This window comes from Lactuca saligna, chromosome 1 (assembly GCF_052625555.1).
Source record: "Lactuca saligna cultivar CGN05327 chromosome 1, ASM5262555v1, whole genome shotgun sequence".
Taxonomy (NCBI): Eukaryota; Viridiplantae; Streptophyta; class Magnoliopsida; order Asterales; family Asteraceae; genus Lactuca; species Lactuca saligna.
This window is the reverse complement of record NC_136417.1, coordinates 152,716,564-152,788,652: the sequence shown is the minus strand read 5'-3', so window position 1 is coordinate 152,788,652 and position 72,089 is coordinate 152,716,564. Positions and strand designations below refer to the sequence as shown.

At 36.3% G+C, this 72,089-nt stretch overlaps 2 protein-coding genes across 9 annotated transcripts; one reads left to right on the top strand and one right to left on the bottom strand.

The window, feature by feature from the left end:
* Positions 1 to 16,827: 16,827 nt before the first annotated feature.
* LOC145045488 (uncharacterized) lies at positions 16,828 to 21,853 on the top strand. Of its 8 annotated transcripts, none has more exons than XM_078993834.1 (5): positions 16,828 to 17,131; positions 17,764 to 17,833; positions 18,056 to 18,093; positions 19,054 to 21,319; positions 21,403 to 21,853. In XM_078993834.1, exons 4-5 carry the CDS (start codon positions 20,512 to 20,514, stop codon positions 21,405 to 21,407), a joined length of 813 nt encoding a protein of 270 aa, XP_078849960.1. In that variant the 5' UTR covers positions 16,828 to 17,131; positions 17,764 to 17,833; positions 18,056 to 18,093; positions 19,054 to 20,511; the 3' UTR covers positions 21,408 to 21,853. The 8 variants fall into 8 exon arrangements, with proteins under 8 accessions (XP_078849960.1, XP_078849957.1, XP_078849970.1 ...); XM_078993831.1 differs by having other exon boundaries at positions 17,944 to 18,093; XM_078993844.1 differs by lacking the exon at positions 17,764 to 17,833.
* A 34,383-nt stretch (positions 21,854 to 56,236) lies between these two features.
* LOC145045479 (phosphatidylinositol 4-phosphate 5-kinase 6-like) lies at positions 56,237 to 62,371 on the bottom strand. Its single transcript, XM_078993804.1, has 7 exons — positions 60,770 to 62,371; positions 60,290 to 60,457; positions 59,657 to 59,822; positions 58,494 to 58,804; positions 57,909 to 58,012; positions 57,579 to 57,654; positions 56,237 to 56,708 (listed from the first exon to the last, which is right to left on the bottom strand). The coding sequence occupies exons 1-7, from the start codon at positions 61,807 to 61,809 to the stop codon at positions 56,426 to 56,428; spliced, it is 2,148 nt and encodes a 715-aa protein (XP_078849930.1). The 5' UTR covers positions 61,810 to 62,371; the 3' UTR covers positions 56,237 to 56,425.
* Between the last annotated feature and the right edge of the window lie 9,718 nt (positions 62,372 to 72,089).

Below are 72,089 nucleotides of genomic sequence, written 5' to 3'. Positions count from 1 at the left end.
CATGTGATCAATGAAAGGACTTATATTCACATTGGTACTGGTACATAGCCTCTGGCCATGTAGAGCATGTCTCCGTAAGACAATGACTTCTAGTCAATGGCATTGACAAATGGTTAGACAGGACTACAAGCCTGAAATCTAACAAGACGTTAATCAGAAATTGCATGTCATCTATGCCATTTGGGCCAAAGCTTTATTGATGTATATCAAAAATTGAAAAGAATATCTTTGAATTAATGTCTTTGATTGATATGAACGCTTGTCACATGATCTCACATACATCTTATTGTTCCTCTTTGCTTTGCCACATTGAAGTATATATATTGCATAACATTATATTGTATCTATTTTTGAACTCACTAAGCATCACCGCTTACCCGATCAATGTTTAACAATTGCAGGTGATAAATAACTAGTGTGTTTACATACTATTGAAAGATGTAGAATAGTTTGTAATAGTACTTTTGTACTACTTTTTATGTTTGTATAAATTACAATATCCTAGGTAGTTATGTAATATATATAACACTTTGTAATAGAAGGTTTGTATCCAATAGTTTGTAAATCCTTTATATCAATGTAAAATATTGCTTTTATGAATATGCAAATAGCATGTTTTGGAGTAATGATAATGTGAAATATGAAAGTTTGGGTCTTTCAAAAATACGAAAGTTGGGGTCTTTCAACCATTGTATCAGAGAAGTAGTTTAAGCGAACTAAATTCCACGGATTGGTATTTAGGCTTAAACTATAGGAAGTTCAATATATGAACTTAATCATTGTAAGTATAGGGATACTTTAGTACTTTAGGGCGGATTGGAAAAAATGAAAAAATACAAGGTTTTTTTAAGGGAAAAACTAAAGTTGAGGTTTAATCTGGAAAAAACATAAAATATGAGGTATTTTTTAGGTTAATGCAAGATAATATTATAAACTTAACAGGTTGTTAAATTTACATCATTGTGTTTTGAGAAATCTACCCAATTATGGTAATGTTAAATTAGATACAAAGCAATTGGGTAGATGGATGTTTTCAAAGTATAATAATGTCATAAAAATAAAGCAGTTGAAAGAGAAAATGAGAAATAGAAATGTATTGTATTATACCATCCTATTTTCGTGTTTTTGTATTACAAAATTAAATTTTGAAAATTGGATATATTTCGGAGTACAATCCTTTTATAAGAAAAAAAATGGAAGTATGATGCTAAAACAATATACCATTAAATAAAAGTATGTTTCCATTTCTTGTACCTCTTTTGAAACTATGTGTGTGTGTCTATATATATATATATATATATATATATATATATATATATATATATATATATATATATATATATATATATATATGAGATTTATAAGAAACTACATTGGATTGAATTGACTCACTTTAACTTCGGATTTTTTCATTGTCTTGATCATGTACTTTTCATCGTGAGTCAAATAAAAAAAACTTCCACTTTTTATAGGAGATGAGAGCTCCCGAAGAGCATCGTTTCCACATATTGATAACATGTAATCAGCTGGATCCACATTAAATAGCTTCCTAAGAGTCCTGAAAACCATCAATAACACGTAAGAAAGAAAATCATGGTAGTGAACATAAATATATATTTCCAAACATACCGGACAAACGTTCTACACTATTTTCGAACATCTAGATTAGAAGGACATTCACGTCTTTTGCACTGACTAGAGATTGGGAGCCAGTCCCTATCCTTTTTTTGGGATCAGACAAAAGTTGCAGTTTTTGTCCCATTACATTTTTGGGTGGGATAAAAAACTGTAATTTTTGTCTCTTTTCCTTTTTGGGTGAGATAAAAAAACTACAATTTTTGTCTTATTATGTTTTTGGATGGATAAAAGCTGCTATTTTTGTCTCATTTCCTTTTTGGATGAGAAAAAAACTACAATTTTTGTCTTATTATGTTTTTGAATGAATAATGAAATTTTTGTCTCATTTCCTTTTTGGGTGAGAGAAAAAAAACTACAATTTTTGTCTTATTATGTTTTTGGATAGATAAAAAACTACAATTTTTGTCTTGTTTCCTTTTTGGGTGGGACAAAAAGCTAGAATTTTTGTCTTATTATGTTTTTGGATGGATAAAAAGTTGCAATTTTTGTCTTGTTACCTTTTTGGATGACACAAAAAGCTACAATTTTATGTCATTTCCTTTTTGGGCGAGACAAAAAAATGCAATTTTTTGTTCCTATTATGTTTTTGGTGGACAAAAAACTGCAAATTTTGTCTCATTTCCTTTTTGGATGGGACAAAAATGTACAATGAGGCGAAACTCACCTGAATCAAGGAACTCTTAACATTGCGATACGACCCCTTTTTAGCATTGTTTGCTCCCACGAATCCACTAACACCAGAACCAAATAGATTCTCAATAAATAGTCCAAAATCCTCAAGTTTGACCTAAAGTCAAACCTGGTAAAAAAAAAGTTGATGGTTAGCAGACCCTCACGACGTGACCATCTATGGCTCACGTTGTGAGCCACTCCAGGATAAAATACTCGAGTTTGACCACCCTCACAACGTGACATGCATCTCCTTATCCTGTGAGGTCCATTTGAATGCAAAATTGATTCTAAAACCTATTAATCCATTAAGCCACCTATCCATCTATCCCAAGAGGCTTCCTAACACTCTAAGGATCATAAAAATCAATGTTTTAAGGTCTTGTATGTCCAATACAAGACTTCAGCTCAAATTAGGTTATTCATGGAGAAAAAGAAGATAAATTCTCATGCATGAACTCCAACATCATTCAAACTTCAGATCCATGACATATAAGCATCTAGGGACCCTAAGGACCCATAAAGTTGCCAACTTTATGGAGTCCCAACACTCTAACTCTTATGATCTTGGATAAATATGCATAAAACCTTAGATCTAGCAATAATGAAACATAAAGCTTGGATCTTGATTACTCACATTGGTCCAGAAGTTTGGCTAAAGGTTGTAAATGAAGCTTCCAAGCTGCAACTATGCTTCTATGGTGATCTCTTCTTCTTCAAACCTCCAAAACTCCACTAAAAGCTCAAGAAACACAAGGAATGGCTAGGGTTAGGGTATTACTGAGTTTAGGGACGAAGGAGGCTGGTTTCGAACCCTAAAATGAAGTTTATGGCGTTTAAATATGAGGGAAACCCTTAAAGACCATGGGCTTGGGTTGCATCTTATCTCACTTTGTGAGCTCTTAATGCTCACGTCTTGAGCTCAGCTTAAATCAAAATCTTCATTGCTCGCTGCTCGTGACGTGAACATCTATGGCTCACGTCGTGAATCTTGGTTTTACCCAAAAACTAGTCCTTTTACTACTTGAAGCCCTAAGTCGATTCGATCTGGAAACGGGGTGTTACATATTAACATACGATCAAATTGTTGACATCTTTACAAAGTCGTTGTCGACTCTAAGATTTCTCTTTCTATTATCCACACTGCATATCATTCCCCATCCTGAGCTTGTGGGAGCATATTAGACACTCTTATAATCACATATCATTAGATGGTATCTAATTGTGATACTTATCTCTCTATATAAAGACCACGTGTAGCCTATTCTTCACGCAATATACAATACAAAATTATACGACTATTTAAATATATAGATGATTGATCACTAATTCATTTTATGTTTCATGGATTCTTTGATTTGAAGACAAATTGGACGAGGGGGGGGGGACTTAGATATACCTTATTTATGCATAGTTCAATATAGGTTTTCTTGGGCGAACCATTCTTAATGTGGAGGAGTGTTTGGTTATTGTTTTTAAAAAATTTTGGGTTTTTTGGACGTTTCGAAACTCTTAGTTTTTCTTATCATAAAACCGAAAGAAAATATACCTTATTCGATAAAAATGTCACACAATCTTACTTATGGTTGTCTAATAGAAGTGAAAAATTGAAAATGAACTAGATTGGTTGCTTACAAAATATAAGTGTAACTATTTCTCATTGTAATCTTTTATTTAACTAGCTTTTACCTAATTTACTAATAAAATCTCTTCCACTTAAAAAACTATTTATTGTTATTGTAGTACTTCTCTAATACCTTTGATTTATATTTAATCATTTATTTTATTAGATTTTACAAAACTTGATGTTTTACACTTTTTTTAATAGAATTTTTTGAGTTGACTATGGTATGATAGAATACTTTCCTTTCTGATATTTATATAAGCTAGTCACCTGTTTTATTTATGTCTATCAGGTGTCTATAAGGTGTGTTTGGTAAAACTAATTAGTAGCTTCTAGCCGGATGTTATAACTTTTATTTGTACAAAAATGTTCGGTAAAAGTAGTTGTTAGTTTTTAAAGGTGTAAAATTATATAAACGTAAAAGCTAAAAACTTTGAAAAGCTAAAAGCTTTGAAAAGCTAAAATCTTCCAAAAGTAACATCTAGATTATGACTTTTTTGTTTAAAATAAAAGTGAAAACATTTACTACCGAATGATGTTTTTCCTTTTTTTAGGTGTTTCACATGAAAGCTAAAAGTTTTGTGCCGAACATACCCATAATGTTATTATATACAAAAAATTCCCTTTACACCAATCGCGACATGTTTATCTAAAATAATAAACATAGATAAGTTTTGGTTTCGCTTTTTCGGTTTGTTTTTTACTTCGTGAACACAAATCCAACTAGAATTTGTAGATTTTAGTAATTCAAGAAGAACATAAACCTACTTAAACACAATGAAACTAACAACGCATTTCATATAAAATAATATATATCTTTATCTTTAGTAACTTCTAACCACCATCGAGTCTACATCATAAGTTACATGTACACCCTTACTTGTCGAGTCCACCCTTACCGATCATAAGTTACATGTACACCTGTAAACACGGTCAACATCATATACTCTTGACGAACTATACATTAGACACCTATGGGTTTTCCTATAATCTCAAATGATGTAACAACTTTTTTAATTGTCATCTGAAAAAACTCTAAATATAAAATCCTTAAATCTTTTAGAATAAAATCTTGGATCGATAGCAGAAATGGAAGTGGGATCACATTGGAATGATTTATATGTGTGTTTTCTTTTATCATAATATTGTAGTATATCTATTATACCAATGAAAAGGATGACATCACCAAATTGTCCTGTTGGTTCTCCAACTAGCTGAGTGTCATTGCTTCTTGTAAGTCCCTAATCTGCTTGTGTATCAATCAGATTCATTTGATGGTGCGTAATCTCAATCAAATGGATGATGTTAGATCAAATAAAAGAGAAGGAGAAGAAGAGGATGATGAATCTTGTATGTATTGATATGAATGAAGATCCGGATACAATATTCATACACACTAACACACACTCTCTTTTCTCTCTCGCTCGAACACCTTCAAATGCACACACTTAAGCTCCTCCAGTGTTCATCACTCTCTACTCCTCACCCTAACACCTATATTTATACTTGGAGAATATGGGCTTGGTGAACATGGGCCGTAAATGGGTTTACGACCGTAAACACTGACCGTAAACCCCACCTGACCGTAAACTCCAAAAATATTACAGAAAAATATATTTGCCTAGAAAAGTAAAGTATAAACCATTTTTTTGACCCAACAATCTCCCCCTTGGTTTATATCTTTCTTTTCTTTTCTTAAATGACCCAACAAGCTCCCCCTAAAAAGTAGTTGGATCTTCTTCTTAATCTTCATTGGGAACTTGGCTTCAGCATTAATCTTCAAATTCTTCACAAATTCAAGATGAACTTGATGAATCTTCAATGAATGACTTCATCTTGAGCAATTGGCCTTTTCTTCAGTATTTGGCATTAAACGCACATTGGGTGAGGAGGCTTGATGTACTGATTCTTGAAAGATAGCGCTTTCAGCTTGAGAATCTTCAGAGAGAACTGAACTTCTAGATCACTTCAGCAGGTACAAAGATAGCAACAGACTGATTGAGGAGGCTTCAATGCAAGCTGTCACATATTCTTCAATTTCAGCTTCACCTTGCTTTTGGGGTTGAAGGATTGAATGTTGAAAGAATAATCTTCATTTCTTGCTCCTTTGAATGCGAATTCTTCGATGCTCACGGACGAGGCTTTGGCTCAGAAATCTTCAACACAAATTCCATGAGTCTTATCTATACCTGAAATCACTTTTCAAGACAAAACAAAACAAAAAGAAAACGTAGCACACAAAAATATTTTTGGATTTTTGATTTTCTAAACAAGAAATAAAACAAAAATAACACTATTTTTGGATTCTTAATATTTTTTTATTTTTCTTTGATTTTTGAATTTTTTTGATTTTTGTTTAATTTTTAATTCTCCCCTAATATTTAAATTAGAAGAAACTATGACAAATTTAACAAAAATAAAAATGATATCTAACTTTAAGAGTGATCTGGGATCAACGTTTTTTAGACAAACTTTATCCACTTGCCTGTACCTTGTATCTTCACGTCTTTGTATGGTCGATCGTCGGTATTGTTGTCCACTAAAACACGAAAAATTATGACTGATTTAGGACATACTATTTGATACAAGACAAGGTGAACTTAAGTTCCTAGATATAATAGTTGATCCTAAGTTCCTCGATACTATATCTTAAGGACCATTCAGCTGACGACGACCAATGATATTGTTGTCCACCTAAATTGAGCAACGAGATCTATAGACAATTTGTATGAGTTCAATTTATAAGTGTACTGGAATGTTTCCCGCTTCCTGATATACCCCAGCCATCAAGAACTTCCAGAGTACTCCTTACACCGGGTGAGCAGACAACCATTCAGAAAGAGGATTGATTCAGAATTCTATTACTTATTACTTCAGAGGGATTGAGTAGAAGAAAGTTGCATATGCTGTGTACCAGGTCGAATTTGAGGTCACACAAAGGAGACAACATATGGCTAACAGATAAGAGGAATTTCATATATATATATATATATATATATATATATATATATACAACTTGCAGAGGAATAGAGTTGCATATGTTGTGTACCAGGTCGAATTGAGGTCACGCAAAGGAGATAACATATGACTAACAGAAAGAAAGAAAGAAAACAATTTTCTACAGACCTAATTTATCGGAATTTACCAGTCGCCCCATCCAACCAGAATTAATGACAGAATCCGCACATCGAGGAAAAGTTAAGCCACGGTTCCAAGTACGGGTTCAATTAATGTGACGGGTAGATTACCATATATATCTCCTTGGTCAACCTATCCGAGCATCGTATTGTCAGGCTGAACGGATCTAACTAGGTCAAGATTTGTCAAGACTATAAATTTCCTAAGTTCAACTTTGCCTAGTAATGTCCATTTAGAATCTTTCGTGCCTACCGACGCATCAATCCCATAGCATAGACCCTTCAACTTTGGGTACGTTACGCAGACTCAGGTTGCCTGTTATCACTAGATAATATCACTTCCCAAAACATCTCCTACAAGCACATTCCATTACAAACTTATTTTTGATTTTCTGATTTTCTAATGTTTTTGGATTTTTTAAAATTTTCTAATTTTTTTGTTTTGTTTTTATTTCTCCCCCTAAATTTGTGCATAGGAGAGAAACGAAAGTAAATGCACAAATTTAAACTATCCTAAAACAAAAATTAGTCTTTAAAACGAATCAACTTAAGAAAAACTTAGGAGTATAGAGAAGAAAACTCAAACCGTAAGTTACCGATTGAATTTGCATCCAGAAGGTCTGAGAAAAGCACGCGTAATCTCAGAACAGATCTGAAAATTCTTCATGTCATTAAGCACTAACCCCGTTTTTGATCTCTTCCTTTCTTCCTTTCCCGCAAAGGATACATACTCTGAAGCAAAGGTCAAAATGTTGTACATTTGAGAGATGTCCCTTATCATGTGCCTGGAACAGCCACTACCAACAAACCGAAGTCTGATGATATGCCTCCATAGTTGCTCCGACACAGAGCAGGATCAGTTGGTCTTTGGAGCCCAGTTATTTTTGAAACTGGGTCGACCTTTGTCATCAACGCACGATACTCTCTCTCATGACATATCCTGCTTATCACAAATAGAAGATGTAGAAACGTTAGAAGCATTAGGAGATTTTGGAGTTTTCACCTTTGGTACCCATCTATATTCGGGTTTAACCCATCTCTTGTTCGATCTGATGGGTGCCTCGGCACTTGCTTTGGAACTTGAAGTCGATCTTCGAGATAACTTTGAATTAGCCGGTCTTTGTTTCACTGGAGCATCTCTTGGATTTGGCTTCTTGGCAGGCATTTCCTTCTTGCCATTGGGATTCAGATTCTTTGCCTTGTGGGTTTAATTCTTAGCCTTCTGCGCATTCCAGTCACCATTATCTAGACGTGACCTGGAAGGGTTTCTTTTGAAGCATCTCCCACTTGGCGCATTTTTCCATCCTTGTGCATTATAGGGAACGTATGCGCGATTTGGATAGTTTTTGGCAATGTGTCCATGTGTTCCACAGTGAAAACATGTCTTTTTCTTCACTGGGAAGTTGTTTCTTCCTGCCCCTAGTGGCGTATCCTTGCCTTGTCTCTTGTTGTTCCCACATGCACACTTGCCACAAGAACTCTGTTGCGTTGGAATTGGTGGTCTGTATTTCTCAACGGCAGGTTGATCAGAAGAAATTGAGTTCAAAGTAACAGATTCAGAGTTCAAGGAGATGTTGGTTTATTCAATGGTTTTCTCCTTGTTCTCATCTTCTACTACTTTACCTGCACATGAAGTAGCAACATTAGTATCTTCAATATTAATAACTCCTCCTAACATAAATCCAGCTCGTTTGCCATATCGAAGATGTGGCTCCCTGTTAGTTTCGTCCTGTATCATAGGGATGGATGTGTAGTTATGATTATAAGGAGGAGGTACACTATCATAACCTAGACCCTTGTTTTGATTTTCTTTGAATTTTAATTGGGTTTCATATAAGGACTCAACTGTCTGACTTGACACAGTATAATTTTTAAAACTAATGTCTGTTTTTCCACACTTAATTTTTAAAGCGTCAAGTTCTTTAGTTACAGCAACAAGTTGTCTCTTAATATAGTTATAATTTTCACACTTGTTGCTATACTCTTCCTGAAGTTTCCTAAAGTCTTTGGTTTTTGCTTCTAATTCAGCCTTCAGGGGTTTCTGTCCTTTCCTGAGTTGATATCCTTTATATCTTAGGTCTTCAACTTCCCTTTTTAATATATCAATTTGTTCCCGAAGAAATTTAATCGTATCTTCACTAGATAGCGTACATGAAACTTCACATGATTGAGAACATGAAACTTCATTGACCAGGAGGTTTGTGGAACTCATTGTTTTTCGACAATTCAAAGCGTTAAGTTCTTTAATTATATTAGCCAGACTAAGACGATTGAGATCTTTTGTCTTCTTGATGTCAGCCACGTCCATATCCCATGATTTCGGAAGTGCATTCAGCAGCTTTTTGTTTATCTCAGATTTGGTTAAGAAGATCCCAACTATATTCATCTCAGTATTGAGTGTGGTAAATCGTTGCAGCTGAGCTTCCAGGGTTTCTCCAGGGATATAATCGAACATGTTGAAATTTTGTCTTAACATCTCTTGACGACTCTCTTTCATGTTTTTTATTTCCCTCGTAAACTTCAAAATCAATTAAAAAGCACAACTAAAAGTCAAACTTAAATTTAAAAATGCCCTTTGACTATAAACCTCAAAAATCAACCTTAAAAGTCAAATTTAAAAAAAAAATCAAACTCAAAAGTCAAATCAAAAAGCTAAATTTTAAAATTAAAAATTCAAACGAGAAAGTCAAAGTTTTTAAAGTCAAAGGTCAAATTTTAAAAGTCAAAGTCAAAATTTTAAGTAAAAAGTCAAAAATAAAAGTCAAAATTTAAAGACTAAAATTTTTGGGTTGAAAAAAGAATTTTAAAAATAAAATTTTTGAATTTTTGGGCTGATTTTGTCAAATTGCTAAAATGGGAACCGAGAAAGACAGGTTTTGAACTAAATTTCGAAGGGAAGTAACATGTGGTAAGTCAACTCAGTTGGTAAGTCGCTTGGTTCAAGAACCAGAGGTCCCTGGTTCGATCCCCAACTACCCCCAAATTAACTTCACCTTTTTATTTAAGCGTGCTGCTGAGAGATTTCTTAGCCGATCACGGAGCTGAGCCGCAAACTAAGCGTGCTGCTGAGAGATTTCTTAGCCGATCACTGAGCCGAGCCGCAAATTGCCGGCCGCAAGCCTCCTCCGACCGGTTTCCGGCTGCAAACTCCGGCAACCAGTTTCCGGCCGTAAACTCCGGACAGTAAACCCTTCAAAGACCGTAAACTCTCCAGAAATCGTTGTTCTTGACGAAAAACAACGTTTTTTCACCCTTTTTGCTCCAAAACTTGATCAAAAACTCGTTTTTACGAAAAACGCGAAGAAGAAACCCCCCTTATTTTTGCGAGATATATCCAAAAACGCTATTCTTTTTTCAAAATCAGATCAAATAAGCTCCAGATCTGAAAAAAAAAAATTGATTGATACAACCAAGCTCTGATACCAATTGTAAGTCCCCAATCTGCTTGTGTATCAATCAGATTCGTTTGGTGGTGCGGATTCCCAATCAAACGGATGATGTCAGATCAAATAAAAGAGAAGGAGAAGAAGAGGATGATGAAACTTGTATGTATTGATATGAATGAAGATCTGGATACAAAAGATTCACACACACATAAAAGCTCCTGTTTCTCTCTCTAGAACACCTTCAAATGCACACACTTAAGCTCCTTAGTGTTCATCAATCTTTTCTTCACACCCTCACCCCTATATATATATATATATATATATATATATATATATATATATATATATATATATATATATATATATATATATATATATATATATATATATATATATATATATATATATATATACATGAGAATATGGGCCAAGTAAACATCAGTCGTAAACTGTAAACCTGTTTACGGCCGTAAACACCTCCCTGGCCGTAAACTTGACCGTAAACACATAAGATATTACATAAAAATACAATTTCATAGAAAAGCAAAGTATAAACCATAATATTGACCCAACACTTCTCACAGTGAATTTGATGCGTGTTGGCATTTTAATCCCAAGTCGTAAACAATTATACCTGAAAATTTACAATCTTACAAATTTTTTAGACTCCAAATAGCAACATACTTACTATCGCATTTAATAATCTTTTGCTTTATAATGTTCTAATCAAGTCATTAAAATGTTGAATTGGCTGACATGACATCCACATTGGGATACCTTTATATAGGTCAAACCACAATTTCATCAATTTTATGGATTTAAATTAACTTTCATTTAAAAACATTTACCATTTGAGTTTCACTATTTTATCCATTTACTAATGAGGACAAGATTTAATTCGGTAAGCTTTATATCATTGTTTTTTTTTTTTTTTAACTTAATGAACTTAATGGGTTGAGCACATGAATGTTTTGTTTTTTACATAATCTAGACAGAATGACTTAATGACTTAAGCCAAAAAGGTACCGTTTGATAATTTCTGTCCAGGATAGTACTATCTGAAAAAGTGCTATATGAGAAAGTTTTTTGACTAGGAAAGAAACCATGTTGTTTGATTGTACATCTGATTGACTGTGCTGAATGATGAAAAATGACAATATCATCCTGATGTTCTATATTGTGATGGATGGTGTTGCTGAATAATTATAAAAACATACAAATTGTCATACAAAATCAAAATTACACAATAATAATTTAAAAATCCAAATAAAATGTCGATTAAGTTTTTTTTTTTTAGTTTATTGTTTTTCAAGTTGATGTTATGTTGTTATTCTTTCTAGAAATTTTTGTTTTTTTATAACTCAACATGTGATTCTTGATCCGGTTTATGCCCGATAGTGGTGGGATAAAATAATATCAATTAATACATAAATATTATATATTGAAAAAAATATTTTTTAATATATATTAATCCAATAAAAAAGTAATAATTCAATAAAAAGAAATTAATAAATTATTTAAAAGAAATTAATAATCCAAGAAAAAAAGAGGCGGGGTTTTGGGCACTATTGTCTTTTCAGCCTATTCAGCCAGAAATATATGGTTTTGGAGCTTTATGGGAAAGACATATCTTACTGTGAAAGACCTATTTTTTGTGCATATCAAACAGTCTTTCCGGTACATTCATCCAGAAAGATCTGTTTGAACCTGGAAATATGTCTATCAAACGGGGCCTTAGCTTAACGGATCCCCACCCTTTCCCATTTATCCTTTTTCTAGTGATATTCTCATATTTAAATTGACTAAAATTGTTAAGATTAATGAGTATCGTGAAAATTGCATGATAAGAATGGAAGGGTAAAAATTTGAATACTCATTTTTAAACATGACTTCACTTTATGAGATAAAGAAAGAAAAACAGGGACTTATAGGCTCAAACCGAGACTATTTAAATAATATTTATTAAATTTCAACATGTAACTTACTTTGTAGGATTTATAAGAGAATCCATGTTTACTGAAAGGCTAGGAGTTGTTCCATTGCTATCATGCGTGGCATTCACTAAAAAAAATAAAACACAAAATAATTGCATTGTCTGCTCAATAAGTTGTATAAGATGTGTGTGATATACCTTCAATTGCTTGCCTATGTGGTTCTTGAAAGCTAATACCAACCAATAATAGATTGTAATTCTCTCTTGTTCAAGAAAGTCACAATCCTTGTTCACTTGGCTACATCAATTATAAACCACTTTAGCTTAAAGGAAATTTTAAAACAAATTAACAAATATAAAAGAATTATGGCTAAATTTGCTACAGAGGGCTTAACAAGCTTTATAGGGCTTTTTATGATAATGAGGATAAGAAGGCCATTTTCTTCTTTTACACCAATTAGATATCAAGAGGGAGTCCCTGTCGCACCATTTTGGATGGGACAAAAAAATTCAGTCTTTGTTCCATTGATATCATTTATTATGCCATTACATGCCATACATACATATATATATATATATATATATATATATATATATATATATACCCATAATAGTTACGTACTTATATATTCAAGGGAAAAAATGAAGTGAACACTCATTAAAAAGGGCACATTTATAAAAAGAGGAAATTTATAAAAAGTTAAATAACATTTGAGAAAAAAGGAAGAAACTAAAAGGGTAAATTTGTTAAGTGCTATTTCTTATGCTGGGATCATTTAGCGGTGGACATGACTACAAAATTTTATTTGGTTGTATTTGTGTTTTTCTATATTAAGTGAAAAAAGAAACAAACATATATAATATAGTTCACCTGCAAAACTCTTGAAACCAATCTTTCTGCAATCGGAAAATAAATTTAAGATCAAGATCTGTAAGTGTGGTGTTTGCATCAGTTTCGGTTTCTGGTTTTTCTATTATTCCCATATGTGAAGACCCTTTCAAGTCATAGCGTCTATGAATATGTACTTCAGTACATAGAAAATTTCCCATGATAACAAACCGCACCTTCTTTTGTATGGGCCCACTTAACTTCACGCAATGTAGTCCACAATATTTTGTAACAAGTGTGTTCTCAAATGACTTCACGTGCTCGAAATAGGCTGGAAGCATTCTGTTTAGAACCTAGAGTAGTATAATAAGTATCCATGTGAGTAAACTATTAAAAGATAATACTCCATGAACGTAACAACTTAAATGGAAGAAATAACAAACATACTATCATTCATTTGTTTATTATAGCATCCAACGTGTAGTTGTTCCTATTAGAGCATTGTGTTTTGAAACATAAACGTATTGCTATTCATTTGTTTATTTTCGCATCACATATTTATGTAGGAAAATATAAGGTTTATGGTGGAGATTTGGATACCCACTTGGATCGTGAGAGCACTTTCCGAACTGATATTTCTACCCTATGTCTGGGTCGCAAGAAATTCAACCTAGGATAATCCAAGTGGACATTTACGATTCTAGGAACAGAAACCATAAGCCAATTTGCTAGAAAGATTCTGTGAAAGTTTGAAGAAAACGAGAGCTAAATTTCTTCACACTCTTCTAAGAAGGAAGTCAGGATAATCCGGATTTAATGAGGATTTAGGGTTACCAAAACTAACGAGTTTCGTTAGTTTTACCATAATCACCCTCAAGAAATTGAATTTTCCACTATGTTCCCATATGTAAAATTTAGCGGGACCTTAGACCCCACTAGGGGAGCTGCCCCTAGACCTAGCCAAAGGGGCGCTGCCCCTGGACCCCAACTAGTCGTTGAACCGACTTCTAATTTGATCTTATACATGTGTGCACTCCACACCAACTCGTACATATATTAGAGTACAAATTAAGAAGCCCCTTAGCTCACATGTTAGTTCCATTTACATAAAATGATATGGTGACACTAAAATCACCAACTTAGACTTTCCTATTAGAACGATGTATATTGAAAATTTTACGGAGTCTAGTTATAGCAAGTTCATCTAGATACGTAGGGAAGGATAGTTTTCTATTAAGATGAAATGAAAGTAAGATGCTATAGCCTATAATACACAACTAAATAAAGGTATGTTGCTTTTTGTGCGAATTTGAAATTAAAAGAACTTAAAGAACCTGCATTGGATTGAGATTTAACTCACTCTAACTTCTGATTTTTTTTATTATCTTGATCATGTACTTGTCATCGTGAGTCAAGTAAAAGAAACTTCCACCTTTCCTTGTAGAAGAGAGCTCCCGAAAAGCATCATTTCCACATATTGATAATATGTAATCATCCACATCTACATTAAATAGTTTCCTAAGAGCCCTAGAACCATCGATAACATGTAAGAAAGAAAATCATGGGACCAAACATAAATTAAATATTTATGAGAGTACCCTAAGAGTATAGTTTAATATAACAAAGTTAAGGTTGTTAATGTTACACGAGAGTAGACAAGATTGGATAAACCTTCTAGGAATATTTTCGATGATGAGAATGTTCTTGTTCTTTGTTTCTCGGAGGCACACTTTTTGTCCCACCTATATTTGTCCCAAATTTATTGGAGAAGGGCATTCATGTTTTTTGCATAACAACGGATCGATAGCAAATCCTTGTTCTACCTTTTTGTGGGACACAAAACTTCACCTTTTGTCCTACTTATATTTGTTAAAAGTTTTGGAGAAGGGTATTCACATCTTTTGTAGAGAGTGGGACAAAAAATTCACAATTTTTTTTTTTTTTTTTGCAATGATACGGTGATACCACACTGAGTCCTATGCACACCAAACACAATACAACATGTTCTATCCCATATGTAAAAAAACAGGACCAAAGAACTCACCTGAAAACTAAGGGGCAATAATCTCTCCATATATATTCAGAGGTGAGGTGGCGTATGTTTCGATCCCTTAGGAGGAAACTTTGTCCCTAACCTTTTCTTGGCATCAAAAGTTGTAGGCTTCAGTTTTATAGATTCAGTTGGACCTAGCCTTCCTACAGAATGTCTGTAAGTGCACCATTAGGACACAATGAATTGGACCTAGCCTTCCTACAGAATGTCTGTAAGTGCACCATTAGGACACAATGAATGCATACGTATGTACAACCCAAAAAACCTTCTGGAATTTTTTTTAAAGAAAATAACACTTTTGGTCTTCCCAGTTTGTAAGTAATTAAAGCATAATTAAGTGTTTAATTCAATCTTCGGTTCAGGGGCGGACGCAGGATTTCATAGTAGGGGTTGCACGGGAAGATTAGGGGTTGCACGGTAGTAGAAAAAATAAAAAATTTTAAAAATTTCAAAATTTTTTTCCACTGCGACCGGAAAATTTAGAGGTTGCCGGTGCCACCCCGGAACCCCCTAAATCCGCCACTGCTTTGGTTGATATTTAAAGATGTTCCTAAATATTTTGAAGCCTTAATTATAACTTGTAATCTATGTGTAATAACTTTTACTAAATTTAGAGTATTGTCTACATGAGTTACGAAAAATAAAATATTGAGTTAATACCTTATACCAAGCTGTATTTTGAGCATAAGATCATAATTCATAATTAATAAGCTGTACGTTGCGTAACAAACAGATGGGGTGCAAAATCCTGCTACGATCCGAAACAAACTCAACTAGAATACACAATGAAAATATTCAAAAACCCCAAAAGAAACAAAAAGGAGAAGGAAACAAGGTTAATTCTTTTGATCAAAAATAAAACAGGAGAGTTAGGACTTGGGATTATCATCTAGATTTTGCAGAAAATGGGTCGGAGCCTGTATTTTTATGTTTAAAAAAATGTGTCCAGCTATTCCTTTGATTCGAACAAAGCAATATATGTAACTGGAAGGGCTTTTTTTGTGTGAACAACACAATGTTTCTTGGTTTCTGGAATTAGCTCCTCAATGCACTATCATATCTAACACGTGGAAGGATGAGAAACTTGTTCCATTAATATTTGGTTTGGTGACGGTTTTTAATTTTTTTCATCGATTGTGTATATTAACCATTATTTTTAAACAAAAGGTAAATGGCTAAATGTTGGAAATCAGACCCTCATTCATTCTTTGAACACCTATCAAAACAGCAAATTTGTATATATTACTTTCACGACAACTGATTACCCTACTAAATATATTTACTAGTGGTACCTATTTATAACAAACAAAATAATAAAACACATTCCCATTAACACACCCCACGTTTTTCCTTCTAAGTAGCAACAAACTCCATCTTTCACTTTCAACTCCAACAAAACCAGTCAACTTCAGACCAAATCATTAACATGCAGAATATTGATAACCCATGCACATGACCCATACCCGACTTGGCCCGTATTCTATCTGAACCATCAAGATTAACCCAACACTAAATAGCTAAAAAAAGAAAAAGAAAAAAGGCCCTATCTGTTGTCCCCTTTACTATTTCCTCACAATGCCCTAATTGACCCTCTGTCTACTCAAATCCCTCCTCCGCCCAAGAAATCACCTCCACCACCGTCCACCTGCTGTGCGCCTCTTTGAAGTATACTTAAGCCTCTCAAAGGATCGAAAAACCTCATAGATCACATCCTTATTGGATTTTCTCTCGGTCTATTTCCCTTCCTTTATGACTCATCGTTTCCCTGCCAATGAAAGTTCATCCTCTTTTGCTTCAGATCGTAAACTCGAGCAAATCTAAATTAGTCTTCATCAGCTTCCAATTATGGTTTCTAGTAGTATGTAAGTTGCATTTCCATGGAGCTCTCTTACTTCTCTTTTATTTCTAGCTCATATCACCACTTGTTTTTCTAAGCTCTACCTTCATTAACTCTTTAAATTTGGTTTTCCTAGTGCTTTCATGTTCATTATCATCTTGACTCCAATTTCTGCTTTCTAGATTATATAAATTAGCATACAATTTTTTTTTCTAGATTTGAACCGATATGGATTTGGTACCGAGTGTAGGCATTTAACAAAGGGCTCAAATTCGAACGACAACAATCACGAGTTTCAGAATGTCTTGAACCTATTGCTATTGCTATTGCTATTACTATTGCTGGCATGTATTTTTGTTCCAATACTCTTCTCTTTTATATTCCTATCTTTTTTGTAGGATCCATGTTTGACTTTTAGGTCAAGAATATAGCTATTGAGTTAGAAACACACATAGGAACAAGTGCTATAAGATGGACATTGTGATACATGTTCATAATTTATCAGTATCCCTACACAAAATTTTAAATTTTCAATGGCTTATTGCTGAAATTTTTGGAAATAAAGTTATATTTTTTCAACATGTTTAGGAAAAACTTACATTGAATACTTATTACCTGAAAGAAGTCCTTTTTTATGTTTATTATTATTGAATTCAGGAATACCTACATACGGAGCAGTTTTGTTTTATATGATAGTTTTTGAAGTTATACCAACACTCACCTTCAAGTAAGAAAATATCCTTTTCTAAAATAAATTTACTCTTCAAGATTTGCAGTTATACCAACACTCATATGGTTGTTATGGGAATTGGACTAGCATTAAGAACTTTTAAACAGTGTAGGGATTGTTGGTGACTCCCTAAATACAACCTCATAACTTATGGGACTGACATTATGAACTTTTAAACATCGCCACGAACTTATTCAAGATTTGTTCCACAAATGGCAGGATCCTAATAGAGGCAAAATCTCTGGTGGCATTATCAAGTAAGTAATCTGTGGTTTCAATGTTAATGTTTGGTTTTGGATTCTATATTTATTTGATGTTTTAGGTATTTAAATGTTAATGTTTGATTTGGTATTGTATAATTATTTTTTGTTTTAGATTTGTAATTCAAATAAAAATAAAAAAAAGTTGCTATTACTCATTTGCGAGGGATCAGTGATGGAAAAGAAAAAAAAAACATATATTAAATTTACGAAGGATCAGCAATGGAATATAAAAAAAACATAGAGTAGAGTTTTGCGAGGGATTAGCGACGGATTAATGGTACTGAGTTTTGTCGTCGATGTCCTAAATAATTGTATTAAGTGACGAATTTGCAATGGATGATCTGCCGTTAAGGTCGTTGCAAGGAAAAAGTAATTTGTCGCTAAATCTGTTGCTAGCTTATTCACCACATTTTAATTGGCTACAGAGTATGTTTGTCGCTGATCTGTCGCAAACGTCATTTAGCAACGGAATAACGATGGATTCGTCCGTCTCTGAACCTGTTTCTAGTTGTGGATGTTGACATATATGGTCAAAAGAGTTGGAAATAGTACTGATAAATCCTCTTCAAAATTTAATTTGATTATGAAAATAGTTGGTTTGATCATACCACTAAAGTCAAAGTGGGAGTTTCTTTTGGTGCTCACACTGCTCAGATAATCTATTTCAGATTGAATATCTTTTAGTTATATTAATTCTATAAAAATAAAACAACCGGGTACAAGACAAAGTTATTTGAAGGTAATATTTATTTATATCATTCTTCATTGTGGATTATAGAAAATATTCATGATCTTTTTGTGGCTTGAAAGATTTGTGATCTTTGAACAATTTGATCATAGAAATTGATCAAAGTCTAACATTTTTTGTTAACTTGCTGATTAATCATCATTTTTAATATTTTTAATCAACAATACACTAACATTTCGTTACTTTTAATGATATATCCATGCTAGGGATGAGCAAATGGACCGGGGAACCGGCCGGAACCGGTACCGGAACCGGAACCGGAACCCGATGGAACCGGTCGGGCCGGGACCAGGATGTTATTTTTGTGGATTTTTGGAACCGAGAACCGGTAGGAACTGGAACCGATATAACCGGAACCGGTAGAACCGGCAAAAACCGGAACCGTATCATGCTATTTTTCAAGGACCGGTTCCAACATTTGAAGACACGACAAGAACCGGTAGGAACCGGGAACCGGTAGAACCGGAACCGATAGAACCGTCGGGCCGGTTCGGTTCTTGATTTTGGCCGAAGCCGGTTCCCGGTTTCGGTCCGGTTCGGGCCGGTTCCGGCCGGTTCGGTCCTTTTGCTCATCCCTAATCCATGCAGGAACATCAGAGAAGAAAACAAAAAAGCTAAAAACATGATGATCGATTGGAAGAGCGCATGAAAGAGTGTATCCATGTACATGTTCTTGCTTAGAGCGGAATGGGCATGATTTCTTCTTTAGAAGCATCAAATTCATTTTCTAATTCTTTTAATTGACATTTTAGATGAGATTTAGCAAATAATGGATAAACATGGATTAACGCATCACATGATAAAGCTGTAAAAACTGCAATCATTCATAATTACCTCTTTATCACCATCTTTTGATCCAAATATGCCTTTCTTACACTTATGAGGTGTTGGTGATTTTAGTGTCACCATATCATTTTAAGTAACTGAAACTAACATGTGAGCTAAGGTGCTTCATAGTTTGTACTCTAATATATGTATGGGGTTGTGCGGAGTGCACGCATGTATAAGATCGAATTAGAAGCCGATTCGACGACTAGTCGGGGGTCCGGGGACAGCGCCCTCGGGTCCGGGGTTTCCAAAGGGGCAGCGCCCCTAGCGGGGTCCAAACCAACTAATGAAACTCGTTAGTTTTTACATATGGGACCATAGTGGAAAATTCAATTTCTTGAGGGTGTTTATGGTAAAACTAATGAAACTCGTTAGTTTTTGGTAACCCTAAATCTTCATTAAATCCGGATTGACATTACTTGCTTCCAAAGCAACTAATGATGGCCTAACCTAATAAAACCCTAATATCATTTATTATATAAACGACTCTTCTTTTCAAAAGAGGGTTACAATCTTAAGCTTTCGTTTGATCATACTTTCACAAAATCCTCTAGCATATTGGCTTACGATTTTTGTGCTTAGAATCATAAGTGTCCACTTGGATTATCATAGGTTGAATTTCTTGTAACCCAAGCATATGGTAGAAATATCAGTTCAGAAAGTGATATCACAATCCAAGTCGGTATCCAGATCTCCACTACAATCCCTAAAATTCCTAACAATCAAACTGATATCTTCTGTTCCTGGAGATGGATGACTTAATCCATGAGATGACTACCAAATTTGCCAAACTAGAGAAGTTCGAAGATGTCGACTTCAGGTGTTAGAAGAAGAAGATGCACTTCATGCTGACTACTCTAAAAACAACATACGTGTTAACTACTTCAAGACCAGCAGAGCCTGCAAAAGGTGTTGTTGAGACGGCTGAAGAGACAAGAAAGAGACATAAGTGGGACAATGATGACATCTGCAAAGATCACATTCTGAACGGTATGTCTAATGCATTATTTGATATCCATAGTGAATTCTTGTGTGCCAAGGAGTTGTGGGACACCCTTAAACTGAAATACATTATTGAGGATGATTCTAGCAAGAAATTTCTGGTCAGTGACTTTAATAATTATAAGATGGAAGATTCAAGGTTTGTCACTAAACAGTACAATGAACTCCTTGGCATATACGGTCAATTTAAACTACACCGTATGAATATGGATGAAACCATTGATGTATCCACTATCATTGACAAACTGCCTCCATCCTGGAAATACTTCAAACATAACTTGAAACATGAAAAGGAGGAACTGTCATTGGTTCAACTTGCTAGTCACAATCGTATTGAGGAATCTCTTCGTGCGAAGGAAAGTGAGAAATCTGAAAAAACCAAAGGAAAAGTTGAACCTAGACAGCCCTCGGTTCATATGGTTGAAAACAAACTAAGGAACCAGAACCACAAAGGACATGGCAAACGCAAGAAGGAACATGTCCCAACCAACTCCAACAAAAAGAGAAAGGATCTAGTTTGTTGGAGGGGCAATCAAGTTGGGCATTGCAAGCATGATTGTCATGTGAATTTGGGCAACAATGATGCTGGAAATAGTGGAGCCAATGGGAAAGTGAACGGGTCTTCGGCCCAAGTTAAAGCAGGTCATTTTTTGACTAACTTTGATAATTCTAATTAGAATTATGCTTATTATGTTTCATTTATCCATGAATCATTCTATGTGCAGGATGATGATGTTGCTTGGTGGATCGACTCCGGAGCAACAAACCATGTATGCAAGGATAAACATATGTTTGAAACATTAACTCCGCTTGAAGATGGGTCGGTGCTGAAAATGGGAGACGATTCTTTTATTCCTATTTGTGGTTTTGGTGTCGTGTGTCTTGAATTTACTTCTGGAAAGACAATTAAGTTATTTGATGTTTTGTTTGTTCCCAAGATTCGCAAGAATCTTGTTAGTTCTAGTTGTTTGAATTATGTTGGTTATAAACAAGTTATTGAGTCGGATAAGTTTGTTTTGTCTAAGATTGGAATGTCTATTGGCTTTGGATATTTAAGTAATAGAATGTTTCGTTTAATATTGTTGACAAATTATTACCTGTTCAAAATTCTGCATTTGTATCTTCTGCTTCTAATGATGATAAATCTATGCTTTGGCATGTCAGATTAGGTCATGTCAACTTTAGAAGGATGCATGAGATGTCAAAAGATGGATTAATTCCAGCCTTTGATATTGTAACACCGAAATTTTTCAAACAACTTTTACATTTTAATAACATATTTTCATTCATAAACATTATAAAAACTCATCGTTTCACATATCAATCCATAACACAACCCAAGATCATAATGTATAAAACTCTTCATGTGTGTGTACTGATCATGCCGGTGTAACATCCGGATTTTCAGGGTTATTATTGTGTAGTTTAATCTTTTGATTAAAGGAGAGACTCGACGAGTTGAGGATCCAACTCGCCGAGTCGAGTCGGGTTTCTCACGCGGATTTAATGAGTGGACTTGATGAATCAGAGGAGGGACTGGCTGAGTAGGTGCTGGGCAGAGAAACCCTAATTTCTCGGGTTTGGGACCTATTTAAAGGTCCTTATGGCCTTCATTTGCGACCACTACACCCTGAGAAACCATAGAGAGCAGAGGGGAAGCTTGTAGTGCAAGAGGAGGGCTAATTCATCATCTTTTGACGTGTCTTAGCAAAGGGAAGGAAGGATTTCGAGTTGGGTTGTCTTGTGGGACTCAAATCTTCCATCATTTTGTTCAGAGCTGCTGTGAGAGGTAAGGATTCATGTCCATCTTTGTTTGTTTAGTAGATTTCATGTCCATCTTTGGTGAAATGATTCCTAGATCTAGACCTTAAGAGGTCCAGAGAGTCCCTTCCATTATGCTTTATGCCTTTTCCTTGGAGTTATGAGCTAGGGTTGTCATGATATGAAGGATTTCACCAAAATAAGCATAGAGAGCCTTGCATGTGTACCAAGATTCGACCTTTACATGGTTATTGGTCCTAGGGAAGTCAGATCTATGGATTAGAGGAACGGATCTGACCTCAGTGGGTCAGATGAGTGTTGTCTTGGGAGCAACTCACCGAGTTCATGAGAGGACTCGACGAGTTGAGTCAGGGTTGCCCTGTGATTCATACCAGGTGTAACTCGTCGAGCAAGGCGTTGGCTCGACGTGTCAAGCGAGGTTAGGAGGAGGATTCCGTGAACACGTTTGGACTCGCCGAGTCGCCCATGTGCACTCGACGAGTCAGGTCAAAGTCTAACCGTTGACTTTCATTGACTTTAAGGTTTTGGTCAAGACTGACTTAAGAGAGTTCAGGGAATGGTAGAATGGTCTTCTACCTAATCTTTAGAGCTGAGACAATGAGAGATTATTGATCGGGATGTTATTTGAATAATAGGAGGAGGCCAGGTCGGGACGTTGAGTACGAGAGTTCATCCGACTTCATTTGAGGTGAGTCTTCTCACTATACTTTACCTTGAGTGGTAACAGAGTTAGGTGGCAGAGTTATTGTATGTTATTTATGTGATGTGTTGCACTGAATTATTTCTATGTGATTTATGTCGTGCGTATATCAGAGTTAGAATCGGAAGGTTCACAGAGCTAGGACCAGAGGATCCATAGAGTTAGATGTGCCAGTGTATTTGTATGCTATTTATGTGTTGAGCTTTATTATGATATGTGATATGCATGATTCATAGTTATCAGAGTTAGGACCAGTGGGTCCATAGAGTGAGGACCTTTGGGTCCATAGAGTTAGGGCCAGAGGGTCCACAGAGAATTAGGACTGGAGGGCCCCACTAAGACACACTGACCAGAGGGTCAACAGAGTTATAGCCTTGAGTGGCTAATATGTGTTAGTGTGGTATTTTGGGGAACTCACTAAGCTTCGTGCTTACAGTGTTTTGAGTTATATGTTTCAGGTTTTCTCAGGATCACGGGACGGCACCGGCTCGATTGTACACACCAGAGGAAGCGTTTGTTTTAAGGATCCTGGTTTATTAATCGATTGAAAAAAAGAGTCATGTATTGTAAATTTAATAAAAATGATATTTTTATGAAAAGTGTTAAAGAGATAAGCAAATTTAAATGAAAATTTTGTTTTGAATATTTCGGTGTTTCAAGTTGGTATCAGAGCCTTTGTTTGAGGGATTCGGATGTACCTTCGGGTAGAGCAGTCATGATGAGAAGATGTCACCTTCTGCTTCTTGATGGGTGCTATTTATGTTTCCTGTGGGAAGTAGGAGAGGCGCGAGATTTCAGTTTTGGGTTTAGGAGTAAACCCTACGGGTTGACATTGATGTTGATTTTTCCACCAGAGTATCAGGCAGCAGGTCTGCCGCAAGGAAATGATCTACCATGAGCAGGTAGTCAGTGGGGACTGAGATGGTCAAGGACCACATTACACCCTAATTGAGTATAGTAGGGCGCGTGGTAGCGGTATCAGCGGGTAATCCAGACAAGTATATCAGAGAGGTGGCTCTTCTGTCTATGATGGGTATTGAGTATGGTAGTGGAGTCCATGTCCTTGTGATGATTCACGTGTTGGGATGGGTGTTGAGAAGCCACGGATGATGAGTATGATGAATTATCGTATAAGCCTAAAGTCAGTGATAGTACTGGACAGTTGAGATGTTCGGTATTGGGATGGTATGAGACTTCGAATGGCTAGAGGCAGTCGTGATGAGAAGTTCCTGGGGATTTCATCGGAGATTTCGGGTATTTGAGGTCTCTTGATCCCTACGTGGGGAGATCATTGGGCGTTGTGTGGCATCTTCCAAGCGTAAGTGCGATGTTTCTGGTGGAAACCGTCTGTAGGGTAGATTGTTGATGCACCAATTGGTGATGGTTCGAACCCTAAGTGGGGGAGAACCGGGTATTTTATTAAGGGAACCATAGATTTGTGCAAGAGTGGTTAGGGGTTGGATACAGAGACCTGTGGATCGAATTCATGAGACCAGGGACATTGGTGATCGAGGAGAGGTGCATAGCAAGATAATGCATGTGTTATGTGTCTGAGGAAGGATGAGTGTCTCCATGGTAGGTGGTCAATGGTCAGGAACCTGGTGGTGGTCAGGGCCGTTTCAAGTAGAAGGCTTGTAAGGATCATATGGGTAGTTAAGAACTTCTGAGTCGAAGTATGGATTGTTTATGCCCCTTTTGGGGTAGATAGAAGATGATCGAGCAGCCACCCCCGGGCCGGTATGTGAATTCTTGCTTGGATTTTGAGCAGTAGAGGAAAAGGTTTCGGAGGATTATCAGCGTGTTCTGAAGCGTTAGCGCTTTCTCTATATTCCTATTGAGTGTTTGGATACACTGAAAGGTATTGTTGTATCTATATGGTGTTGGGAGTAGGAGATCAGCGGTTGAGGTAGGACATTGTGATGTTCTGTAATGGTGTTCCGTCGTACCCGAGTATAATGTTCCGATTTCAAAGTTATTTGGAATCTTGAGTTTGAGACGACTAGTGGTGTATCATGTATCTACGGTTCCAGTGGGAGCCCTTCGAGTATTGACATCAAGAGGGACTATTTAAAAAAGTGGGTCTCCGTAGAGGTAGGTATTTTGTTATGACGGTTGCCACCAGAGTCTGTGATGCATATTTGGGTCGAGAGTGTGTAGCTGTCTATGATAGTTTGCGGAGCATGAGTTAGTGGACGTAGTGTGATGTTGTGATGCTACGGGGAGTCGTAGTGCTCACAAGTCAGAGAGGGAGTTGTGATACTACGCGAAGCCTTAGTATTCACTAGTCAGAGGGTGTTGTGATACTAAGGGGAGTCGTAGTACTCACCAGTCAGAGGGTGTTGTGATACTACGAGGAGTCGTAGTACTCACTAGTCATAGGGTGTTGTGATACTACAGGGAGCCGTAGTACTCACTGGTCAGAGGGTGTTGTGATACTACGGGGAGTCGTAGTACTCACTAGTCATCGAGAGGTTATCGTGATGTTGCGGGGAGCCATAGTACTCACTAGACGGCAAGAGAGTGTGATGATGGAGTGTCCTCTAATCAGTGTATGATGCAGAAGAGTTTTAGGCTTGAGTAGCCCTAGTATTGAGATTTTGGAGCCTGAACCAGGGGCGAGACTGTGATCTCCGTCTCTGTCGGGAATCATTATATTTTGTATTGAGTTGTGATTTTCGCAACATGAGGAAATTGGAAAAGTGGTATTGCACGGGGCGTAGGTCGAGCCATGAGATGAGTATCTCATTGGGAAGCGAGGTTCCAACTTTGGGTCGGACCAAACTCTCGAGTTAAATGTGGCATTAATGGTGCGTAGGTAAACGAGATGAAATTCTGAAATTCTGAGGTGAATTTTTGGATGAGGGGTATCGTTCTCATTGGATGTCTTAACCTATATAGGTCAGTACTCGAGTGCGGGAGATACCACGAGATGCGCGAAGATATGTGCAGTAGACATCAGAGGTCAGGGTAAGTCGATTTTCGGTTAGATTGTAGTTTTCGTTTGAGAATTTTGTGACTTGTGTGTCACAGGGCCGAGATAGTTGATGCGAAGAGGAAGTCAGTAAGACATTCTGGATCATGTTATGGGTAACCATGGAGGTTCAACTATGGGGTTGAGGTCAGACCTCGTGTGGTGTTAAAAGAGATATGGAATTTGGAGTTGAGGCTTATGAATGGGATGTTTGAGGACACTTCTGAGCGACCATGGTTATGATTTTGTGTCTAAGGGCAGAGTGTTGGGGATTCTTTGTTCGGATGGTTTCTAATAGCAGTCTAGTAGATGTGCCCTGGTGGAGGGTGAACCCTTTTATTCGTGGGGCGTGATTCATATGATTTAGCATGATCGGCTTGGAGGAGAGATAGTCGGTTGTTGGACGTGGTCTTATGAGAATCAGAGAACCAGTTAGGAAACGGGGTTGATATTCGAGGAGCAAATATCATGGTGATCGCTCAAGTAGGCGGACTGGCGGATCAGGCCACTAGAGTTTCCGGTTATTGGGAAGGGGTATTTTCAGTGGCGAAAGAGTTGGTTTAAACTTTGGTTTTGGAGGTTCTATGTGGTTTCAGATGTCCATAGAGAAAGATATCAGTGTGGTATGAAGATCATTTCGATAGTTCCTTTCGGGTTAATGATTTAATCTATGTGTGGTTAAGGAATGATTTCGACGGCGAAATCTAATTCAAGTGGGGGAGAATTGTAACATCCGGATTTCCAGGGTTATTACTGTGTAGTTTAATCTTTTGATTTAAGGAGAGACTCGACGAGTTGAGGATCCAACTCGCCGAGTCCATTCGGGTTTCTCACGCGGATTTAATGAGTGGACTCGACGAGTCAGAGGAGGGACTCGCTGAGTAGGTGTTGGGCAGAGAAACCCTAATTTCTCGGGTTTGGGACCTATTTAAAGGTCCTTATGGCCTTCAGTTGCTGCCACTACACCCTGAGAAACCATAAAGAGCATAAGGGAAGCTTGTAGTGCAAGAAGAGGGCTAATTCATCATCTTTTGAGGTGTCTTAGCAAAGGGAAGGAAGGATTTCGAGTTGGGCTGTCTTGTGGGTCTCAAATCTTCCATCATTTCGTTCAGAGCTGCTGTGAGAGGTAAGGATTCATGTCCATCTTCGTTTGTTTAGTAGATTTCATGAATCTAGGGTTTCTTCATGCTTTATTTAGCTTGAATCTGGAGTATGAGAGGTCCCATGGTGAAATGATTCCTAGATCTGGACCTTAAGAGGTCCAGAGAGTCCCTTCCATTATGTTTTATGCCTTTTCCTTGGAGTTATGAGCTAGGGTTGTCATGATATGAAGGATTTCACCAAAATAAGCATAGAGAACCTTGCATGTGTACCAAGATTTGACCTTTACGTGGTTATTGGTCCTAGGGAAGTCGGATCTATGGATTATAGGAACGGATCTGACCTCAGAAGGTCAGATGAGTGTTGTCTTGGGAGCAACTCACCGAGTTCATGAGAGGACTCGACGAGTTGAGTCGGGGTTGCCCCGTGATTCATACCCAGTGTAACTTGTCGAGCAAGGGGTTGGCTCGACATGTCAAGCGAGGCTAGGAGGAGGATTCCGTGAACACGTGTGGACTCGCCGAGTCGCCCATGTGCACTCGATGAGTCGGGTCAAAGTCTGACTGTTGACTTTCGTTGACTTTAAGGTTTTGGTCAAGACTGACTTAAGAGAGTTTAGGGAATGGTAGAATGGTCTTCTACCCAATCTTTAGATTTGAGACAATGAGAGATTATTGATCAGGGATGTTATTTGAATAATAGGAGGAGGCCAGATCGGGACGTTGAGCACGAGAGTTCATCCGACTTCATTTAAGGTGAGTCTTCTCACTATACTTTACCTTGAGTGGTAACAGAGTTATACGAGTTATTGTATGCTATTTATGTGATGTGTTGCACTACATTATTTCTATGTGATTTATGCTGTGTGTATATCAGAGTATATCAGAGTTAGAACCGGAAGGTTCACAGAGCTAGGAGCAGAGGATCCACAGAGTTAGATGTGCCAGTGTATTTGTATGCTATTTATGTGTTGAGATTTATTGTGATATGTGATATGCATGATTCAGAGTTATCAGAGTTAGGACCAGTGGGTCCATAGAGTTAGGACCTTTGGGTCCATAGAGTTAGGGCCAGAGAGTCCATAGAGAATTAGGACTGGAGGGCCCCACTGAGACACACTGACAAGAGGGTCAACAGAGTTATAGCCTTGAGTGGCTAATATGTGTTAGAGTGGTATTTTGGGGAACTCACTAAGCTTCGTGCTTACAGTGTTTTGTGTTATATGTTTCAAGTTTTCTCAGGATCACGGGACGACACCGGCTCGATTGTACACTCCAGAGGAAGCGTTTGTTTTAAGGATCCTAGTTTATTAATCGATTGAACAAAAGAGTCATGTATTGTAAATTCTATAAAAATGAGATTTTTATGAAAAGTGCTAAAGAGATAAGCGAATTTAAACAAAAAATTTGTTTTGAAAATTTCGGTGTTTCAGTCGGTGCCTTCTCGCGATCCTCACTAGTACCTGAAAGACATAACACCAAACACTGTAAGTAGAAATGCTTAGTGATTTCTCCAAAATACGACATGCAACACATATTAGCCACTCGAGGCTATAAATCTGCATGACACTCTGGTCATAGTTTCTCAGTGGGACCGTCTAGTCCCATAACTCTGTGGACCCTCTAGTCCTAACTCTGTGGACCATTCGGTCCTAACTCTGTAAACTCTGAATCACATATAGCGCATAATCACATAGATAACACATAGAATACAATATACTATGTCACATAACTCTAATTACCACTCTAGGTAAATTATAGTGAGAAGACTCACCTCCGGTAACTCGGTAAACCTCGAACTCTGAAATACTGCACTAGCCTCCGCCTAATCACATAAATAATTACTCTAATTATTACAACTTCTAAAGGCTAGGCTAACCCCTCTCTATATGTTCTCTAAGAAGGGTAAACCATTCTACCCCTCTAATGGCTTATAAGTCCAAACACTGACTAAACCCTAAAAGTCAACAAAAGTCAACGGTCAAACTTTAACCCGACTTGGTGAGTACATGCGTGTCCTCTTTGCCCCTGGTCCTCACTCGACTTGCTGATTCAACCCTACACTCAAGGGATTATCACAGTTCGCGAATCGTGGGGCAACCCGACTCGACTCGTCGAGTCCCTTATGGGCTCGGCGAGTTCCTTCCATGATAACACTCATCTAACCTCTTGAGGTCAGATCTGCTTCTCTAATCCATAGATCTGACTTCCCCATGACCAATAAACACGTAAAGGTCGACTCTTGCTACACATGCAATGTCCCCAAGTCTTATTTTTGGTGAAATCTCTTCTAACATGGCAACCTAAGTCCATTTCCTCCATAGAACCACGAAAAGCAGCATGGTTCAGGCTCTCTAGACCTCAAAAGGTCCAAATCTAGAGTTTAGCACTCAATGGGACACTATACTCATCAAAAAAAGCTATAAAAGGGTATGGAAAACCCTAAATCCAATGCTCTTAAGCAAAACAGAAGGATAGGATCGAATAGCTACCTCAAACCTTAAGATCCAAGCTGGAAACCCACTGAAATGCAATCCTCTTGACCTTCCCTTGTTGGAAACACCTTCTCCTTTGCAAAATCACACCAAATATGGTCAAAAGGCTCAAACTCTCTCACAACTCGTTCACAATCGCTAGGGTATCTCTCTCTGGACTGGTAGCCGCAAATGGAGGCCGTAAAGGCCTTTAAATAGGGCACAGACCCCGAGAATTAGGGTTTCAATCCACAGCGCAGACTTGTCGAGTCCACCCTTTCCGACTCGTCGAGTCCGTTCATTAATCGAGTCAGCAGTCGCGATCCTACTCGACGAGTCTACGACTCAACTCGTCGAGTCCCCCTCTTTTTCTCAAAAATAAAATGATAAAATATAATACCTAGGAATCCGGATGTTACAGATATGAGATCTGATAAATGTAAAACGTGCATGCTTACAAAAGTGACAAAACAACCCTTTCCTAGTGTCACAAGAAATTCAGCGGTTTTGGAACTTGTACACAGTGACCTGTGTGATTTCCACTCCACTCCTTCTTTGGGAAATAAAAAATATGTGGTCACTTTTATTGATGAATGCACTCAATTTTGCTATGTGTAATTGTTGCATTCTAAGGATGAAGCCTTAGATAAATTCAAAATATATAAAACCGAGGTGGAATTGCAATTGGGCATTCCGGTTAAATGTCTCAGGACTAATAGGGGAGGTGAATATATGGATCTCATATACTTCCAATCAGTGGGGTATCATTCATGACACCACAACACATTACACGCCCCAACAGAATGGTATTGTTGAACGCAAAAATCGAGTTTTAAAGGAAATGGTAAACTCGATGTTGTCTTACTCGGGATTGAGTGAAGGATTCTGGGTAGAGGCCATGTTAACGGCCTACTATTTATTAAATAGGGTTCCAAATAAAAGGAACAAAACAGTCCCATATAAACTTTCGATCAAGAAAAAGTTGGATTTAATTTGAGTTATTTTCGAGTTGGGGGATGTCGGGCAGTTGTAAAACTCACAGAGCCCAAAAAGAAGAATTTGGTAGAAAGTGGAATTGATTGTATATTCATTGGATATGCTGAACATTCCAAGGCATATAGGTTTTATGTAGAACCTAATGATTCGGTTTCGGTTAACACTGTTATCGAATCATGAGATGCAATTTTTGATGAGATGCGGTTTTCATCGATTCAAAGGCCTAAGGATCTGACTTTTGATGCTTTTAAAGAGCAAAATTTAGAAAGTCAAGATGGTGGTAATGTGAAAGAACCACAAGAGCTTCGTAAAAGCAAAAGAGGCAATATTGCAAAAAAATTCAGATCCGACTTCCAACTGTATTTGGTGGAAGGTTCAAGGGATGAAATTAATCTTGAATACACTTATTGCTATAGTATTTAAGATGATCCTAAGACATATCAAGAGGCCTTAGAGTCTCATTATAGTGCCTTTTGGAAGGAAGCAATTGATGATGAAATGTCATCAATTCTTGAGAACAACACATGGGTGTTGTCTAATTTGCCTCCGGGTTCTAAACCTCTTGGGTGAAAATGGATTTTCAAAATGAAAATGAATGTTAATGGGATTATTGACAAGTTCAAATCCTGGTTAGTCATTCAAGGTTTTATACAAAAACCCGGTATTGGCTACTTTGATACGTATGCTCCGGTTGCACGTATTGCTACTATTAGATTGTTGATTGTTTTGGCAGGTATCCACAATCTGGTTATTCATCAAATGGATGTGAAAACAGCCTTTTTAAATGGTGATCTTGACAAGGAAATTTACATGAAACAACCTGAAGGTTTTATTATGCCCGGTAAAGAGCATATGGTTTGTAAACTTGTCAAATCTTTGTATGGGCTAAAACAAGCACCTAAACAATGGCATCAGAAATTTGATAAAGTTATTTTGTCCTCTAGTTTCAAGACAAACCAATGTGACAAATGTGTTTATAGTAGATTTAATGATGCTACTAAAGCTGGGGTGATCATTTTCTTATATGTAGATGACATGTTGATTTTTGGTACCGATCAAAATCAATTAGATGAAACAAAGAAATTGTTGTCATCTAAGTTTTCCATGAAATATTTGGGAGAGGCTGATGTAATTCTTGGAATAAGAGTTAAAAGGATGAACAAAGGTTTCGTAATGACTCAAAGATTATATTGAGAAAATTCTCAAGCGGTTTAATTTTACTGACTGTTCTCCTGTGAGTACTCCTATGGACCCAAGTTTGAAATTAATGCCAAACAATGGTGTTCCTATTTCACAATTGGAATATTCTAAGGATATTGGTAGCTTGATGTATGCCATGACAAGTACCAGACCTGATATTGCTTTTGATGTGGGTAAGTTGAGCAGGTACACTAGTAATCACGGTGCTCAACATTGGCAAGCAGTTACTAGAGTGTTCAAGTATCTTAAGGGAACCATGGATTATGGCTTGAGTTATTTGAGAAGTCCTTCGTTTTTAGAAGGTCATTTGGATTCAAGTTGGATAACCAATATGGAGGACCATTCCTCAACTTCTGGTTGGGTGTTCTTTTTCACAACTAGAAATTTTGTGCCTTGTAACTACAACACTTAAGTAAAATTTTGAATCAAAAACTTAAGAGCATGTATGATGCTTACTTTATGACAACAAAAATTCAATCAAATACACCATGCAAGCATTTCAAGTAGTCAATAGGCAATTGGAAACCCTAGAAGTTCTTGTTTAAGTCCACTTTTGGACTAGGACTTCCTTATTGGGCCCAATGGACCAATAAGCTTCCAATTTGACCATCTTGGGTTTAGAACTCTTAAATGGGCTCTAATTGGACCCATTTTCATTTAATTCAATATTTCTGGGCCATATTGGGCCTAGAATGAAATAGAGTAATATTATGAACCATTTTGGACCATGATTAACCTAATCTAACATAATAAAGCATAAAATCACATTTATATTTTTTTGGGCCAACAATCATTCAACCTAACTATAATATGGGCTTAGGGGCAAAAATCCCAAAAATCTCCTCTTTCCCTTCTCCATTCTCGGCCCAAGCCCATAAAGAGGAAGGGTTGACTTTGTTGGGTGCCACCTCACTTTTGCACCAAGGATATCCATGCAACACTCATACTTCCATGCAACTATCTTGTCAAACCTCTCTCTTTCTTCTCTCGGCAGAATCCAAGAACACACACACCCACATTTCATTCTTCATTCTCTCAAGAACACACCACAAGTCCCTTCACTTTCCCTTCAAAAATTTCGAGCTTCAAGGGATTTGCAAGGAGGATTATTCACAAAAATCATCATCTAGGTAAGTTGATGCTTGAATCCACACTCTAGACTCCTTTTTATATACAAAATCTCTTCTTAACTCATAAGAAATCATGATCTTGCATCTTAGAATCACCTCAAATTCGAGATCTTCATCAAGGTGTTGCTAGGGCCGAAAATCACCTCACTTTCTCCCTTTTTCTTCTTCAAGTCAAAACCACAACTCAAGGTGAGCTTCATACCCCCTATTTTTCAGTTTTTTACAAGTTTTGTGGGGGGAGAATACAATCAAATGTGTAGATCTATGAGTATATGTATGCTTTGTGTGATTTCTATGTTTATATATATGTTCTTATGAGATTGTGGTGTTGGATCTAGTCAAAAAGACCTTAAAACCGAGATCTACATTAAGTTGTATGAAATAAGTATAAATTATATTATTACACACAAATCATTTCTACAAAAATAACCAAGTTGGTTAATATGAACATCTTTGGGCTTAAAATCCATTTTTGGACTCAAAATGCTAAAAATATAAAACTAAAGGGCCCAAAATGTCAAAATACAAATTCTGAGGGATGAGATGAGTCAAAACAGTTTCAAAAATGTATTTCCTGGAAATTTACCCTTTTGAAGGATTAAAATGTGAATTTTTAAACATAATGGGCCAAAAATGAACTTTTCGGCCCAATAAAGCCCAAATGGCGAGATTTTCAAATTAGAGGGGCTGAAACTACACTTTTCTGTAAAACAGGGGACTACTAGTGTACCAAGTCCATTTCAAGGATTAAAAATGCTTTTCAAATTTAGAAGGGACCAAAGATGTAAAAATTTTCCATTTTGGGTCAAAATTGTAAAAATTGCGAGAATAGAGGTTTCAACCGAGAAAAAATCCATTTTGAGGGACTAAAACTGTTTTGTAATCGGAGCTGAAAAATATCTTTTCAACAAGTTTTGATACTAAAGTGTCAAGAAAAATGGTTTAAGGACTAAAATGGAAATTCTTTTATATAAAGGGTTAAAAGCGTAAATTTATCCAAGAAGGAGCTTCAAAAAGAATAATTCTATAGTTTTAAACAATAAATCCTTCATGATAAAAATACTAGCACCACGACTACCGGCGAAGTATAATACACCTTCAATACCAAAAATCGTTACAAACGAATTGATTCGGTCTCGAATCAACAACGAATCAAAAATCAATACACGACGATACTTCAATACACACGCGGAAATTCACCATAAGTCAATACACACGTGAGAATTCACTAGACGTCGATACACCATCTTTGGGCCTGAAAGTTTCAAATCGTGCTTGTTGGGCCTAGCTAGCCCAATGACATGATCTTTAGGCCCGAAGGAAACGTACTTACATGTTATTGGGTCTTATACGACCTAATACAATGTAAAAGGACTTTCAATAGCTTTTGTGTTGTTGGGCCCCAAGGGTCCTTTGGCACAGCTAGTAAAGTCGAGAAGTCAAATGCAAGTCGGACCAAGGGCCTTTTCGCATTCACGGTAGCCATGAACGACTCATGGAATTAAAGAGGGCTTCGCACCCTCCTTTCTTCTTAGGTGGTGGGGCTATGGGAAGTCAGGGTGGTTGGATTGGGTGAGTAGTACAGACGACGCCTAAGGGTTCGTTTGTATAGTCGTAAGCTAGCCATTTTCAATGATGCGTGATTACAACTCACCACCCTTAATTAATCCAATGTCACCTGGAATTATCAAATACACACGTCGCAACGGTATAACCAAATATAAAACGTGTAATTTAAAGTGTTAGGAAAACATCGGGTTTTCCTAGGGATTTCAACACTTACACCTACGTGATGCATACCTAGTATAACAATTTTTCACACTTATAGAAATAAACAAGCATACTTACGGATCTTCACACTTTTCCATACTTACAATAATCTTTTCAGAAAATATCGGATTTTCTGGTGGTTTTTTTTTTAAATAATACAAAACATTATGTTTCAAACATTACTTATGAACTCACCAACATTTCATATGTTGACGTTTTTCAAAATATTTGTATTCTCAGGTAACAGGTAAATCGAAGGAAAAATGTACCCAGTGATGTCTTGTTGTTAGTTTAACTAGTATCGAACAATCTACTTTTTGGGAATGTAATGTTATGAAACAATGTACCAAATGTAAACGCTACCAGTTGTATTAATTCGATGCTTGGTGATGAATGATGTTATGTTTCATGTATATTCATTGTGATGGTATTCAATTGAGTCACAACAGCCCTCGGACGTTTCCGCCGTCTGGTCCAGAGGGTGTGACATTCTTGCTTGGGGGAGGTGCCATTTCTTGGGCTTCCAAGAAGCAATCATGCATTACAAACTCGAAAATGGAATATGAATTTGTTGCGGTAGCAGCTGCTGGTAAAGAAGCGGAGTGGCTAAGGAATTTAGTTTATGAGATTCCTTTGTGGTCTTAACCGATAGCACCTATCTCTATCCTTTGTGATAGTGCAACCGCTTTGGCTAAGGCATATAGCCAGGTTTATAATGGCAAGTCTAGACACCTAGGTGTTAGACATAGTATGATTAGAGAACTAATCATGAATGGTGTGATTTTGGTTGAGTTTGTGAAATCGCAACAAAATTTGGCAGAACGCTTGACTAAAGGTATGACAAGAGACTTAGTGCACAAGTCTGTAATCGGGATGGGATTAAAGTCCATTTAATTATATAATGATGAGACACCTAATTCCCTCCTAATATAATGTTAGGAGTTGAATTTAATGTGGAAAGCTCATACTTATAGATTGGATCACATGAAGTATTCATCTCAGGTATGTGTTCGGTTCTACATGTTAGCCAGGTTGAAGTTTAACTTCTTAATAATTCCTTTGATAAATGCACATGCAGATACATTGAAAGGAGTTACCTACGTGATTGTAAAGAGTAGCTGCATTTCAAGAGGTTGTGGCCTTGTATAACATCCGTGTTTCTGAGCTAGGCATTAATGTTGATGTAATAGTCTAGGTTAACCTTTGTAACTCATTTTCAAATAATAAAAATGTATTATTTGAGTATTATGTTATTTATGCCTAATTCTTGTGACTTAATTGAATTAACGATAATTTAAGCATTAAAAATAAAATGTTAGATAAGCCCGATATCGATACATGAAGTTGTAGTGGTTGTGGCAAGGTTTCCGAATATATAAAGAATGTCGAAATCCAAGTTATAACGAAGAAGTTATGACCTGTCGAAGTTTCGCGACAGAACCAACATGACGCTGAATAATGTAAATAGTGAATTTACGATAGAGCGATATTTAGCCTTAGTGATCTAAACAAAAGTTGTAGAATACGTTAAACCGAGAGCGTCCATAAAAAGAACGTCTAAATCTGACTTCGTATGAGGAAGTTATGATTTTTCGAAGTTTCAACTTAACGGTATTCAGCCCATAGTTCAAATACGAGATCGAATGATATTTGGCCGAAACAATCTACACGAGAACGGAATATCTCATTGATAGTAGTCCAACGGTGAAAGACAGACGAAAACAGACGTCAGATGAAGAACTTATGATTTTATAACAGAGTTTTCCTGTCCCGTCCTACTAAAAATAATATAATAAAAATAAAGTCAAAATTAGCCGATGGAGTCTAAATGAAAGTTGTAGAGCTTAGTCTCACCTACATGTGGATATAAAGATCGTCGAAAACAGAGCTCGTATGAGGAAGATATGAATTTCAGAAGTTTTTAAATAATATAAATTTTATTATTTATTCGGATAATATCCAAATCCAACGCATCCTGATCTGATCTGAAGGGTACGCCCAACATACTAGGTGTATGCCCCGCTTACATGTCGACACCGAAGTACGCCCTACGTACAAGGAAGTTACGCGCATCGTACTACTGCCTCCTGCGGTCCAAAGAAGAGCCACGTTCCACCACCCGAAGTTCGCCACCTGGAGGCCTGATTCGAACTATGCCTCGCGTAGAGCTTTGTACACCCAGCGTACGTGCGAGGTTCAGCCCCTATAAAAGGCATGCGAGGGCTGACGATCTTTTTTGCCAAATTTCTTTTCTCTCTCCCATATTTCCTCGTTTTGCGTGCAAGAAATACCCCCGAAGCCCGGTATCAATCCCAACACCCGAAGCAAGTCTTGAAGATCCCGAGAAGTAAAGTTTCTGAGCAAAAACTCTGCCCGCATAAAGCCCGATTTTGGAGAAAACGTCCCGGTTTTATCGGAAAAGATTATTTTAAAAGACGAGGTGTTGTCCGATCGTCGTCTTATCAAGTGAGTGTGTAGTTACTATCTTCTAACACAAAAATACGAAGTATTCTCTATAAAATACGTGCTACGTGTTTATATGTTATGTGTTATTTGAAATGAGTATTGATTGAATGTTTTATACATGTTCTATGTTGTGTGTGTGTGTGTATATATATATATATATATATATATATATATATATATATATATATCTACAAAGATGCTGGGTAGAACATTGGTAGATAGTGGATGTGTGATGAAATAAAATGGTGAGAGGCTTCGATGTTGATGTTGTTCATCTAGTCATCTAGCGAAGTATGGATGATGACCACGGACTCTTTCGATACTGTCTAGTGGAACGCTGGCAGGTTCATAACCTGTAGGTGTTGTGAACGATGTGTTCACCGGTGTGCTCTATCCCCCTCTTGGTTACCTTAGGACATTCATTGATGAGGAAACCCCTCTACAGTAGTGTCTGTCCCGATGAAAATCCTAGATTAGGTCCATTGTAATAGTTGTTGTCATAGGGACGTAAAGTGAGGATAATAGGAATGGGTAATCGAGTTACTGTTGGTTGGCGAAATTAAATATAATTATTTATTGTGGCTTGAAAACCCTATATGCTCACCAGGCTCCCAAGCGTGACCCACTCAGTTTTATTTGTATTACATGTAGTGGCGCGAGAGCATAAGCTGGACAACTTGTGAAGATATTTTGTTTGTAGGCCAGTAGTTGTGTATAACTGTTGTAAGGCTTATAATATGCCGTTTATGCTTTTGTGTCTGTAGTGGAACATGACATCCCGAGTTTTGATATATAATGAAAATACATTTCTTTAAATAATGCTTTGATAAATTTTATTTATCATATTTTGTTTTGGGAACAAATTCCGCAACTCTTTTAAATCAAAAGATTACTCTGAAAATTATGTTAAAAGCATAAATTAAATCGGTCTTTTCTGGCCGTGATTTTGGGGATGTCACAGTTGGTATGAGAGCATTAGTTTAAGCGAACTAGGATTTTGTAGGATTTCTAGACTTAAACTTAGAATGCTAAGTGAATATTTTGAGATGAGTGTCTGTTATATTTTCAACACGAGCACTATTTTATTTTAGGAAAGTTGTCTAAAATGCTTTTATGTTTGAAATGTTATATGTTTGCCATATATGATATTATTTGTACGGATCTATGGTGTGTTGCCAACCAGATCTAGAGACCTTATGTGTTTAGGATTCTAAGCGTATGATTACGGAATTAGAACTAGGATGTAAACATTTTGGAGTGATAAGGATGATTTAATTATCTATCATGAATGAGTATCTAATTTCACCTTATTCGATGTATAGATCAAAAATGGTAAGAACCAGAAGTGGCATTGGAAACGCAGATGAAAACAGGAATCAACCACCTATGATTGAGCGAGTACCTGTTGTAGCAACAACACATGAGCCAATGACAATGGCTGGGGTACAAGGGGTGATCTGGCACAACCCCAAACCAAGGATGGCGGAAACGTCTGGGGGTGGAGGACTTCATGTACAGTATCACAACAACGTGTATAATAGTGCTCAAAGTAAAAACAACCACCATATATATAATTGCAAAAGTTACACCAAAGTATATGTTTATATGTTTCAAAAGCAATTACATTATGATGACAAAATAAATTGTTGACGGTTTAACGTCCCATCCTCAAAGCGATGAAGTTTTCCTGTTTCACTGATTTCCTGAGAATACAAGTAGTTTTAAAAGTGTCAACAATTAAGTTGGTGAGTTCATAAGAGTTTTGTTTGAAGTAGAAACCGTTTTCCTTGTAAAATCGATATAGTTTGATTTCCAGAAAATCCAATATTTTCTTAGTTAAGTGTGAATAGAAATATTCCTATATGATGCATTAATGAACCCTAGAATGACCCGTAGAGTTCCTCTATAATCATCCAACGTATATAAGTTATATAAGGTTTAAATTAGATAAAACGTTGAATATAGTGGGTCTGCCCTAGGTCCACAACCAAACAAGGAACAGGAGATGAGGCAGGCGTCACTAATTCTAGGCCAATCGAGACAAAATTCTTATAGGACTCAAACATGTACGCTCAGCGATTATAGTTGAAGTCTAACAGTTCTAGATGCAATATAGTTTTAATATCATAATAACTAACTTAAATGAACCTGGTACTTTGTATCGGTACCCCTTTCTTTATAGAGACCCGACACTTTGTATTTGTACCCCTTTTTGTATAGAGACCCGGCACTTTGTATTTGTACCCCTTTTTGTATAGAGACCCGACACTTTGTATTTGTACCCCTTTTTGTATAAGTGTGTTGAGTGATGTATCATAAACTATACCTATTATAGTTCATCTAAAATGTATATAATATGTATGAATTCTTTTATGGAAATGTATTAGTGTTGTGAATTTATCAAACTATACTTTTATAGTTACATAATACGTGTTCTAAATGAATGAATAATATTAATATGAATGACTTAGTTTCAGTTCATAATGATAAACTAGCAAGGAAACACATTCAAATATTAGAACTTATGATTATACACTTTGCTCAACATAATACAAAGTGTTATGATATTTACATGCTGTTGGCAAAATTTAGCAATTCTGCCCTGTTTTGGAAAACTCATAGAAAAATCATACGAAGTCGAAAACTAGATCCGTAAATTCTGAGAGTTCACAAAATGTGTCTAGTTTGCTCATAATTTTTATCACAATTTTTAATGACCTCTAACTTGGGTGAAAAAGTCCATAATCACAGACTGGTCCGGATTGTTGTTTGAAATGATAGGCAGTTTTGTAAAAATCACCATAAATTGTAGAAAAATCGTATGGAGATGTGCAAGTAGTCATTTTAAAGCTACAAACTTGAACTATTTGCACCTTGTACAGTTTTGAAAACAAAAATGTTTAAGATCCTCAAAACAGTCCGTGAATGGAGTTGAACTTTTCTGATGAAGGCTATTAGAAATATTTAGTTATGTTCTTGATGTTTTAACTTGTATTCCCCCCCCCCCCCCCTGAAAACTTGAGAAAACATGAAAATGTAGGGGTATGGACTCACCTTAAGTGATTTCAGTAGGTAAGTGTTGAAGAAGAGAAGTGTTCAACCCAAGAACACTTGAAGAATCACTTGAAGATTCGAAGCTCTAACGCTAATATGATGGAGTTTGTGTAAGATATTCATGATTTGAGTAGAATGAAGTGAAATAATCATAAGGAGGATGAATTATACTTACTAAGAGTGGAAGAACACGTGAAGATCAGCCTTGAATCTCGAGTTTGGAGTGGGAAAAGTTTGAGAGAAAGTGGTGTTTGATACTTAGTGAAATGAGGGCAAATGAGAGAAAATGAGGAGAGAGGATGTTTGTTCCAGCTCTAAAAACGTGGGAATGAGTGTAAATTGAGTGGAAATGACGTTGATGTGACCTAGGTAAGGTGGGGAGGTCTGGTTAGTCAAAGAGTGGGTGTGGGGTGGTTGCTTGTGACATTGGATAAGGCAAAGTCAACACTCCACCTTTAATAATTCACCCATTTGATTTTTATTATTTAAATAATGATTTTCATCAAAATATGTTTAAATTATGAATATTTAGAGTTTATTATGTTAAAATATAATTTCTGGAGAAAATCCCGCTTTAAAATCATGAAAAACGGGCTTAAAATGTTAAAAATATCAAAAATGGGCTAAAAGTGGCAAATATGCGAATTCTGGCCGAGGCTCGGCCTTCTGGTGCTGAACCGAGAGAGAGAGAGAGGCAGAAACCGAGAGGGAGGAAGAGAGAAGGAAGGAACCGAGAGGGAGAGAGAGAACAGAGGGAAACGAAGGGGCGAGGAGGTGAGAAACGAGAAGGCGCGAACCGGAAGTGAGAGGCGAGGGCGAGGGTTCGGTCCGGCGATGAAAGGCGAGAAGTCAGAACCGAACGAACTGTAGTGAACAGTACCTTCGGTTCGGTTCTTCCAGGGCGAGGTTCGGTTCGGTTCCTCTTGAGCAGGGTTCGGTTTCGGTTAGTGGTGAACAGTACCTTCGGGTTCGGTTCGGCTCAGGAGGGTTCGGTTCGGCTCCTCTTGCTCTCAGTCCCTAAGAGGACCTTCGGGTCCTAAGAAGCTTCTCTCTTGGTTTCGGTTCCTAAAGCCTATTTTTCTCGTTTTCGCCTCGTTTTGAGCCGTTTTTGACCCGGTTAAGGGTCGGAATGACCCGAATGATTCCAAAAAGTTACGGGAAACTTTTGAGAGAGATTTGGGAGAGATTTCTCACACTTGGAGAGATTTGGGAGAGATTTGACATTCTTGGAGAGATTTCTCATACAAAGAGATATTTGAGAGAGGTTTCACATACTTGGAGAGATTTGGGAGAGATTTGACATTCTTGGAGGGATTTCTCATACAGAGAGATATTTGAGAGAGATTTCACATACTTGGAGAGATTTGGGAGAGATTTGACATTCTTGGAGAGATTTCTCATATAGGGAGATATTTGAGAGAGATTTCACATGCTTGGATGGATTTGGGAGAGATTTGACATTCTTGGAGAGATTTCTCATACAGAGAGATATTTGAGAGAGATTTCACATGCTTGGAGAGATTTGGGAGAGATTTGACATAGAGAGAGATAGAGTGAAAACGATTGAGAGAGGTTCCGTGTGGGACAGTTGTAAGTGTTCGGCATCGCAATGCATGGTTCGTAAACCCTGTTAAGCCTCGTTTAAGGATCTTACACACTCCCGATGAGTAAGCATCATTGTTTTATCGGTTTGGCTCGCCACGTACTACAGTTTTTAGGTTAAAGAGATCTAGTTGTAACTACTTTTCGATTTATGTTTTCTTATCAGAATAGTGAGTTGTTTAGTAAATACTGAACGTAAGTCCAAGTACACAAGGGTTAGTTGAGCTGATCGGTTTGACTTGTTGACTTTATTTGACTTTGAATTGACCAGAATTTGACGGTTGTCACATGATCCAAATGATGTTGGATCGTCAAATGGAAGAAATGAGACATCTGCTTCGGCAGAATCATGAAGAACTTTCAATGCCGATTGAACAATGTCACACCCCCAAACCAGAATGGCGGAAACATTCGGGGGTGGATGACTTCAGGTAGTACCATAACAATTAAATATCGTAAAGAAATACACAACCATCATATATATAAATAAAACGTACATTGTTGCGTTATACATATTTCCAAAAGAATATTACAATATGATGATATAAATGTTTAACGATAAACGTTCTTAGCGTTCCTTCTTCCAAAGGTTGATGGTTACCTGTATTACTGGTTCCCTGAGAAATACAAGTGGTTTTGAAAAAGTGTCAACAATTAAGTTGGTGAGTTCATGAGTGTTTTGAGTTGAAAAGTATATCCTTTTTGGCAGCAAATCGGTAAATCAGGTTTTCAGAAAATCCAATATTTTCTATAAATGATTCGAAGAGTTTCCGGAGTTGGAATGCGTTAGTATTTTTCGTACTTGAATGATAAAGATAACTTTGTATGAAAAATAATGTAGAAAACTGTAATGCATATATGAATCTCGTAAATCAAACTTGTTTTTATACTTTTTATGTGAGTTTTATAACCATACTATTGACACTGAATGCCTGTAACAACATTCTTCAGGTGTTGTAGTGTTATGACATTTATCACCCCAGACCTGCCGGTCGAACTATAGCTAATAGTTTAGGTGCGGGATTGTCAATCCCGTATAGATCTATACACAAGTATCACGCTCTCCCTCCAAGAGATTATGGTATATAATATAGGACTTGAAATGCATACATAAGTGTACGTTGAAGTTTGAATACCTCACATTGCTTAGTATAAATAGATTTACAATAAGAATGACTTTACTTCTTTTGAAAGTGTTTCGTTTTTCAAGAAGTATATGTCAAATGTACGATTGACTCATTAACTATACCCATTAAAGTTTTTCAGAAAGTATGTTCCATTTGGTGAAAATAACCTGGTGATATAATAGCTCTTTATACATAAAGACGTTTGTATCGATATTCTGAGATAGACATTACATTTATATTTATAAAATGATACTTTAACGTGTAATGTACTTGTATTCCCCCCCTAAAACATGAAAAGAATTGAAAAGTAGGGGTATGAACTCACTCGTTTGGTTCGAAGAGAGAGAGGCTAAAGTTGAGCAGAACTTTGATCGCGGAAAGCTGCGTCTTCGGACCCTTTGGGGATCTTGGTAGCGTAGATCTTTCGTCGGGGGTTCGGGTACGGAAACCGAGGTGTCGGGATGGTCTCTGGAGCTCTAGGATGTGTAAAAGTGAGAGAGGATCTGAGAATTGTGTGCAAAAACCCGAAGCTCAACCTCTCTATTTATAGGCTGGAGGATCCTCGTACGCGGGGCGTACTACCGGAGTACGCTGGGCGTACTTCGGTTACGCGGGGCGTAAAAATGCGTCATGGCTTACGACTCAGGTCTAGCTAGCGTAGAGCACTCGAGCCGATGGGACTTGACATTGGGTCTAGTACGCGGGGCGTACTCTGGGATTACGCGGGGCGTAATCCAGTCTTCCATCTTCTAAATTCCATAACTTTCGCATACGGGCTCCGTTTTTCGAGTTCTTTATATCTACGCGTAGGTGAGATTATGCTCTACAACTTTCATTTAGACTTCGTCAGCTAGTTTTGATTTTATTTTTAATGATATATTGTTAATAGGCCGAGACTACTAAAGTCCGTTAAAAATTTATAGTTTCTTTATTCGACGTCGGTTTTTGTTTGTCTTTTTATCATTTTATTACTATTGTGGAGATCTTCAACTTCCGTTTAGGTGGCGATAGCTAAATAACACTCAATCTTCAATTCGAGTTTTTAGCCCTTTACTACTATTACAAAACTTAGGAAATTCGTAACTTCTTCATACGAGGTCCAATTTGGGCGATCATTTTATGTATGTTTACAGTCTAACGAACTCTACATCTTTTGTTTAGATACTTAAGGCTAAAATGTATTTTATTGAAATTTCACTTTTTACGTTAAATAGCGTTTTAACGGTGTGTCGTAAATATACGAGTGGTTATAATTTCCTCGATATAACCCGGTTTTAAATGTTCTTTATGTTTTTGGAAACCTTGGCACGATATCTAACATTTGATGTATCCCAACTCAGATATTTGAACACTTTATTTTTTGAGGTTAATTTAATTGGCTCCAAATAATTTTTGTTGTATTTGACTTTTGAGCGTTACACTGCTTTTGGAAAATATCGGGGTGTCACAAACAACCCGAATTGAATGAAGGGCATTCGGAAGGAGGAAACTTCATTGGGATAGTTAGTCAAGCCAACCCACCGATTGTTAGGCAAGTCAACCAGGATGGAGGAAATGATGGGCGTGGGTGCAAGTACAAGGATTTCATGGCATCCAATCCACCATGTCTATCTAGAAGCCCGACGCCTGTGGAAGTTATAAACTGGATCTTCGAAATGGAGACAATGTTCGAGAGTTGCGAATACAGCAACAGACAGAAGACCACTCTTGCGATCCCTCTGTTAAAATCTGGCGTGTTGAGTTGGTCGAAGCTGTTAGCTGACTCTATGCCCAAGGGAGAAGTGAGTAAGATGTCTTGGGAAGACTTTGTGGTGCAACTCAAATTGCAATACTGCTCCGAGCAGGACCTTCTGAAAATCAATAACGAGTTTCAAATTTTGAATAAGGGAAAATTGAGCGTTACTGAATACGCTGCTAGTTTCACAGAAAAGATGAAGCTTATCCCATATTTAGTTCCAACTGAACTCTCTAAGGTCAACAAGTTTGCCCTCGGACTACCAGCGGACTATGGTCCAATGGTTAAGCAAGCAACCACATGAAAGCCGCCATCTGGGCTGCTAGAAATGTTGAGACCCAGATCATGGTGAAAGGTCTAGACAGGTCAAAGGTTGGAGAGAAGAGGAAGTTCGACGGACCCTCGGGGACCAGCAAAAAGATTAAATTCTCAAAGTCTAGTTCGAGAGGAGGTGGAGGAGGTGAAGCGAAATGGTGCAACAAATGCAAGAAGAAGCATCTTGGGAAATGTGGTGGGGAAGCCACATGCTTCAAATGTGGAAAGCCAAGGCACTATGCCAATGAATGCACCCTTACCAAGAAAGTCTGCTATGGGTGTGGTTAGGAGGGGCACATCTCGAAGGATTGTACGAAAAAGAAGGAGGAAGCAAAACCCAATATTCCACCAAAGACGAAGGCGAGATCCTTTCAGATGACACTTGAGGCTGCGAAAGATGAAGCTGATGTCGCTTCAGGTACCTTTCTTGTAAACAAATTGCCTGCCCAAATTTTATTTGATTCTGGAGCAAACTACTCCTTTATTTCTCAAGAATTTGGTAGAAAACTAGCTTTGCCTGTCGATAGACTAGATAATGTTGTATTAGTCGAAGTTTTTAGTGGCAAGTTTGTACCTGTTAGCCATCATATGAAAAACATCTTAATTGACTTTAATGGGAATAAGTTCCACGAGGAATTATTGCCAATTGAGCTAAACGGTTTCGACATCGTTCTGGGAATGGATTGGCTTAGCGCTAATGATGCCAAAATAATGTGCAAGAAGAAGATTGTAAAAGTAAACCTGCCAGGAAAAGAGTCATTTATGGTGTATGGGGACAAACGCAACGTAAATTCTGGAATCATTTCTCTAATGAAAGCCAGAAAGTGTTTGGCCAAAGGATGTACATCATATTTGGCATTCATGATCGATGCTAAGAAGGAGAAAAAGGAGATGCAGAGCATTCTTGTCGTATGTGATTATCTGGAAGTATTTCCGAAAGATCTTCCCGGATTACCGCCTGATCGACAAGTAGAATTCCGTATCAACTTGTTACCAGGGACGACGCCAATAGTAAAAGCACCTTACCGATTAGCACCAACGGAGATGAAGGAGCTGATGATGCAACTTCAAGATTATTGGACAAAGGTTTCATTAGACCTAGTTCATCACCTTGGGGAGCTCCGGTGTTATTCGTGAAAAAGAAAGATGGGAGTATAAGGATGTGCATTGATTACAGAGAGCTGAACAAGGCAACAATGAAGAATAGATTTTAGTTGCCGAGGATTGATGGCTTGTTCGATCAACTATAAGGTTCAAGTTGTTTCTCAAAGATCGACCTAAGGTTAGGATATCATCAGCTGAAGGTGAGAGAGCAGGATATCGAGAAGATTGCATTCAGAACACAATATGGACACTACGAGTTTTTGGTTATGTCGTTTGGACTAACCAATGCTCTAGCAGCATTCATGGATTTAATGAACATGGTTTGTAACCCGTTCCTTGATAAATCTATGATAATGTTCATAGATGACATTCTGATTTACTCGAAAAGCCAAGAGGAACATGGCAGACACTTGCGAGAAGTGTTGGAAGTCTTGAAGAAGGAGAAGTTGTATGTAAAGTTCTCCAAATGTGATTTTTGGATTCGAGAAGTCCAATTCTTGGGTCACGTGGTCAACCAAGAAGGGATAACGGTTGATCCAGTAAAGATTGAAGTTGTGATGAAGTAAGAACAATTGAAAAGTCCCACGGAGATTCAAAGCTTTCTGGGATTAGCCGGATATTACCGAAGGTTTATCCAAGGCTTTTCTTCAATTGCTACTCCTTTAATAGCTTTGACTCACAAAGGAGCTACTTATACTTGGAGTAATAAGCAAAAAGAAGCATTCGAGTTGCTAAAGAAGAAGGTATGTGAAGCACCGATTCTTTCTCTACCCGATGGAGTTGAAGACTTAGTTGTATACAGCGATGTGTTTGGTGTTGGGTTGGGTTGTGTTTTGACCCAAAGAGAAAAGGTGATAGTATATGCATCTCGATAGCTAAAAGAGCATGAAAAGAACTACCCCACTCATGATTTGGAGTTGGCAACGGTAGTATTTGCTCTGAAGATATGGAGGCATTACTTCTATGGCATGAAGTACAAACTTTTCACTGATCATAAGACTCTCCAATATCTCTTTAATCAGAAAGAATTGAATATGAGGCAACGACGCTGGCTAGAGTTACTTAAGGACTACGACTGTGAGATACTTTACCACCCTGGTAAAGCAAATGTTCTCGCTGATGCTCTCAGTCGAAAGGTCAATATTGAAAGAAAAATGCCAAGAGCGTTGAGAAAAGAAGTTGTCTCAACAATTGTGGAGAGTATAAAGAAAGCTCAAGAAGAAGCTTCTAAGAAGAATGACCGAAAGGGAGAACGTTTGGGCAAAACGTTAGTGTTCGGTATAAACAGTCACGGACTGAAGGTATTCCAAGATCGAATTTGGGTGCCTAAGTCAGGAGGAATAAGAGACATGCTGATGGAAGAAGCTCACATAACCATGTACTCGATTCATATCAGTAGCACTAAAATGTATAGGGACCTAAAACCCTATTACTGGTGGCCGATGATGAAGTTTGATATTGCAAAGTATGTGGCCGAGTGTGTGATGTGTGCAAGGGTCAAGGCACAACATCAGAAACCATACAGGAGTTTAGAACCTTTACTTGTGCCTATGGGTAAATGGGAAGACATTGCTATGGATTTTGTCACTAAACTGCCCAGAACAAAGAATGGTCACGACATGATTTGGGTAGTCGTTGATCGCTTCACTAAGAGTGCGCACTTCATAGAAGCCAATGAGAAATGGTCTATGGATAAGCTTGTGAATTCTTATGTGAAGGAAATTATGAGGCTTCACAGTGTTCCGTTAACAATTGTGTCAGATTATGACAATCGTTTCACCTAGCGATTTTGGAGAAGTCAACAAGAGGAATTGGGTACCAAGTTGTGTTTGAGTACAGCTTACCATCCACAAAATGATTGTCAGAGTGAACAAATGATACAAATGCTTGAAGATATGCTGAGAGCATGTACCCTGGAATTCCAAGGCTACTAGGATGAACATTTGCCTTTGGTAGAATTTTCCTACAATAATAGTTTCCACTCAAGCATAAAGATGGCACCTTATCAAGCTATGTACAGACAAAAATGTCATACGTCATCTTGTTGGCTTGAGGCTGGGGAAAAGAAGTTTATGGGACCTGAAATAGTCCATCAAACTGCTGAAACGTTGAAAATAATTAGGGAGAGAATGTTAGCAGCTCGGGATCGTCAAAAGAGCTATGCTGACAACAAGCGAAGACCGATGACTTTTAAAGTTGGAGATTTGGTTTTGCTTAAAGTCTCACCGTGGAAGGGACTTATACGATTTGGTAAAAGGGGAAAGTTAAGTCCAAGGTTTATTGGACCGTTTAAAGTTCTTCAGAGGATTAGGAACCAAGCATACAAGCTAGAACTACCCGAAGAACTGAATGGGATTCATAACACTTTCCATGTGTGTTATTTGAGGAAGTTCACAGGAGAAGTTCCCGATATAATTCCAATTTATGAATTAAGAATTGATGAGAAAAAAAGGTTGATTGAAGAACTAGAGGCAATCATTGATCGAAAGACTAAGAAGTTGCGACGTAAGATGGTCGAATTAGTGATTGTCCGATGGAAACATACGAATGGGCCAAATCTCACATGGGAAACGGAGAGTGACATGATGAGTCGCTATCCGCATTTGTTTGTTGATGTGTGATTCTGGGGACGGAATCATTCTAAGGTGGATAAAATTGTAATGCTCGTGTTTCTAGGCTAGACATTAATGTTGATGTAATAGTCTAGGTTAACCTTTGTAACTCGTTTTGAAATAATAAGAATGTATTATTTGAGTATTATGTGATTTATGCCTAATTGTTGTGACTTTAAGCGTTAAAAACTAAAATGTTAGATAAACCCGATATCGATACACGAAATTGTAGTGGTCGTGGCAAGGTTTCCGAATATATAAAGAATGTTAAAATCCGAGTTATAACGAAGAAGTTATGACCTGTCGAAGTTTCACGACAGAACCGACACGACGTTGAATGACATAAATAGTGAATTTACGATAGAGCGATATTTAGGCTTAGTGATCTAAACGAAAATCGTAGAATACGTTAAACCGAGAGCGTCCATAAAAAGAACGTCTAAATCTGACTTCATATGAGGAAGTTATGATTCTTCGAAGTTTCGACTTAGCAGTATGAGCCCAAAGTTCGAATATCAGATCGAATGATATTTGGCCGAAACAATCTAAACGAGAACCGAAGATCTCGTTGATAGTAGTCCAACGGTGAAAAAATAGACGGAAACAGACGTAAATGAAGAAGTTATGATTTTATAACGGAGTTTTCCTATCCCGACCTACTAAAAATAATTCAATATAAATAAATTCAAAATTAGCCGACGGAGTCTAAATGAAAGTTGTAGAGCTTAGTCTCACCTACGCGTGGATATAAAGAACGTCGAAAACGTAGCTCGTATGAGGAAGATATGAATTTCAGAAGTTTTTAAATAATATAAATTTTATTATTTATTCGGATAATATCCAAATCTGACGCATCCTGATCTGATCCGAAGGGTACGCCCAACGTACTAGGTGTACGCCCCGCTTACATGTCGACACCAAAGTACGCCCTACATATGAGGAAGTTACGCGCAACGTACTGCTGCCTCCTGCGGTCCGAAGAAGAGCCACGTTCCACCACCCGAAGTTTGCCACCTGGAGGCTTGATCCGAACTACGCCCCGCGTAGAGCTTTGTACGCCCAACATACATGCGAGGTTCATCCCCTATAAAAGGCATGTGAGGGCTGCCGATCTTTTTTGCCAAAGTTCATTTCTCTCTCCCATATTTCCTCGTTTTGTGTGCAAGAAATACCCCCGAAGCCCCAATGTCAATCCCGATGCCCGAAACAAGTCCCGAAGCCCTGAAGATCCCGAGATGTAAAGTTTGCGAGCCAAAACTCTACCCACATAAAGCCCGGTTTTGGAGAAAACGTCCCGGTTTTATCAGAAAAGATTATTTTAAGAGACGAACTGTTGTCCGATTATCGTCTTATCAAGTGAGTATGTAGTTACTTTCTTCTAACACATAAATACGAAGTATTCTCTATAAAATACGTGCTACGTGTTTATATGTTATGTGTTATTTGAAATAAGTATTGATTGAATGTTTTATACATGTTCTATGTTGTGTTTATATATATATATATATATATATATATATATATATATATATATATATATATATATATATATATATACACACACACACACAAAGATGTTGGGTAGAACATGGGTAGATAGTGGAAGTGTGATGAAGTAAAATGATAAGAGGCCTCGATGTTGATGTTGTTAATCTAGTTATCTAGCGGAGTACAGATGACGACCACAGACTCTTTCTAGACTGTCCCGTGGAACGCTGGTAGGTTCATAACCTGTAGGTGTTGTGAACGATGTCTTCACCGGTGTACTCTATCCCCCTCATGGTTGCCTTAGGACATTCATTGCTAAGGAAACGCCTCTCCAGTAGTGTCCGTCCCAATGAAAATCCTAGATTAGGTCCCTTGTAATAGTTGTTGTCATAGGGACGTAAAGTGAGGATAATCGGAATGGGTGATCGAGTTATTGTTGTTGGCGAAATTAAATATAATTATTTATTGTGGGTTGAAAACCCTATATGCTCACCAGGCTCCCAAGCCTGACCCACTCAGTTTTATTTGTATTACAAGTAGTGGCGCGAGATCATAAGTTGGACAACTTGTGAAGATATTTTGTTTGTAGGCCAGTAGTTGTGTATAACTGTTGTAAGGCTTATAATATACCGTTTATCCTTTTGTGTCTGTATCGGAACATGACATCCCAAGTTTTATATATATATATATATATATATATATATATATATATATATATATATATATATATATATATATATATATATATATATAATGAAAATACATTTCTTTAAGGAATGCTTTGATAAATTTTATTTATCATATTTTGTTTTGAGAACAAATTCCACAACTCTTTTAAATCAAAGGATTACTCTGAAAATTATTTTAAAAGCATAAATTAAATCGGTCTTTTCTGGCCATGATTTTGGGGATGTCACAACTTGACCTTAATACGATCATGAGAGGATTGACACACACGACTTTATAATAGTGTCAAGCTGTAGTTTGCTAGAAATTCAATAAACTAGTATGTATTTTACTTTCTGGTATTCAAATCGGTTGATGGGTTCAATTCTTAGAACACTCTGATTCTCAAGTATTTGCAACTGTATGATACTAAGTGGAAATTCAATCGTTTTCGATATTTTCATTATGTACAGGGCCGGTCCAATGGTATTTGATGCCCTGGACGAAAATGTTTAATGATGCCCTGTGATCATATCGATTGTCCATGCAATCTTAATGAAGTCATTTTTGTATTTAGAAATACTAACAAATAGTTTTACCTAGAGATTAATTGCACATATATATATATATATATATATATATATATATATATATATATATATATATATATATATATACACACACACACACACCATGTAATGATATTAATTGCAAAACCAAAAAAATCTAGAGATTTATTTAAAATGCATATCTTAAAAAAAAAAAAAAAAAAAAAAAAAAAAAAAAAAATATGACAAATAGTATTACCTAAAATGCCACTAAAGACATTAACCACTACAAGCTATATTAAGATTTTAATACAGTTATATTTTTTTTCTGAACAACAGTGGCAAATATATACACCAGAAAACCAACATGAAGCTGGAGGTCACAGTACAAACTAACTAAAGCAACAAAAACACAGGCAAAAAAAAAAAAAAAAAACAAATACATGATGTAGAACCATCAAAAGAACCATATAAAAAGATTCTAAAACAAGATGGGCAAAAGGGTCAAACGGGATTTTAGCAATCAACCCAAAACTACATGATGTAGAACCACTAGAACATGTGAGCATATCATCAATCCTGTTATCCATCCAGTGATCCTTTCCAGCACAGACGGTAAAATGGACTTTTTTTTTGGTTTTGGTAAAACATCTATACTTGTCCTAATGTAGTGACATAAGAACAAAGGAAAACCATCTCTTGATTTTCCTTCCAGTAGTGATCTTCCATTTCGATCTTCAAAGTGTCATTCCATTCGCGAGAGCCTTCTTCTCGAAATTGAAGCAAACAATGAATTTCCCTTCGGCTATCACCATGAGAACCCACTCCAGATTATGATTCTTTGTTTCCTTGTTCCCTTGAAAAAACCCGTTCCAGTTGACATCAATTACAACCAATCCATTCAACCCGTGTCAGTGAAATACTTATACAGATGTGAGAGATAACCAAAGAAAAACGTATGACAAGTGAAACCCCCACCCGAGATATTGATATTATGCCCACAAATGAATTGCCCTTGGTTTTCCTACCTTAGATCTTATTCCCACCTTGTTCTATTGCTATAGATGTCTACCTTATGGACAACACGCATGCCAAGTGAATCCCCCTTTCATCATTATTTCAAAAATGCCTATGATAAAATCAGTTAAAAAGATCATCTCGTTTTAGATCCAAGAGGTGTACCTATTCCTGAAAAATGCATATATATATATATATATATATATATATATATATATATATATATATATATATATATATATATATATATATATATATATATATATATATATATATATATATATATATATAGGGGAGAGTTCATGCGAAAACGCAAAAACAAGAAAAACCAATGATATTGTGTCACCTCAACATTATATTTTGGAAAATAATTCATCCAAACTTTGAAATATATGATGATAATCGATGATAGATGATAAATTGTTTCATATTAGCAAAGTATGATTTTTAACATTTTTATTAAGAAAACATGAATTTAAAAATGATTAAGGACGTAAAAAAATATAATTATCAAAACCGTCTTTAAATCTATATTACCATAACACCGTCCAATGTAAACTTACTATATTTAATTTATTGCTAATAAATTTATTTTTTTATAGTACATGTGCTTGATTTTCACAAGATAAAATTTGTTTTCGCGTTTTCGCAAGATATTTATATTTTCGCATGAACCTACTTATATATATATATATATATATATATATATATATATATATATATATGATAAAATCAGATAAAAAAATTGTAACATGTGCTGCATCAATTTCTAATAAAAAAATGTTGCTTGAACACAGGAGGTGTACCAATTCACAGAAAAATAAATTGGGATTAAAACAAAATCTAAAATCAGGAATACGATTAAACTAGGAATGAGATAGAAATTAACCTACACATTCAAAATCTAACAAGAAATTCATGTTCACTATCGATTCCAGAAAATAAAAAAGTACGTTTTTAAAAAACCAGAAAAAGAAAATGAGACTTACCACGACTACAGTTGGCGTCGGAGTTGGAGTCGGAGATCAGAATCCTGGAGCGGAGAAGGATCGGCGATGTGAGCGACGGTTATAATTATGACCGCTGGAATAATCGGATTTTGAGTTAGTGGCAGTCATTAGAGTCTGCTTGCGTGCAAAAGTCAGTCTCCTTGTTTCCTGAATCTACTTGAAGCCGCCGTCTTTTCGTCTTCCAAATTTTGAAACTGGCGCTCTGTACTAGTTTTTCTTTTGCCCATTGTCAGACTTCCTTGAATCAAAATTTTGGCCCGTAATAAGTGGACCAGAGTTGATGCCCCTGTCATTGTGATGCCCTAGGCTGTGGCCCAGCTCGCCCATGAACCGCCCTGATTATGTATTAGTTTGGTTTGTTTGATAATGTTATGTTTACTCAAGGGTTACACTAAAATGGGCGAGGATTGTTGGTGATTTTAGTGTCACCATGTCATTCTAAGTAACTGGAACTAACATGTGAGCTAAGAGGCTTCATAGTTTGTACTCTAATATATATATGGGGTTGTGCGGAGTGCACGCATGTATAAGATTGAATTAAAAGCCGATTCGACGACTAGTTGGGGGTCCAGGGGCAGCGCCCCCGGGTCCGGGGTTTCCAAAGAGGCAGCGCCCCTAGTGGGGTCCATAGCAACTAATGAAACTCATTAGTTTTACATATGGGACCATAGTGGGAAATTCATTTTCTTGAGGGTGTTTATGGTAAAACTAACGAAACTCGTTAGTTTTTGGTAACCCTAAATCTGGATTAACATTACTTGCTTCCAAAGCAACTAATGATGGTCCAACCTAATAAAACCCTAATATCGTTTATTATATAAACGATTCTTTTCAGAAGAGGATTACAATCTTAAGCTCTCGTTTGATCATACTTTCACATAATTCTCTAGGATATTGGCTTACGATTTCTGTGCCTAGAATCGTAAATGTCCACTTAGATTATCCTAGGCTGAACTTCTTGTAACCCAGGCATAGGGTAGAAATATCAGTTCGGAAAGTGATATCACGATCCAAGTCGGTATCCAGATCTCCACTACAAACCCTAAAACTTCTAACATGAGGTGTATCAACAACATAAAAGAAACAAAACATGTGTCACAATCAATTTCTAGTCCATATAAATCAAAACATAAAAATAAGCAACACCATACATTTACACAAATAATCAAGAACAATTTCTAAAAGCTTAAACGAAATCCGTCTATTTAAATACAGAGATGACCGGTCACTATTTCATTTTTTGTTTCTTGGATTTTTCCATTTGAAGACATATTGGACGAGGGTGGAACTTAAATATACCTTATTTTTGCATAGTTCAAGATTGGTTTTGTTGGGCGAACCATTCATGCTTGAAGGGGTGAAAATGTTTGTTGTTTTTACAACCTTATGGGTTCTTTGAAAGTTTTCGAAACTCTTGAATTTTTTTTCGTTATAAAACCCCAAGAAGATATGACTTATTCGATAAACATGTCAGAGTCTTACTTTGAGTTGTCTAATAGAAGTGAAAATTTGAAAATGAACTAGGTTGGTTGGTTAAAAATTTCAAACGTGGCTATTTCTTCACAGCTTTTACCTGATTTATTAATAAAATTTCTTCCATTTAAAAAAAAACTATTTATTGTTATGATAGTACTTCGCTAATACTTATAATTTATATTTAATCATTTATTTTATTTGATTTACAAACCTTTGATGTTTTTCAAATTGTTTTTTTTTTTTTTTCGAGATGACTATGGTATACCTTTTTGATATTTAAATGTGCTAGTCACCTATTTTATGTATGTCTCTACATGTTTTATGTATGTATATAGGTGTCTTAGGCAAAACTAGTGATCATGGTTTTAAAAAGCGCGCTTCAAGGCGTGTTGTGGCATGAGGCGTGGTATAGCCGTTACGAAAACATCCATGACGGGTTTGTTAAGCGTATCACCTAAATAACGTGCCAAGGCGCACCTTATCGTGTTATGGCGGGAGATTTTTTCAAGGCGCGAGTTTTTTTGTTTTTTTTTTCTTTTGTTTTTTCTATCGGGTCTAAAATAAATGTGTTTTTGTTAACTTTTTTTATATTAGATATTAATATAACACTTCTAAAAACTTCATATATTTGATAAAATTCAATAATTATGTGATTTATATCTTTTAATGTATATAATATAGTCACGCCTTGAAAAACGTCATAACTCGCCAAAGCTTGTTATGGCTTAACTTTTACCATGCCGCTAAGTCACGTCTTACGTTATTTAGAACCTTGCTAGTGATAGCTTGTAGCCTGAAGTTATAGATTTTATTTGTGCAAAAGTGTTCAGCAAAAATAGCTGTTAACTTTTAATGTTTAAATTTGTACAAATCCAAAAGCTAAAAATTTCAAAAAGTTAAAAACTTCCGAACACCACTTAAAGTAACTTTTAGATCATGAGCTTTTTATTTTAAAATAAAACCGAAAAACTTTCCTGAATGAAAATTTTCCATTTTTTTGGTGCTTTTCCCCAAAGCTAAAAATTGTTTGTCAAGCATACCCATAATGTTATTATTTTACACCAAACACCCATAGTCTACAAGTATCTAATAATAATAAATGTAGACAAGTTTTTGTTTCCCTTTTTACGTTTGTTTTTAACTTCATGAACACGACCCATCTCCGATTTGTAGATTTTAGTAACTCAAGAAGAACATAAGCCTACACAAACACAACGAAACTAACAACACCATTTCATATAAAACAATCTATATCTTTAACTTTAGTAACCTCTAAAACCACTATCTAGTCTACATCTCAAGTACACCGGTAAACACAAATGGCCAATATCATATACTCTTGACCAACTATACATTTGACGCCTACCGGTTCTTTCTTTACTCTCAAATCCTGTAACAACTTTTTTTAACTGTCATCTGAAAAAACTCTAAATATAAAATCCTTAAATCTTTTAGAATAAAATCTTGGGTCGACAGCAGAAATGGAAGTGGAATCACATTGGAATGATTTATACGCGTGTTCAAGCTTCTTACTTATATCATAATCTTGTAGTATATCTATTATACCAAAGAAAAGGATGACATCACCAAATTGTCCTGTCGGTTCTCCAACTAGTTGCGTGTCATTACTTCTCACCGTGAATTCAACGCGTGCTGGCATTTTAATTCCTAACCGTAAACAACTACACCTACAAATTTACAATCGTATAAATTTTTTTAGATTAAAAATAGCAATGTACTTAATATCCCATTTAGTAAACTTTCAATTGTATATATTTTAGGGTTAATTTTAAAAAAGACCTTATAGTTTGTGTTTTTTTTCCAGATTAAACCTCATTTTTTTTTTTTGCATGAAAAAAGACCTGGTATTTTTTTCATTTTTTCCGATGTGGCCCTTTGTCTTTCTTTTTCGAAAAAAAAAAATTGTAAAATGTGAAGGGTTTTTTTCGAGAAAAACTAAAAAGTCGAGGGTTTATTTGGAAGCATTTAGAAGGTTGAGGGTTTTTTCGAAAAAAAATACAAAGTTGAAGGCTTTTTCGGAAAATTTGAAAAAATACAAGGTCCTTTACATGCAAAAAAAATTAGGTTTAATCTGGACAAAAACACAAAATATAAGGTTTTATTTAAAGATTAACCCGATATTTTAGGTCATTATACTTTTTAATGTTCCAATCAAATCACTACTCATTCCCAAATTTAAAATGTTGGAAAGCACAATTTAATTATTTTTATGTATTCAAATTAATTTTCGGTTAAAAACATTTACCATTTGAGTTTCACTATTTATCCTTTTTTTGTTCCCTGCGATCTTCACTCACTTTTTAATTGACCAAAATCGTTAAAATTAATAAGTATTGGGAAATTATTTGTTAAGAATGTAAGGGTAAAATTTTAAATACTCATTTTTTTTCCTTCCATTTTCACATGTTACTCATTTTCTCAAATACCTTTTAAACATGACATGAATTTATGAGACAGAAAAACAGGACCTTATAGGCTCAAACCAAGAGTGTTTAAATTTTTTAATAATATTTATTAAATTTCAACATGTAACTTACTTTGTAGGATTGATAAGAGAATCCATGTCTGTTGAAAGGCTAGGAGTTGTTCCATTGCTATCAGCATCAGCATTCACTGAAAAAAAAAACACAAAATAAGATGCTGTTTCTTTTTGCTTTACTTTAATTCCTGACTTTTTACAAATTTGCCCCCATGTATGTTTTTCTTCCCATTTCCCAATAGTGCACTTACTTTCTCAAAAAAAACTTTAAATATCAGTTATCCTCACAACACTTAACGAGAAAAAAAAAAAAAGGACGTGTGTGTTTTTTAGTGTGTGTGTGTGTGTGAGAGAGAGAGAGAGAGAGAAAGAGATGTATGTGTTATACCTTCAGCTACTTGCCTATTTGGTTCTTGAAAGCTAATACCAACCAACAAACTGTAATCCATAATTCTCTCTTGTTCAAGAAAGTCACAATCCTTGTTCACTTGACTGCATCAATTATATATAAATTTTGAAACAAATTAATAAATTTTAAAACAACTATGCAACATTCTTCAAGAAACATCTCACAATTCTATCATTTCGGCTAAATTTACTACACAGGACTTCGACAAGCTTTCTAGGGCTTTTTTCGATAATAACAATACGAAGGGCATTTCCGTCTTTTACACAAACAAGATATCCAAAATGAGTCCCTATTCCATTGACATCACTCATTCATCCATTTCATGTCAAACACAGTACATGCCAACATACTTATCTTCTTTTACCCATAATACCAACGTAATTATATACTCAAGGGAAAACAATGAAGATAAAAAAAAAAGGGGGGGGGGGGGGGGGGGGGGGGCATATTTGTAAAATGGAAAGAAGAAACAAAAAAAAAAAAAGTGCACATTTGTAAACCCTTAGTCTGTTAAGTCGTTCTTTCTGTATTAAATCAAAATAGAAACAATCATATATAGCTTACCTGCAAAACTCCTGATACCAATCTTTTTGCAACCGAAAAATAAATTTAAGATCAAGATCCTTAAGAGTTGTGTTTGCATCAATTTCGGTTTCTGGTTTATCTGTTATTCTCCCATGTGAAGAACCTTTCAAATCATAGCGTCTATGAATAGGAACTTCAGTACATAGCAAATTTCCCATGATGACAAATCGCACCTTCTTTTGTATGGGCCCACTTAACTTCACACAATGTAGTCCAAAAAATTTTGTAACAAGTGTGTTCTCAAACGACTTCACGTGATCAAAATATGCTGGAAGCATTCTTTTTAAAACCTATAGTAGTATAATAAGTATGTATTTGAGTCAACTACTAAAAGATAATAGGCTTAATCTCAAAAAAAATAGACCTTATATATATTTTTTCCTGAAAAAGACCTTGTATTTTTTCATTTTTTCCGAAAAAGTGTATTTTTTTTCCGAAAAAGCCCCTCGGCATTGTAAATGCTTCCGAATAAACCCTCGACCTTTTTAGTTTTTCTCGAAAAAACGCTCATGTTTTACAAGTTGTTTTGGAAAAAAAAAAAATGAGTAAAAGGGCAGATTGGAAAAAATGAAAAAATACAAGGTTTTTTTAAGGGAAAAACTAAAGTTGAGGTTTAATCTGGAAAAAACACAAAATATAAGGTTTTTTTTTAGATTAATGCAAGATAAAATAATTGTGTTTTGAAAAATCTATACCAAATTATGGCAATGTTAAATTAGATATAAAATAATTGGGTAGATGGATGTTTTCAAAGTATAATGTCCTAAACATAAAGCAGCTGAAAGAGAAAGTGAGAAAGAGAAATATATTGTATTGATTTTCTTATTATACTATCCTATTTGTGTGTTTTTGTATTACAAAATTTAATTTTGAAAATTGGATATATTTTGGAGTACAATCCCTTTATAAGAAAAAAAAAACGGAAGTATAATGTTGTAACAGAAAGAAATGGAAGTAGAATGCAAGAATAGCAACATACTTTTATTGATATGAAAGTATAACGTTGTAATAGAAAGAAATGAAAGTAGGATGCTAAAATAATAAACAATTAAATAAAAGTATGTTGCCATTTCTTGTACTATTTTGAAACCATATATATGAGATTTATAAGAAACTACATTGGATTGATTGAATTGACTCACTTTAACTTCGGATTTTTTCATTGTCTTGATCATGTACTTGTCATCGTGAGTCAAATAAAAAAAACTTCCACTTTTTCCAGGAGATGAGAGCTCCCGAAGAGCATCGTTTCCACATATTGATAACATGTAATCAGCTGGATCCACATTAAATAGTTTCCTAAGAGTCCTGAAAACCATCAATAACATGTAAGAAAGAAAATCATGGTAGTGAACATAAATATATATTCCCAAACATACCCTCAGGACAAATGTTCTACGCTTATTTTCGAACATCCAGATTAGGAGGGCATTCACGTCTTTTGTACCGACGGAGATTGGGAGCTAGTCCATATCCCTTTTTGGGTGGACAAAAAACTGCATTTTTGTCTCATTTCCTTTTTGGGTAAAAAAATTGCAGTTTTTTGTCCCACCAAAAAAAGTGTAATTTTGTGGACAAAAAGCTGCAATTTTTGTCTTATTATGTTTTTGGGTGGGACAAAAAGCTGCAATTTTTGTCTCATTTCCTTTTTAGGTGAGACAAAAACCTGCATTTTTGTCTCATCAACATATTAGTTCCAGTCTCAATCCAATGCATGACAAACAAAGTACAACCATGTCTTATCCTGTATAACAAAGAGAGCCTACAAGACTCACTTGAATACCAACGGGCAATAGTCTTTCCATTTAAATTCACATGACTGGTGAGGTGGCGTATGTTTTGATCCCTCGGGAGGAAATCTTGTCCATAACTTTTGCTCCGTATCAAAAGCAGTAGGCTTCAATTTTAAAGATTTTGTCGGAGCTGGCCTTCCTACAGAATGTCTGAAATTACACCATTAATTAATAATAAAATGATAAAAATACACAATGAATGCATACTTATATACCATTGACATCAGTCAACGGTCATAACAGCCAAACACAGTACAACCTGTTCTGTCATGTCTGCAAAATAGATCCTTCAGACACCAATAACACAAAAGTTTTATACGTACGAATCATCAACACATCACATTTGTTTCATTTTTCCACGTGTTATCTTTATGATTGTAAACTAAACAAGAAAACTTAAAAACCACAATGAAACATAAAGATTATGAGAATTGAGAATGATTTATTCATTTAATATTTCACCTTATACCGAGTTGTAGATTGAGCATAAGCTCATAATTTTTATGCCCTTTACATATTGTAACTCCTTGCCTCTTTGCAGGTTGCATCCGGATCTTCAACGACCCGCCCAAATACCCATTTCCGCCATTCCCATTCGTATCAATTCCCCTTGTTGTTGTTGTTGGTGGATTTTGAGGCATTCCTTCCTCATTATTAGACCAATAAAACAACTTATCAGAAGGAAAAATCACAATGTTTTCGCCTTCACAAATCAAACATTCACTCATCTCAACTGAAAACAACTGATGTGGGTCCCAATCATCATGAGGAACTTGTGAAGTGGATGGATAAAATTTCCCACTTTGTTCTTTTTGATCCCGACTCCAGATTCCAGCATAGAAACTTCCATCCAACCAATGGAATGTCCCATTCCCTTTTGGTAATCCATCTTCCCAACTCCCATCATACCGATTCCCATTCTCCCACATCATGGTTCCATTCCCGTTCATTTTCCCATTCTTCCATTGACCGATATACTGATGCCCATTCTCCCAACGATACCTCCCTTGTCCATTATGGAATCCCTTTTTCCATTCCCCTTCGTAATGATCACCATTTGCGTAATTTGTTGTTCCTTTTCCTTGCTTTTTGTTCATAACCCAAGAACCTTTATAAGAATCGTTTACAGAGCCTGTGAAAGTACCTTCTCCATCCATGAAACCATTCTTGAAATCGCCCTCGTAAGAAGCACCAGAAGGCCAGCTGAATTTACCTTTACCATGGATTTTCCCGTTATTCCAGTCGCCTAAGTACATACACCCATCGGACCATAAGTATTTGCCGTTTCCATGAGGGGTATCAGTAGCCCACTGACCGATATAGATGTCGCCATTGCAGAAGAGCTTCTCAGTGTTGTAAACTTCTGCATCGGTAACCTCGTCATCGACATGGGCGACGGACATTGTTGTGAAAATGCTGATTGCCCTTTTCTTCGCGGATGTTTGTGATTTCCAGACTTTTGATTCCACGGACTTCAAAATGCGCACAAGGATTTTGCTCATTATCTCCTGATTTAGATATATGTGTGATATCTAAGGAAAGGTAGAGTAATGTGATCAACCCAGATCGAGCTCTCCTTGTATCAACAATGTCACTCTCAGAGGCAAAACAACAAACATCTGGGGTGCAAACCCAAGGACGATCTAAAATAAACTCAACTCGGATACACCAATGAAAAAAATTCAAAAACCCCAGAGAAAAAACAAAAAGGAGAAGGAAACAAGATTGATTCTTTTGATCATAAATCAAATTAGGAGAGAGGGGTCTATCATCTGGATTTTGCAGGAAATGGGTGGGTACCTGTGTTCTTTATGTTTCAAAAAATGTGCCGAGGTGTTCCTTTGATTCAGAAAAGCAAAAGATGAAATTGGAATCAACAAGGGGCTTTTTGGGTGATGAATTTTATTAAAATTAACATAATGTTGGTGGGGTTAGGGTGACTAGAGATTGAATGGGACGATGTTTCTTGGTTTCCGGAATTAGCTCCTCAAAGTACTATGTGACCCAACAGTTGGAAGGATGAGAAGTTAAAGCTTTTACCAACGATTATGACGTTTCATACTCATAATCATCTTTTGATGAAATACATGGAAAAGTGCATATTTGTGATGCTTCTAACCCCTGGCCCCATTCATGCTTTTGTTAAAGGGTGATGATGCACAGTATTTTGTAGTTAATTGACATATTTGTCCCTCGTTTAAGTTTAAATAGATTGTATATAGAAGGAAAAACCGTTGATAATTTAAAATGATAATGAAAAATCAAAGATTTATAAAAATTGTTAAATTTAGAAGTTTGTGTATAAGTTTGTAAGGATGAGTATTTTCTTTTTGAATTACACAAACGAAAAAAACCAACATAAATTATGAAAATTATTCATATATGAATTAATTTTAATAGATACTTACATGAAAAATCAAAAGATTAGTAATGAAATGAAAGATTTGTATGAATTGCCTGCCTTATTCATTGATTTGTCAACGTATTTATACAATTACAAGTCTTTATTAGAGACTAACCAACTAAGGAAAAGATAAACATAATGAAGTTTAAATAAAGATAAACCTAAATGCCAGCTAATCTTATCGCCTAACATCCCCCCTCAAGTTGGAGCATGGGGATCGAAAATGCCCAACTTGCTAACAAGACAATCAAATGCAGCTTTTCCTAGAGCTTTCGTCAAGATATCCGCTAGTTGCTTAGATGTATGAACATAAGAAGGTTTAATGAGACCATCAACTATAGCATCACGAACAAAATGACAATCAACTTCAATGTGCTTCGTTCGTTCATGAAAAAACCGGATTTTGTGAAATGTAGAGAGCCGGTTCACTATCACAAAACAGATCAATACTTTTCTTGTGATGAATTCCCAAGCTAGCAAGAAGACCTTTTAACCATTTCAATTCACACGTAACAGTTTCCATAGATTGATACTTCGCTTCAACTGATGATCGAGACATGGTATGTTGCTTCTTCATTTTCCAAGAGATAGGAGAATGACCGAGATACACAATCCATCCAGATAAAGATCGTCGAGAAAGAGGGCAAGCAGCCCAGTCAGAGTCACACCAACCACTCAAGATGAGAGGACTATCAGCACGTAGGAGAATACCTTGTCCAGGAGTTCCCTTCAAATATTTAACCACACGTTGAGCTGCTTCCCAATGTTCGATCCGTGGAGATTGCATGAACTGTGATAGGATGTGAACTGAGTATGCTAGATCTGGACGCGTGACAGATAGATATATCAAACGACCCACAAGTCGACGGTAAACTTCTGGGTCAGTCAACTCTTTACCCTGAGCGAGACCAAGCTTATGATTTTGTTCAATGGGGAAACCGGCTGGTTTGGCTCCCAAAAGACCGGTTTCAGCAATAATATCCAACGTATATTTGCGTTGACACAAGAAAACCCCAGTGGGATTGCGAGCCACCTCAAGACCGAGAAAATACTTCAAAGGACCAACATCTTTCATTTTAAAACAATTACTTAAATATGTCTTGAAGTGTTTGATAGCTTCATGATTATTACCCGAGATGATAAGATCGTCCACATAAACTAGTACATTAACTTGCACCATTCCACACATGTATGTAAAAAGAGAGTAATCAGAATAAAACTGACGAAAACCGTATTTCTTAAGTGTTGTCGCTAGTTTAGCAAACCAACACCTAGGAGCTTGTTTTAAACCGTAAAGTGACTTGCGAAGACGACATACTAAGTTGGGATTCGAACATTTGAACCATGGAGGCAATTTCATATAGAATTCTTCTTGTAGATCCCCGTGTAAGAAAGCATTATGCACGTCCATCTGATGTAATTCCCAGTTTTTTGAAGCTACAATTGCCAGAAACATACATACCGTAGTCATCTTTGCAACGGTGCAAATGTTTCTTTATAATCTAGGCCTTCTTGTTGATGATTTCCGAACACAACCAACCGTGATTTGTATCTTTCTATATCACCATTGGAGTGATATTTAATTTTATATACCCACTGGCTACCAAGGGCACGTTTGCCAGGAGAAAGATGTTGCAATGTCCAAGTACCATTTTCTTCAAGAGCACGAATTTCATCTTGCATAGAGGCTTTCCATTTCGTGTCCAGCATGGCTTCTTTAAATGATCTCGGTTCAGTTCCCGAAGTGACTGCTGAAATAAAGGCTTTATACCGAGGAGAAAACTGATCACAATTTATATAATGAACTATAGGATACGACGTACCTGAGGAAGCTGGTAGAGACTGGTGTGTAGAGGACGGGGATGGACTAACTTTAGTAGACGCAACAAAGTCTTTAAGAAGGATGGACGGATACTTGATTCTTTGATCTCTACCCATATTTTCCTGTTGTTCGAGTGGAGACGGGGGGTCCGGGATTGGTTGTGTATGAGAGCTTGGTAGTTCTTGACCAGGTGTATTAATGGGCGAATTTATAGGTGAAGTGTCACTAGGTGACTGATCTAGACCAACAACATCCTCGTCAATCTCATCAAAGTAAACTGGTCCATCAGGTAGTGTGTTTGTGGTCTCACGTGGTGTTAAATTCATGTCAGAATAAGGATATATGTCCTCAAAGAATTTTACATCACGTGAAACAAAGTATTCGTTGGTGTCAAGATCAAACAATTTCCACCCTTTTTTACCGAATGGATATCCAACAAAGACACATTTTCGGCTTCGACTAGCGAATTTATCTCCTTTTGCCTTTTGGTTATGAGCGAAACATAAACACCCGAACACTTTAAGAGTAGAATATGAGGGAAGAGTACCAAACAATATCTCTGATGGACTTTTGTTGTCGAGCAAAGGAGACGGTGTGCGATTGATCAGATGTGCAACTGTGAGGATGGATTCACCCCAAAAGGAAATAGACAATTTTGCTTGGAACATAAGAGATCGGGCTACATTGAGGATGTGTTTGTGTTTTCTCTCTACTCGCCCGTTTTGTTGAGGAGTACCAACACATGATGTTTGAAACAAAATTCCATGTGTAGAAAAATAAGTAAACAAGCAATTAAACTCTGTTCCGTTATCACTTTGTACTATATTGATTTGTTTTGAAAATTATCTACCAACCATAGCCACAAAAGACACAAACATTTCATAAACTTCAGTTTTATCAGTCAACAAATACACCCACACTGCACGAGAATAATCATCAACTATTGTCAAGAAATATCGAGCCCCACAGCTTGAAAGATGCTTGTAAGGACCCCAAAGATCACAGTGTACTTTCTCAAAAATTCGACTAGTTTTAGTTTCACTTAAAGGAAATTTATCTCTAGTTTGTTTAGCCCGAAAACAAACTTCACAGGCTTTATTCATACTACCCCTAAGGTTACAAACGGGAGGAAGGGATTTCACCACTTTTTCAGAAGGATGTCCCATTCTCTTATGGCATAACTCTAATGTGGAGGTTGTTGCATCCACCGAAACATGAAGAATTGATCCACCTTTCCCAAAGTAGTAATGTCCATCTCGTCTAACACCCGCTCCAATCAGCCTCCTCGACCGGTCCTGTATAGCACATATAGAAGAATCGAATTGAGTAATGCATTGCATATCATCATTTAATTGAGAAACTGAAATCAGATTGCAACTTAATTTAGGTATAAAAAGAACACTTTTAAGAGTGATGGTCTTTGAAAGTCTAACATAACCCTCACGGATTGCAATGACCTTTTTACCATTTGGAAGACCCACAAGACCACCAGGTATGTTACGTGTATTTTCCAACCAAGAAGCATCACCAGTTACATGGTGTGTTGCTCCTGAATCGATAATCCACAATCTTTCATCTGTAATCTTGGAAGTACTCATAAGACCGGTCAGAGCCTTCCATTGTTCAGCTGTAAATAATAGCGGTGAGTTGCTATTATTTCCAGCCATTATACCTCCATTGTGAGAGCCTGTAGTGACTGTGTTTTCTCTTACACTTCCTCTCCCTCGTCCGCCTGATTTGCCTCCTCGAGTGCCACCATCAGACCTGTTGTTATGTTCCCACCATTCAGGATACCCTACTAACTCGAAACAGGTATTGGCTTCATGACCTGTTTTCTTGCAGTGAGTACAACTTAGATGTGACTTATCAGGTCTGTCTCCTTTTCCTCGTCCCCTATTGGATCCTACTTTAATAGCAAAACCCAAAACTTCCGCTGGCTTTTCCTCCTGAACAGACTTTGAGATTCGTACTCGTTCATCTTGTACTACCAGTTGAAAAGCTTTGTCAAGTGAAGGGAGCGGATCCTGTGATAGAATGCTAGTTCGTAGAGTGGAGAGTATTCTGAACATAGACCCATGAGAAACTTATGTAACATATCTGTATCTCTCCTGGTCTCGTGTCTAGCTCCAGCTGTGCACTCTGTACAACACTCACAGCTAATTATAGGCTCATGCTTATGAAGTTCTTCCCATAGTGCAGTTAGTTTGCCAAAGTATTTTGCAACAAGCATGGTTTTGCTCTGTTCACACTTTGCAATTGAAGCCTTCAAGTGCTGAATTTTGGGTCCATTAACAATCGCATATCGTGATTTCAAAGTATCCCATAGTTTCTTCGCATCCCTGTATTTAGAGAGATAGCATTTTACCTCTGGTTCGATGTTATTCATGATCCATGAAACCAACATCGCGTTGATAGTGAGCCAATCTGAAGTCGTACACGGAGGAACAAGACATGTGATCATCCCATCAAGAAACCCAAACTTTCTTCGTGCTTCTAATGTCGTCTGTATGTCTCCTGCCCAATCATCATAATTATCCCCACGCAGTCTTGTTGGAGTAATGAAATCATCTGGATGGTCTTGTGGTCCAAGAAAGAAAGGAGAATTGGATTCGATTTTAGGTGGTGACGATTTTGAACCCTCTGAAGGTTCTTCTCCAGATTTCGTCATGTTTTAGGGTTTTAGATTTCTCAATCCTGCTCTGATACCATGAAAGATTTGTATGAATTGCCTGCCTTATTCATTGATTTGCCAACGTATTTATACAATTACAAGTTTTTATCAGAGACTAACCAACTAAGGAAAAGATAAACATAATGAAGTTTAAATAAAGATAAACCTAAATGCCAGCTAATCTTATCGCCTAACATGAAAAATCAAAAATTTATAAAAATTATTACATTACAAAGATATAAATTTTGTCTATAAGTTTATAATGATTAGTTAAAATTATTATATACATTTTTCTAAATATTCGATCTATGTTTGTATCTGTACACGTTTGATAAGATTATGATTTTATACAATACAATATAAATTTGAATAGAGTGAAAAAAAAAACAATAAATTATGAAAATGACATTATTATAAAATAAGTTTAAAATAATGGTAATATAATAAATATACATAAACACAACACAATAATTACACATAAAATGATGAATTAAGTATGAGGGACTATGAAAAAAGGTGAAACGTTGGAATTTTTGTATGGGTTGACGATGTTATTTATAATTAATAAATGATGTTACTAAGGAATAATATACATGAAAATATTTTGTATCAATTTAAATGGTAATTTGAAATTCCAAATTTTGATGTCAATGTAACATCTACAAATTAGTGTTTGATGGGTATGGATATATTGTGTAATTGAATTTGAAATAATTATGAGATAAATAATGTTGTATAATTCATTTAATCGGTTTCCAAACTAACACACCACGAACTAGTTAATGTATTTTATAGGATTTAAATTAATAAATAAGAATGATAAAATAGTAATTTAACTCTGATAGAAAAATAGATATAGGAGATGTCATGTGGCAAAAATAATTCATTTAATAGAATAAGGAGATTTATAACATGCAACTTTTAAAATAATATGTTGTAATAGGAAGAAATAAAATGAATATACAAAGCAAGTGTTGTGTATATTTTTTTTTTCAAAGTATAATGCATCAATCCTTTTTCCTACAATCATTTCATCTTATTGTTTGGACGCACAAAAAACATAGTTAATTAACCTATAACTAAATTTAAAAAAAAAAATGCTTCAATATACCTAAGCTATATCATAAACAATTTAAAAATGATCTGAATAAATAAGAAACAAATTAAGAGTATATAAAAAGTATGGACATAATTCCAAAAATATTTACCACGTGCATTCAAATGTGTATAAATATATCCCACTTCCATTTATTTGTAAGAAATTAAAGAAAGCGCTACATCAAGAAATAATAAGGTATCTCTATTAATTTGTGTATTACTAACATACTACTTCTATTTTATTTCCATTATATATGATATAAATATTTTATTTCCATTATATATGATATAAAAGCTCATTGAACTTAGGAACAGTAGATTTGTGGTTATTGGAGATTGACCACAAAACTTTTTGTATTCATCTTCTCCGGTCCTTCGATTTTAAAGGTTTATACCAACTGCTATAATTTAAGTATTTAACTTTAATATAAAAAGCATAATAATAAAATATCATTTTGTGGCACCACTTTCCAAATTTTTACACTTTTAGTCTTTTAGTAACTTTTGTTGACCTTCATTTTACCACACCACTTTCCAAATTTTTACACTTTTAATCTCTTATTTGTTGCATTCTAAAAAACACAATCTCTCTATGACTTTTGTTTTCACGATGTTAAAAAAAAAAAAAAAAAAAAAAAAAAAAAAAAAAAAAAACCGGGGCCAAGCCCACGATTTTTTACTAGTTATGTATTATAGTATGATATATCAAGTAAATACATGAACACCAAAATATGTATGTTTAGTAGGCATATCCAAATTTAAGTATAGCGTAGGTTAGAAAGTTGTATATACATTAGCGGCATATGTCAATAGTTTATCGTGATAAAACATTAAAAAACAACATAAATGTTTGTTTGTTAAATATCATCAAAAAATTGATTCCTTTTGTGGTTAATCCCATTACTAGTAAAATTCAATTCTTTAGCAACCTAGAAAAAAAAGCAAGGGTGAAATCAATGTATAAGAAAAAATGAGATGAAAAATATAGAGCAAAATAAGATTATTGGAAGAATCTAGCAGTTGTGACCAGATCCGTGTTGGGGAAAAAACGAAATAGGGTTATTGGAAATTTGGATCACAAACAAGAATCGTGTTAACACTTTCTTTGTTTGATATTTTGACCATATATGCCTTGGGTATCACGAAATCCAAACTGGGATAATTCCTGATGTAACAATTCTGATTTTAGGCACAAAATCAGAATCAATTTTGAGAAGATGAAGAAGAAAGCGTTTCCAGTTTTCTGTGTTTCAAAGTCGTTATTTTTCCTGGATTTATCCACTCAATGGATAAACAAGAACAGTTTGCATCTTTCAGAAAAGACAGATTAATCATTGAATTTGCATTTTTCAAGAATGACAGATTAGTCCTTGTTTAGGTGATTCTATTGTGTCAAGTCGGGGGTCCCAGTTTGGATTTCTTGAAAAATGCAAATTCAAGGACTAATCTCTTTGAAGTGCGACTACACTTCACAATCATATAAGTGATTCTTTTATTCATGTACCTGTATACATTTTATCAAAAGAATCATTAAGAAATCAAATTCATCCTGGTCTCTACAGGTTCAAACACACGTACCTTGGGATAGCTATAATGTGTGTTCCAATTCATATAAATAAGCTTTCCTTATTGAATTCAACCTCTAAAATTGTATTAGAGGGGAATTGGGTGTCTCATTTAAAAGAATTTACAAGGACTTCAACCATTCATCTTCTTGATCCTCCTTGCACAAGGCCTGCAAAATTAAGTGGTTAATTTGGACACTCAAGCGAGTTTGGAGCCTGGAGTAATGTACTTGTTTTTAATCGATGCATGATACGAGGTTGAAGGGATAGGTTTCAGGTCAACTTTTAAACCTAGTCTTGGGTGTTTGTGATTTTTTTGAGTGTTGTGAGATTGAGAGTTATGGTGAGTTTTTTTTTAGGAAAATAAGATTTGTCATGAAGATTAGACTTTTGATACTGACATTGACATGCCGATTTTTTGTCATTTTCCCTGACATTACGCTTGGTGTGCGTTTTTGAATAAAGGTTATGCGTTTGTTCAGTCCGAGGTTTGTAAGATCTGACATCTCTGTTTGTGTGTTTTGAAATAGTGGACTTTGCAGGTCTAGCAGGTGTATTGACACGTGCGGATCTGTTGTGATGTGATTTCTTAAGCTTTGGATGTGACCTTTTGAGTGTTGGAGTTGGCAAAATGTCTTTCCATTTTGAGCTTTTGAAAGTGATTTTGAACAGGTTGGGATAGGCAAAATACCTTCCATTTTGGATCATCCGATGAATAGACTTGAAAACCATTGGTTCGAAAAGACTTTTCCCTTTTTGAAATTGTTTCAGATGATTTCTGAGTAGATTTAGAAACTATGACATCCTTTCCTTTTGCTTTCTTTGAAACAACTGATGTGAAATGATAATTTGAGAAAGAAAGTTTTTCCGGACTTTTGGACTTGGGAATTTTAACAGAGTTCTTTTGTTTTGAATAAGTTTCCCGTTGCTTGCCGCGGGAACGAAATTCCTCTTTGAAAACTCGTTTTGCTTTGGTTTTAGGAGAATCGCAGTCAATGATATTTAATTGCGGTTTCCTAAAATCTTTTGAAGGCTTAGAAAAATGGGGACTTGATTCATCCAAACTGGAAAGATCAGTTTTTTGAGAACATTGACCTACTTCAAAATTTTCAATTGGTAATTCATGATTGATTGGTTCAAGAGTCACTGAACTTTTGACTGTGGTCTGCGGTATATTTCTTTGAACAACCGCAGAGTAAGTTTTGGTGAGAACTTTATTGGGACATTTGACACTAGATAGTGGGACTGATTGCGGATCATGACTGTAGTCAGAGATACTGCATTTAGACTGTAGAGATGGGAAGTTCAATGAGACTTCAGGATTTTCAACAACAATTTCCTCATCAACTGCGGATGATGTCTGAGAATCAGGGTAAATTGTGTCATCGACAAAGTTAGGAAATTCAGGGAGAATTTCCTCGATAACACAGTTATTACTCAGATCATGAAGTTTACCAAAATGAGTTTGAATATCCTCAGGAAATGTTTTGTCATTGACTGGAAACAAAAAATTGTTGTCAGGTGGGACATAGGGACGTTTAGGGGTGAACCGGGGTGAGGAATCCGTTGCGGTTGGATATCCATTTGACCAACCCCAGTTGAAAGTATTATCAACATTTCCATTATTAACTAGATTCTCAATGGCTTCACTTTCATTAAAAAGTTTTTCAATTAAAAGAAAATAGAATACAATTTCACTCTGTGCTAAATCTCTCTAATTCAAAGCTATCTCTAGTTGTGTCTCACTTAACATTCTAGAATCCTTCTCTAACATAAAGTCCTTTTCTAACATAGCCATATTGAAACATCCCAAAAACACAGTCTGAAAATTTCGTTTAATTTAATAATAAAACCATAGTCAATAAACCTCATATAGAAATCATAAGCAATGCATCTCAAAATATTATAACAACTGTCAAATATATCAGAGTATAAACATCCCAGGCTGAACAAATGGTGTGTGCACTGCAATCTTCCCGAGCTCCTCTTTTGAAAACTGAGTACCTGAAACTAAAACTGAAACTGTAAGCACGAAGCTTAGTGAGCTCCCCCAAACTACCACATACCATACAATAACATATAAACACATATTGGGCCTTGCCCACTGCATCGGGACGAAGCCCGGAAACTGCATCGGACGGAAGTCCGGAACTGACTGGGACCTTGTCCCCTGCATCGGACCAAAGTCCGGAACTAACTGCATCAGACCAAAGTCCGGAACT

Bases quoted from the DNA above. Each gene is read 5' to 3' on its own strand.
- LOC145045479 (XM_078993804.1), bottom strand. From the start codon at position 61,809: ATGAGCAAAATCCTTGTGCGCATTTTGAAGTCCGTGGAATCAAAAGTC. The intron at 57,655-57,908 runs GTATAACACATA...TTTTTTTTTCAG, and splicing joins AAATAGGCAAGTAGCTGAAG to TGAATGCTGATGCTGATAGC. The intron at 56,709-57,578 runs GTAAGTTACATG...GTAAATTTGTAG, and splicing joins TCTCTTATCAATCCTACAAA to GTGTAGTTGTTTACGGTTAG.
- LOC145045488 (XM_078993844.1), top strand. From the start codon at position 20,512: ATGCACTTCATGCTGACTACTCTAAAAACAACATACGTGTTAACTACT.